Source organism: Arachis ipaensis, chromosome B1 (assembly GCF_059453495.1).
Source record: "Arachis ipaensis isolate K30076 ecotype BB chromosome B1, ASM5945349v1, whole genome shotgun sequence".
Taxonomy (NCBI): domain Eukaryota; kingdom Viridiplantae; phylum Streptophyta; class Magnoliopsida; order Fabales; family Fabaceae; genus Arachis; species Arachis ipaensis.
The window spans coordinates 91,171,656-91,243,744 of record NC_142436.1 but is presented as its reverse complement, the minus strand read 5'-3'; the positions used below and the strand labels follow the sequence as shown (position 1 = coordinate 91,243,744).

General features: G+C 38.9%; 3 non-coding genes across 3 annotated transcripts; 2 read left to right on the top strand and 1 right to left on the bottom strand.

Moving 5' to 3' along the window:
* Window positions 1–10,704: 10,704 nt before the first annotated feature.
* LOC148577451 (small nucleolar RNA R71) lies at window positions 10,705–10,812 on the bottom strand. Its single transcript, XR_015904308.1, has one exon. It is a non-coding gene; the product is annotated as a small nucleolar RNA R71 (small nucleolar RNA).
* Window positions 10,813–50,293: 39,481 nt separating this feature from the next.
* Window positions 50,294–50,401, top strand: LOC148577450 (small nucleolar RNA R71). The gene has a single exon (XR_015904644.1). It is a non-coding gene; the product is annotated as a small nucleolar RNA R71 (small nucleolar RNA).
* A 19,235-nt stretch (window positions 50,402–69,636) lies between these two features.
* On the top strand, window positions 69,637–69,744 carry LOC148577449 (small nucleolar RNA R71). Its single transcript, XR_015902771.1, has one exon. It is a non-coding gene; the product is annotated as a small nucleolar RNA R71 (small nucleolar RNA).
* The last annotated feature ends 2,345 nt before the right edge of the window (window positions 69,745–72,089 follow it).

The following is a 72,089-nucleotide window of genomic DNA, read 5'->3' as shown; positions in this document are numbered from 1 at the left end:
TTATTCCATCTGTACATCTCTTAAAGAGATATGGTTCATCCCACAAGTAGTACTTTGCATCAGAAACCAATTTTTTTGTTTGCTGCTTCCTGTACTCTTTGGGTATGAATCTCGTAGCTTTATAGTTTGCAATGTCTGCAAACCACGGTACTTCCTGAATGGCAAAGTGTTGCTCATCCAGAAAGGTTTCAGAGATCTCAGTAGGAGGGAGGGACGCTCCTGCTACTGGTTCTATCCAGGACAAGTGATCAGCTACTTGGTTCTCTGTCCCTTTTCTGTCTCTTATTTCTATATCAAACTCTTGCAGAAGCAACACCCATCTTATGAGTCTGGGTTTTGAATCCAGCTTTGTGAGGAGATATTTTAGAGTAGCATGGTTAGTGTACACAATGACTTTTGATCCTACTAAATAAGATCTGAACTTGTCAATGGCATAAACCACTGCAAGCAACTCCTTTTTCTGTGGTTTTGTAATTATTTTTTGTGTCACTTAAAACATGGCTAGCATAATAAATGACATGCAGAAGCTTGTCATGCTTCTGTCCCAATACTGCACCAATGGCATGGTCACTGGCATCACACATTAGTTCGAATGGTAATGTCCAGTCTAGTGTAGAAATGACTGGTGCTGTGACCAGCTTAGCTTTCAGAGTCTCAAAGGCCTGCAAACACTCTGTGTCAAAGACAAATGGTGTATTAGCGGCTAGTATATTGCTCAGAGGTTTTGCAATTTTTGAAAAATCCTTTATAAATCTCCTATAGAATCCTGCATGCCCCAGAAAGCTTCTGATTGCCTTAACATTGGCAGGTAGGGGTAATTTTTCAATTACCTCTACCTTAGCTTGATCCACCTCTATTCCTTTGTTCGAAATTCTGTGCCCAAGGACAATTCATTCAGTCACCATAAAGTGACATTTCTCCCAGTTTAAACCAAGGTTAGTCTCTTGGCACCTTTTCAGAACAAGTGCTAGATGGTCAAGACAGGAGCTGAATGAGTCTCCAAATACTGAGAAGTCATCCATGAAGACTTTCAGAAATTTCTCTACCATATCAGAGAAGATAGAGAGCATGCACCTCTGAAAGGTTGCAGGCGCATTGCACAGACCAAATGGCATCCTTCTGTAGGCAAATACTCCAGATGGATATGTGAATGCTGTTTTTTCTTGGTCCTGAGGATCTACTGCAATTTGGTTGTAACTTGAATAGCCATCCAAAAAGCACTAGTATTCATGACCTGCTAGTCTCTCTAGCATCTGGTCTATGAATGGTAAAGGAAAATGATCCTTTCTAGTGGCTGTATTGAGCCTTCTGTAGTCAATACACATACGCCACCCTGTAACTGTTCTTGTAGAAACCAGTTCATTCTTTTCATTATGAACCACTGTCATGCCTCCCTTCTTGGGGACAACTTGGACAGGGCTCACCCAGGGGCTATCAGAAATAGGATAAATAATCACAGCCTCGAGTAACTTAGTGACCTCTTTCTGCACCACCTCCTTCATGGCTGGATTCAGCCGCCTCTGTGATTGAACCACTGGCTTAGCATCATCCTCCAATAGGATCTTGTGCATGCATCTGGCTGGGCTAATGCCCTTAAGATCACTTGTGGACCACCCAAGAGCTGTCTTGTGTGTCCTTAGCACCCGAATTAGTGCTTTCTCTTCCTGTGGCTCTAAAGCAGAGCTTATGATTACCAGAAAAGTGTCATCTTCTCCCAGAAATGCATATTTCAGGGGTGGTGGTAGTGGTTTGAGCTCGGGTTTAGGAGGCTTCTCCTCTTCCTGAGGAGTTTTCAGAGGTTCTTTTGTTTTCTCTGGTTCCTCCAGATCAGGCTGAACATCTTTAAAAATTTTCTCTAGCTCTGATTCGAGACTCTCAGTCATATTGACCTCTTCCACCAAGGAGTCAATAATATCCACGCTCATGCAGTCTTTTGTTGTGTCTGGATGCTGCATAGCTTTGACAGCATTCAACTTAAACTCATCCTCATTGACTCTCAGGGTTACCTCCCCTTTTTGGACGTCAATGAGGGTTCGTCCAGTTGCTAGGAAAAGTCTTCCTAGAATGAGAGTTGCACTCTTGTGCTCCTCCATTTCCAGCACTACAAAGTCAGTGGGAAAGGCAAATGGCCCAACCTTGACAATCATGTCCTCAATTACGCCTGATAGAATTTTAATGGAGCCATCAGCAAATTGGAGACATATTCGGGTTGGTTTGACTTCTTCATTCAAACCAAGCTTTCTGATAGTGGATGTGGGTATCAGGTTGATACTTGCCCCCAAGATCACATAAAGCTATCTTGGTACAAGCATCCTCTAATGTGCATGGTATCATAAGGCTTCCGGGATCTTTAAACTTCTCTGGTAAGCTTTTTAAAATGACTGCATTGCATTCTTCAGTGAGAAAAACTTTTTTAGTCACTCTCTAATTCTTCTTATGACTTAAGATCTCTTTCATGAACTTAGCATAAGAGGGTATTTGCTCAACTGCCTCTGCAAACGGAATCTTTATTTCAAGTGTCCTGAGATAGTCTGCAAAGCGGGCAAATTGTTTATCCTGTTCCGCTTGGCGGAGTTTCTGAGGATAAGGCATCTTGGCTTTATATTCTTTAACCTTAGTCGCTGCAGGTTTATTTCCTACAGAAGTGGTTGGAGAAGCCTGCTTAAGGGGGTTGTTATCAGCACTTGCAGGTGTCTAATCCCTCATTGGCATTTGAACGCCAGAATTGGGTGCTTTTTGGGCGTTCAATGCCAGATTGCCACCCTTTTTTGGCGTTTAAACGCCAGAATTGGCCATCCACTGGGCGTTCAACGCCAACTTCTGACCTTTTTCTAGCGTTTGAATGCCATAATCATTCCTCTCTGGGCTCTTACTGTCCTCAGAGGGATTTTGGGCAGTGGTTTGGTCATCCTCTGTCAGATGTTCTTTTCTTGGCTTCCTGCTGCTTTGAGTTGAGACATTCAATGTCTTTCCACTCCTTAAATGAACAGCTTGGCATTCTTCTGTTATCTGTTTAGATAACTGCTGTCTTGTCTGATTCAATTGTTTTTCCATATTCTGGTTAACATCTTTGGTTTCTTGTAGCATCTCTTTAAATTCTGCTAACTATTTCGTTATAGAAAATAGTTGCTGATTGAGTTCAGCAATTTGTTCTGGAGGACTAAGTTCAGTGGATGCTGCCTCAGCCTCTTCTTTCATGGAGTTCTCACCACTTGAGTACAGGTGCTGATTTCTGGCAAGTGTATCAATGAGCTCTTGAGCCTCTTCAATTGTCTTTCTTATATGTATAGATCCACCAGCTGAGTGGTCTAGAGACATCTAGGCCTTTTTTGTAAGCCCAGAGTAAATGATGTCTAACTGCACCTGTTCCGGAGGTTACCTGAAACTGTAGGTTTATCTCAGACGAGATCTTCTGTGTTGGTCGGAGATGACGTATCCGACGTGTAGGGGATGGTCGGATCTGCCGCGTCCAACTTGTTGGGCTGACAGTGCTGCTGATCCTTTGTCACCGGAGGTGGTGGTACCTGCAAGGGACTCCGATGCTTAAGTTAGCAGGGGCATTAAGCAGGTTTTTAGTAGAATCAGAGTATGAGTTATACCTGAGTGCTCCAGTGTATTTATAATGGTGTGGAGTGACCATTTTAGATAAGATAAGTTAGTTATCTTTATCTTATCTTATCTTTAAGTAAGGTCATTTTATCATCAAGGGAACCGCCCTTATCTCTATAGGCTTGGGATGCCTTTGGACTTGGGTCGTGTTCTTCTATCTGGGCCCTTTATTGGGCTTTCCTAGCAATTTGACCGAGCTCTTTGAGAAGAGGTCAGATAGTCTGACCTAAAGAGGTCGGTCGCTTTGTCGCTAAACATCCTGGGTCGGATAGCTCGACCCAGGGTATGAACACTGCCCCTGCTAAAGCTCGGACCTTTTTGAGGTCGAGTCTTAATTTTAGGACTTCAATCCTTCTCTGGTGAGGCCGAACTCGAGCATTTTGTTGATTTTGTTGAAGCTTTCGAATGCGAAGCATTTTCTTCGTTTTCTTCTAAGCGCGCGCTTTTGTATTTTAGCGTCCTTGCCTTGGGAATGCGCGAGGGTTTAATACCCTCATTAATTGATTTTAATGCCCCGTTTCTCTTCTTCCTTTATTTTGAATTTTACAGTCAAAAAGCGGTTTTCTCTTCTCTGTAACTTCCCCTCTTTTCTCTCTGTCTTTCTGTTTTGCATTTTTGCATTTTTCTCTACGATGCTTGTTTGGTACTTTGTTGGTGCTTTGCTTGAGAGGCGTTTTCCGGATTTGTCGCTCCGGCTTTCAACCTTCTTCAGAGCTTTCTCCTTTTTTCAGGTTATTTCTTGCTTCTTTACTTCCATCGTCTCTTGCATTGTTCTATTTCTGGCTTGACTTTGTAAAGTTTGAACCTTTTTTGTATCACCGTGCATCTGCTGGTTACTGCTGTGGGTGTATTTCTTGATTGAGAAATGATTCTTCTATATTTCTAGGGTTCGTGCTGTTTATTACTTTCTGGTTTGTGTTCTTTTTTTATGAACTGCATGTTGTTATTGGGGCTTATGAACCTGTTTGCTTTCTCAAAGATTGCTTCTTTGATGACTTTCACCATGTTAGTAGTTTTCTTTGCTGATGAACTTTGTAGAAGATAGCGATTTTCTGGTGGCTTGTTTTGTTTTTCTTCGCGTCACTGCTTTAGTTGAAAAAGGGTTATTATCTTCTTGTTAGGACGTATAGAGATGTAGGCATGTAGATTTTTCCTCAGCCCTTGTTCCCTGATTGCCTCCAAAGGATGCCCCTGGGTCTTTCGTGTGGGTCCTGGGGTGTTCTTTTTGCTATTTGTATTGCTCTTTAGTCATTTTTGTCCAAGTTGATTTCTTTGTTATGGTCAAGTTGTTTATTTAGTAATTCCTCTATTTTTCTTTGTTGTAGGATTAGTTGACCATGTCTTCCTCTCGCAAAAATATTGTTGAGGTCTCCTCCAAAGTCCCTGATGGCATGGCCGACTGGGTGGATTCTATCGTTCTTTTGTGTATTTTGCTGGTTGATTCTGAATTTTGTGAGAAGCTTAGAAAGTTTCATAGGGTTTGTAGTAATAGTAGTGATGAAAATAATTATGAGCTTGTATCTCCTACTTCTGAAGAGAGAGTTTGCTTTTCTACACGGGTTGTTGGAGACCGTCCCTTTTTCTATGCGTATGACTTCTTTTTTAGTCAGATGAATATTACTCTTCCTTTCACTCCTTTTGTGACCAACCTGTTATGGTCTTGTAATGTAGCTCCATCCCAACTCCACCCCAACTCCTGGGGCTTTATAAAAATCTTTCAATTGCTGTGTCGTGAACTAGGTGTCCATCCTTCCCAATCCCTCTTCTTTTACCTTTTTGTTTTAACAAAACCTGGGTTGGTTAAGAAGAAGGCCGCCTGGGTTTCTTTCTGAGCTTCTCAGGGAAAGAAAGTTTTTTCCATGTACGACGAATCTTTCCGTGATTTTAAGAACTACTTTTTCAAGGTCCGAGCTGTTGAAGGAGCTCGCCCCTTTTTTCTGGATGAGAATGATGAACCTACCTTTCCCTTAGAGTGGCAAAAGAATGTTGTTGTGTCGAGGTATTCATGGGAGATGTTAGACGAGGTCGAGCAGGCCTTTTTTCCATGAAGGCCTTTAAGAAGGCCAAGAAGGCTACCGTGGCTCAGCTTGCTTCGTCCAAGGCTGCTGGCAAGGGATCTTATCAGGTTCCTCCTAAGAAACCGGTCTCAGTTGCTTCAGGGCCAGGAAGGATAATCCCTACCCTTTCAACTCCTTTAGTTGATCCTCTTCAGTCTTTTCTTGCTAACTCTTTTCCTACTGGTGCTCCTCCTCCAAAAAAGCAAAAAACAGCTGAGCCTTTTAACCTTGATGCCTCTGATTTTGATGCTGTTGGGTTTGTGGACTAGCAAATCAGTCCTTATGGTACCATTCCTACTGACGATGTTTCTCTTCTTCGCCATTTGGACTTTATTTCTCGAAGCAGCATCAAGATGGCACACATGGGGGTGGCCTTATATCAGACTGACCAAGATCTTCCCCTTCATGCTACAAAGGCCATTATGGAGGAGGCCAAGTTAGAGTTCGATCGGATGAAGGGTTTGAAGGAGGAGCTCGAGGTGCGAGTGACCAAGTTAGAGAAAGAGTTGGAGGGTGAGAAGGCTAGTTCTGTTGCCTTGGCGGCTTCTGTAAAGTTGGCTGAAGACACAATGTTGAGGCACAAGGAGAGTTATGTCACAACCTATAGGGAAATGATGCATCTCAGGGATGATTTGGAGTCTGCCCGAGCTGATTATACCGAGCTCCAGGGTCACCTTGTAAGAAGCGTAAATGCTGCTTATGAGAACCTGAAGGAGCAGGTTCGAGTTCTCGCACCCAAGCTCGACCATACTCTCTTCAGCTTGAACAAGGTTCTGAAGGACAGTAAGATTGTCCCTGATGACCCTGATGATGATGATGATGATGATGATGATGATGCCGAACCTCCTACCGTGCCTGCCGCAAAAACTTCTGTTGTGCCGACTTCTTCAGCTCCTTCAGCTGAGGTTGGTCATCCCGAATCAGAACCTGATTGTCAAATCTAGAACCGGAATGATGGGACAGTGGACGCGGTGCCTTTTCAGACTCGCCCTCTGATGAGCGGATAATTTATACGCTTTTTGGCATTATTTTTACATAGTTTTCAGTATGATTTAGTTAGTTTTTAATATATTTTTATTAGTTTTTAAATAAAATCACATTTCTGGACTTTACTATGAGTTTGTGTGTTTTTCTGTGATTTTAGGTATTTTCTGGCTGAAATTGAGGGACTTGAGCAAAAATCAGATTCAGAGGCTAAAGAAGGACTACATATGCTGTTGGATTCTGACCTCTCTACACTCACGGTGGATTTTCTGGAGCTACAGAACTCCAAATGGCACGCTCTCAATTGTGTTGGAAAGTAGACATCCAGGGCTTTCCAGAAATATATAATAATCTGTACATTTTTCGAGTTTAGATGACGCAAACTGGCGTTCAACACCAGCTTCCTACCCTATTCTGGAGTTAAACGCTAGAAACAGGGTGCAAAGTGGAGTTAAACGCCAGAAATAGGTTACAAACTGGCGTTCAACTCCAAGAGAAGCCTCTACACGTGTAAAGCTCAATGCTCAGCCCAAGCACACACCAAGTGGGCCGTAGAAGTGGATTTCGGTATCATTTACTCATTTATGTAAACCCTAGTAACTAGTTTAGTATAAATAGGACTTTTTACTATTGTATTTATATCTTTGGATTATCTTTTGATCCTTTGATCTCATTCTGGGGGCTGACCATTTGGCCATGCCTAGACCTTGTTCTTATGTATTTTCAACGGTAGAGTTTCTACACACCATAGATTAAGGTGTGGAGCTCTGCTGTTCCTTGAGTATTAATGCAAAGTACTATTGTTTTTCTATTCAATTCAAGCTTATTCCTATTCTAAGATATTCATTCGCACCCAAGAACATGATGAATGTGATGATTATGTGACGCTCATCACCATTCTCACCTATGAACGCGTGCCTGACAACCACTTCCGTTCTACATGAAGACGAGACAGAATGAGTATCTGTTAGATATCTAATACAGGGGATCGAGTCCGAGATATTAGAGTCTTCGTGGTATAAGTTAGAACCCATGGATGGCCATTCCTAAGATCCAGAAAGTCAAAACCTTGTCTGTGGTATTCCAAGTAGGATCTGGGAAGGGATGGCTGTGACGAGCTTCAAACTCGTGAGTGCTGGGCGTAGTGACAGATGCAAAAGGATAGTAAATCCTATTCCAGTATGATCGAGAACCGACAGATGATTAGCCATGCAGTGATAGCGCATTGGACCATTTTCACAGAGAGGACGGGATGTAGCCATTGACAACGGTGATGCCCAACATACAGCTTGCCATGGAAAGGAGTAATTAAGCAACTATATACGCTTATCTGAAATTCTCACTAATGAATTACATAAGTATCTCTATCCCTATTTTACGTTTTATTTATCTTTTAATTATTAAATCCCCATAACCAGTTGAATCTGCCTGACTGAGATTTACAAGGTGACCATAGCTTGCTTCAAGCCGACAATCTCCGTGGGATCGACCTTTACTCACGTAAGGTTTATTACTTGGATGACTCAGTGCACTTGCTGGTTAGTTGTGCAGAGTTGTGACAAAGTGTTTGAATTACGTTCCGAGCACCAAGTTTTTGGCGCCGTTATTAAGGATCACAATTTCGTGCACCAAGTTTTTGGCGCCGTTGCCGGGGATGGTTCGAGTTTGGACAACTGACGGTTCATCTTGTTGCTCAGATTAGGTAATTTTATTTTAATTTTAAGTTTTTGTTTTTATTCTTTTATTTTCGAAAAATTTTCAAAAAAAAAATTTAAATAAATATTTTCAAAAAATTTAATTTATGTTCTTCAGAATTTTTAAGAAAGAATTCTAGAGTTTCATGAAGCATGTTGAAGCCTGGCTGGCTGTAAAGCCATGTCTAATTCATTTGGACTGGGGTTTCCACTTATCAGCATAGAATGAAGATGGATGAAATATCAGCTGTTTTATGTCTGATTTGTATTTGCTGAAGCTTAGCTGGCCCTTGGCCATGTCTAGTGTTTTGGACCAGAGCTTTCAATGAAAGCTTGGCTGGCTAACATTGCAAGATTCCTGGAATTCCTATTAAAAATTTTGAAATCTTTATTTTGCTTTTTCCAAATAATTTTCGAAAAATACCAAAAATTTTAATAAAATCATAAAACCAAAAAAAATAATTTTGTTTTTCTTGTTTGAGTCTTGTGTCAAAATTGTAAGTTTGGTGTCAATTGCATGTTTATCTATTTCTTGCATTTTTCGAAAATCCATGCATTGCATTCTTCATGATCTTCAAGTTGTTCTTGATGAATCCTCTTGTTTGATCTTCATATTTTCTTGTTGTGTGTTGCATCTTGTTTTTCATATGAATTCTTGCATTCACAGTGTCTACAAATTAAAAATTTCTAAGTTTGGTGTCTTGCATGTTTTTCTTTTCTTAAAAATTTTCAAAAATATGTTCTTGATATTCATCTTGACATTCAAAGTGTTCTTGGTATTCATCTTGACATTCATAGTGTTCTTGCATGCATTGTGTGTTTTGATTCATAATTTTCATGTTTTGAGTCTTTTTGATGTTTTTCTCTCTCATCATTAAAAATTCAAAAATAAAAAATAATATCTTTCCCTTTTTCTCTCATAAATTTTCGAAAATTTGAGTTGACTTTTTCAAAAATTTTTAAAATCTAATTGTTTCTTATGAGTCAAATCAAATTTTGAATTTAAAAATTCTATCTTTTTCAAATCTTTTTCAAAAATCAAATCTTTTTCATTTTTCTTTTATGATTTTCGAAAATTTCAAATTTATTTTCAAAAATCTTTTTCTTATTTTATTTCATAATTTCAAAACCTTTACTAACAATTAATGTGATTGATTCAAAAATTTCAAGTTGTTACTTGCCTATTAAGAAAGATTCAATCTTTAAATTTTAAAATCACATCTTTTTTGTTTCTTGTTAGTCAAGTAATTAACTTTAATTTTCAAAATCAAATCTTTCTAAATTTCTTTTTCAAATTTTTTTCAAAATACGTTTCAATCACATCTTTTTCAAATTCAATTTCAAAATCTTTTCTAACCTCTTATCTTTTTAAAATTGATTTTCAAATTTTTTTCAAACTAATCCTATCTTTTTGTTTCAATTATATTTTTTTCAAAACTACCTAACTAATTCTCTCATTAATTTTCGAAAATCACCTTCCTCTTTTTCAAAATTCCTTTTTAAATTAACTAATTGTTTTAAATTTAATTTAAATTGATTTAATTTTCCTTTCTTAATTTTTGAATTTTAATTTTAATTTTAAATTAAAAACAAAAATATTTTTATTTTAATTTATTTAATTTTCGAATTCTCTCATCTCTCATCTCCTTCTATTTAATTATTCATCTACTAACACTTTTCTTCCACCCAAAATTCGAACACCATCTTCCTCTCTGTGTTCGAGGTTTTCTCTTCCCCTTCTTTTATTTTTCTCTTCTACTCACATAAAGGAACCTCTCTACTGTGACATAGAGGATTCCTCTTCTTTTCTGTTTTCTTCTTTTTCATATGAGCAGGAACAAGGATAAGAACATTCTTGTTGAAGTTGATCCTGAACCTGAAAGGATTCTGAAGAGGAAGCTAAGGGAAGCTAAAGCACAACTCTCTGGAGAAAATCTGACAGAAATTTTCGAAAAAAAAAAGGAGACATGGCCGAAAATAATAACAATGCAAGAAAGATGCTTGGTGACTTCACTGCAACAAATTCCAACTTACATAGAAGAAGCATCTCAATCCCTGCCATTGGAGCAAACAATTTTGAGCTAAAGCCTCAATTAGTTTCTCTGATGCAACAGAACTGCAAGTTTCATGGACTTCCATCAGAAGATCCTTTTCAGTTCTTAACTGAATTCTTGCAGATCTGTGATACTGTTAAGACCAATGGGGTTGACTCCGAGGTCTATAGGCTTATGCTTTTCCCGTTTGCTGTAAGAGATAGAGCTAGAATATGGTTGGATTCTCAACCTAAAGATAGCCTGAACTCTTGGGATAAGCTGGTCACGACTTTCTTAGCCAAGTTCTTTCCTCCTCAAAATCTTAGTAAGCTTAGAGTGGATGTTCAAACCTTCAGACCGAAAGAAGGTGAATCCCTCTATGAAGCTTGGGAGAGATACAAGCAACTGATCAAAAAGTGTCCTTCTGACATGCTTTCAGAATGGACCATCCTGGATATATTCTATGATGGTCTGTCTGAATTATCTAAGATGTCATTGGACCATTCTGCAGGTGGATCCATTCACCTAAAGAAAACGCCTGCAGAAGCTCAGGAACTCATTGACATGGTTACAAATAACCAGTTCATGTATACTTCTAAAAGGAATCCTTTGAATAATGGGATGCCACTGAGAAAGGGAGTTCTTGAAATTGATACTCTGAATGCCATATTGGCTCAGAATAAAATATTGACTCAGCAAGTCAATATGATCTCTCATAGTCTGAATGGATTGAAGGAATCATCCAACAGTACTATAGAGGCATCTTCTGAAGAAGAAGCTTATGATCCTGAGAACCCTGCAATAGCAGAGGTGAATTATATGGGTGAACCCTACGAAAACACCTATAATCCCTCATAGAGAAATCATCCAAATTTCTCATGGAAGGATCAACAAAAGCCTCAACAAGGATTTAATAATGGTGGAAGAAACAGGTTTAGCAATAGCAAACCTTTTCCATCATCCACTCAGCAACAGACAGAGAATTCTGAGCAGAATCCATCTAGCTTAGCAAATATAGTCTCTGATCTATCTAAGGCCACTATGAGTTTCATGAATGAAACAAGGTCCTCCATTAGAAATTTGGAGGCACAAGTGGGCCAGCTGAGTAAAAGGGTCACTGAAACTCCCCTTAGTACTCTCCCAAGCAATACAGAAGAAAATCCAAAGAGAGAGTGCAAGGCCATTGATTTGACCATCATGGCCGAACCTACAAGGGGGAGAAGGACGTGAATCCTAGTGAGGAAGACCTCCTGGGACGTTCAATGACCAATATGGAGTTTCCCTTTGAGGAACCAAAGGAATCTGAGGCTCATCTAGAGACCATAGAGATTCCATTGAACCTCCTTCTGCCCTTCATGAGCTCTGATGAGTATTCTTCTTCTGAAGAGAATGAAGACATTACTGAATAGCAAGTTGCTAAGTACCTTAGTGCAATCATGAAGCTGAATGCCAAATTATTTGGTAATGAGACTTGGGAAGATGAACCTCCCTTGCTCACCAATGAACTAAATGCATTGGATAGGCAGAAATTATCTCAAAAGAAGCAGGATCCTGGTAAATTCCTAATTCCCTATAACAGAGGCACCATGACCTTTGAGAAGGCTCTGTGTGACCTGGGGTCAGGAATAAACTTAATGCCACTCTCTGTAATGGAGAAACTTGGGATCTTTGAGGTGCAAGCTGCTAGAATCTCATTAGAGATGGCAGACAACTCAAGAAAACAGGCTTATGGACAAGTAAAGGACGTGTTAGTAAAGGTGGAAGGCCTTTACATCCCTGCTGATTTCATAATCCTAGACACTGGGAAGGATGAGGATGAATCCATCATCTTTGGAAGACCCTTTCTAGCCACAGCAAGAGCTGTGATTGATGTGGACAGAGGGGAGTTGGTCCTTCAACTAAATGAGGACAACCTTGTGTTTAAGACTCAAGGACCTCCTTCTGTAACCATGGAAAGGAAGCATGAAAAGCTTCTCTCACTGCAGAGTTAACCAAAGCCCTCCATAGTCAAACTCTATGTTTGGTGTTGGGAGGTTCCAACCTTGCTCTGATTATCTGTGAGGCTCCATGAGAGCTCACTGTCAAGCTATTGACATTAAAGAAGCGCTTGTTGGGAGGCAACCCAATGTTATTTAATCATATCTATTTTATTTTCTTTTTTTTATTTCATGTTTTATTAGGTTGATGATCATGTGGAGTCACAAAAACTACTTAAAATTCAAAAACAAAATGAAAAACAGCATTAAAAACAGCCCACCCTGGAAGAGGAGTATTCTGGCATTTAAACGCCAGAAATAAGCATCTGTCTGGCGTTTAACGCCAGAAACAAGCACCAAGCTGGCGTTAAACGCAAGAAACAGGCTACATTTGGGCATTTAACGCCAGAAACAAGCAGCAGTCTGGCGTTAAAACGCCAGGATTGCACAGCAAGGGCATTTTACACGCCTAATTGGAGCAGGGATGTTAAGTCCTTGGCCCCACTGGATCTGTGGACCCCACAGGATCTATAGACCCCACAAGATCCCCACCACTTCTTCTCTCCTCTTCACAGCTTTTCATAACATTCTTCCACAATTAACCTCCACCAATCACCTCCATTACTCCCCCAAAACTATTATAACCACCTAAAACCCTCTTGACCGAACCATTCACACACCTCCATCTCCTCCATTTTCTTCTTCTTCTACTCACTTCTTTCTTCTTTTGCTCGAGGACGAGCAAACCTTCTAAGTTTGGTGTGGTAAAAGCATTACTTTTTGTGTTTCCATAACCATTTATGGCACCTAAGGCCAGAGACATTCTCATTGATGAGGACAAGCCCATCACTAAGAAAAGGATGGAACAAACAAGAGATCATGGACCTCAACAAGAGCATGAGGAAATTCCTCACCATGAAATACCTGAGATGCCTCAAGGGATGCACTTCCCTCCACAAAACTATTGGGAGCAAATCAACACCTCCCTAGGAGAATTAAGTTCCAACATGGGACAACTAAGGGTGGAGCACCAAGGGCACTCCATCATCCTCCATGAAATTAGAGATGATCAAAGAGCTATGAGGAAGGAGCAACAAAGACAAGGAAGAGACATAGAGGAGCTCAAGAGCACCATTGGTTCTTCAAGAAGAGGAAGACACCACCCTCACTAAGGTGGACCCGTTCCTTAATCTCCTTGTTCTTATTTTTCTATTTTTCGTTTATTATGCTTCATGTTTATTTATGTTTGTGTCTTTACTATATGTTCATTAGTGTCTAAGTGTCTATGTCTTAAAGCTATGAATGTCCTATGAGTCCATCACCTCTCTTAAATGAAAAATGTTTTAATTACAAAAGAACAAGATGTACATGATTTCGAATTCATCCTTGAAACTAGTTTAATTATTTTGATGTGGTGACAATACTTTTTGTTTTCTGAATGAATGCTTGAACAGTGCATATGTCTTTTGAAATTGGTATTTATGAATGTTAAATATGTTGGCTATTGAAGAATGATGAAAAAGGAGACATGTTATCTGATAATCTGAAAAATCATAAAAATGATTCTTAAAGCAAGAAAAAGCAGTGAAGAACAAAGCTTGCAGAAAAAAATGCGAAAAAAAAAGAAAAAGAAAAAGCAAGCAGAAAAAGCAAAAAGCTCTTTAAACCAAAAGGCAAGAGAAAAAAGCCAATAGCCCTTAAAACCAAAAGGCAAGGGTAATAAAAAGGATCCAAGGCTTTGAGCATCAGTGGATAGGAGGGCCTAAAGGAATAAAATCCTGGCCTAAGCGGCTAAACCAAGTTGTCCCTAACCATGTGCTTGTGGCGTGAAGGTGTCAAGTGAAAATTTGAGACTGAGCGGTTAAAGTCAAGGTCCAAAGCAAAAAAAAAAGAGTGTGCTTAAGAACCCTGGACACCTCTAATTGGGGACTTTAGCAAAGCTGAGTCACAATCTGAAAAGGTTCACCCAGTTATGTGTCTGTGGCATTTATGTTTCTTGTGGTAATACTGGAAAACAATGTGCTTAGGGCCACGGCCAAGACTCATAAAGTAGCTGTGTTCAAGAATCAATATACTGAACTAGGAGAATCAATAACACTATCTGAATTCTAAGTTTCTATAGATGCCAATCATTCTGAACATCAATGGATAAAGTGAGATGCCAAAACTATTCAAGAGGCAAAAAGCTACTAGTCCCGCTCATCTGATTGGAGCTAAGTTTCATTGATATTTTGGAATTTATAGTATATTCTCTTCTTTTTATCCTATTTGATTTTCAGTTGCTTGGGGACAAGCAACAATTTAAGTTTGGTGTTGTGATGAGCGGATAATTTATACGCTTTTTGGCATTGTTTTTACATAGTTTTCAGTATGATTTAGTTAGTTTTTAATATATTTTTATTAGTTTTTAAATAAAAATAACATTTCTAGACTTTACTATGAGTTTGTGTGTTTTTCTGTGATTTCAGGTATTTTCTGGCTGAAATTGAGGGACTTGAGCAAAAATCAGATTCAGAGGCTGAAGAAGGACTGCAGATGTTATTGGATTCTGACTTCCCTGCACTCAAAGTGGACTTTCTGGAGCTACAAAACTCCAAATGGTGCGCTCTCAATTGCAATGGAAAGTAGACATCCAGGGCTTTCCAGCAATATATAATACTCCATACTTTTCCCGAGTTTAGACGATGCAAACTGGCGTTCAACGCCAGCTTCCTGCCCTATTCTGGAGTTAAACACCAGAAACAGGTTACAAACTGGCGTTCAACTCCAAGAGAAGACTCTACACGTGTAAAGCTCAATGCTCAGCCCAAGCACACACCAAGTGGGCCCCAGAAGTGGATTTCTGTATCATTTACTCATTTATGTAAATCCTAGTAACTAGTTTAGTATAAATAGGACTTTTTACTATTGTATTTATATCTTTGGATTATCTTTTGATCCTTTGATCACATTCTGAGGGCTGGCCATTCGGCCATGTCTAGACCTTGTTCTTATATATTTTCAACGGTAGAGTTTCTACACACCATAGATTAAGGTGTGGAGCTCTGCTGTTCCTTGAGTATTAATGCAAAGTACTATTGTTTTTCTATTCAATTCAAGCTTATTCCTATTCTAAGATATTCTTTTGCACCCAAGAACATGATGAATGTGATGATTATGTGACGCTCATCACCATTCTCACCTATGAACGCGTGCCTGACAACCACTTCCGTTTTACATGAAGACGAGACAGAATGAGTATCTCTTAGATATCTAATACAGGGGACCGAGTCCAAGATATTAGAGTCTTCATGGTATAAGTTAGAACCCATGGATGGCCATTTCTGAGATCCAGAAAGTCTAAACCTTGTCTGTGGTATTACGAGTAGGATCTGGGAAGGGATGGCTGTGACGAGCTTCAAACTCACGAGTGCTGGGCGTAGTGATAGACGCAAAAGAATAGTAAATCCTATTCCAGTATGATCGAGAACCGACAGATGATTAGCCATGCAGTGACAGCGCATTGGACCATTTTCACAGAGAGGACGGGATGTAGCCATTGACAACGGTGATGCCCAACATACAGCTTGCCATGGAAAGGAGTATGAAGGATTGGATGAAAGCAGTGGGAAAGCAGAGATTCAGGAGGAATTAAGCAACTCTATACGCTTATCTGAAATTCTCACTAATGAATTACATAAGTATCTTTATCCCTATTTTACGTTTTATTTATATTTTAATTATTAGATCCCCATAACCAATAGAATCTGCCTGACTGAGATTTACAAGGTGACCATAGCTTGCTTTAAGCCGACAATCGCCGTGGGATCGACCCTTACTCACGTAAGGTTTATTACTTGGGTGACCCAGTGCACTTGCTGGTTAGTTGTGCGGAGTTGTGACAAAGTGTGTGAATTACGTTCCGAGCACCAAGTTTTTGGCGCCGTTGTTAAGGATCACAATTTCGTGCACCACTCTCCTTCACCCCGTGTTGATGCTGCTGAGAAGTCTTCGGATCCTCAATAATTTATTCTGGATTTTTGTGTAGATAGCCCGGCTTGTGGGCTTTTGAACTTTATGTTTTGTAAATGGTGGTTTTGACTTTTTGCTACTTCCTGAGTTGCTTGTTTAGCAACTTTATTTTGAAAAACAAAGTAGTTTGCAAGCTCTTGGGGCTGATTTTGGTAGCCTCTTGAGTTTGTTATTATTATAACTTGTGTTTTTCGTAACATATCTGTCTGCATCTGTTCTTGGTACCTTTTTAGGTTTTTTGGGAGTGTTGGAACTTTGTTTTCCGACCTCTTTGGATTGCCTTTGTATTTCATACTTGTGGCTTGATTCCTTTGAGGTTGTGGATGTTTGGATCCACCTTGTATGTTGGCTTCCTCACTTTTGTCTGAAGTTATTTCTAGTAATCCGATTTGTTTGGACCTTGTTCAGGTCTCTGTTAGGAATTTCCTTTTACAACGTTAATGTTTTTGGGAGGCCGACTTCGTCATGTCGGTTTCTTCTAAGTTATTTTAGTAATCCTCTTTCTTTGACCTTTATTAGGTCTCTTTCAGGGATTATTTTTATAACTTTATGTTTTGGGCCGACTTCATCATGTAGGGCCCTTCTAAGTTATTTTAGTAATCCTTTTTCTTGGACCTTGTTCAGGTCTCTTTCAAGGATTACTTTTATAACTTTATGTTTCGGGCCGACTTCATCATGTCGGGCCCTTCTAAGTTATTTTAGTAATCCTCTTTCTTGGACCTTATTCAGGCCTCTTTCAGGGATTACTTTTATAACTTTATGTTTTGGGCCAACTTTATCATGTCGGGCCCTTCAAAGTTATTTTAGTAATCCTCTTTCTTGGACCTTATTCAGGTCTCTTTCAGGGATTACCTTTATAACTTTATGTTTTGGGCCGACTTCATCATGTAGGGCTCTTCTAAGTTATTTTAGTAATCCTCTTTCTTGGACCTTGTTCAGGTCTCTTTCAGGGATTAATTTTATAACTTTATGTTTCGGGCCGACTTCATCATGTCGGGCCCTTCTAAGTTATTTTAGTAATCCTCTTTCTTGGACCTTGTTCAGGTCTCTTTCAAGGATTACTTTTATAACTTTATGTTTCGGGCCAACTTCATCATGTCGGGCCCTTCTAAGTTATTTTAGTAATCCTCTTTCTTGGACCTTATTCAGGCTTCTTTCAGGCATTACTTTTATAACTTTATGTTTCGGGCCAACTTTATCATGTCGGGCCCTTCAAAGTTATTTTAGTAATCCTCTTTCTTGGACCTTATTCAGGTCTCTTTCAGGGATTACCTTTATAACATAAAGAGGGATTACCTTTATAACTTTATGTTTTGGGCCGACTTCATCATGTAGGGCTCTTCTAAGTTATTTTAGTAATCCTCTTTCTTGGACCTTGTTCAGGTCTCTTTCAGGGATTAATTTTATAACTTTATGTTTCGGGCCGACTTCATCATGTCGGGCCCTTCTAAGTTATTTTAGTAATCCTCTTTCTTGGACCTTGTTCAGGTCTCTTTCAGGGATTACTTTTATAACTTTTTGTTTTGGGCCGACTTCATCATGTCGGGCCCTTCTAAGTTATTTTAGTAATCCTCTTTTATAGGGCTGGCCAGACCTCTTTCCAGGGATTTACTTTTTATAACTTTGGTTTTGTGACTGATCCAACTTCTTTACGTCGGCCAGTCTTTAAGTTATTTTTTAGCAATCCATTTTATTAAGACCTCGTCAGGTCCTTTCTATGGATCACTTTCGATAACTTCTTGCATTATTCTGTTTTCATCTTTACCGATTTTGTAGTAATTGTGTTTAATCCCCGTCCGGTCGACCTTTTGATGAATTTGATTTTCATCTTCGTTGGTCCTTATCGTGATCGTGCAGTGAATTTGATTTTCACTTTCTGTCGATCTGTAGCTTTATAATTGGGCGATGAGCATTTTAGATTAATGTATCTTGAGAATTTGTAGAAGATCTAAACAATTTTTATGAAAAAGAAAATACAGATATATACATGTGGGAGTTTTATCCCTTTAAGTCGGGTAATTTGTAGGTCTTGGCTTGGCACCTCATAAAAAAAACCTTTTCAGAAAAAAGAGTGCGCCTTATCCTAAGATCCTTTATTACCCCTAGCTATAGTACCTTCTTAGGTTGCAGGTGTGCCATGACCTAGGAAGCTCTCGCCCTTCGAGTTCAGACAGTCTGTTGTAGCCTTTTCCAAGTACTTCTATGACTCGGTAGGGTCCTTTCCAGTTTGCTGCCAGCTTTCCTTCTCCAGGTCGAGTTGTTCCGATATCATTTCGGATGAGGATGAGGTCGTTCTCGGAAAAACTTCGTCGCACTACCTTTTGATTGTATCTCGAAGCCATTCGACGTTTCAATGCCTCTTCCCTGATCCGAGCTCTTTCTTGGATTTTCGGAAGTAGGTCGAGTTCTTCCCTTTGAAGTTGGGAGTTGGCTTCTTCATTATAGTGGATCACTCTGGGCAACCTTTCTTCAATCTCTACTGGGATCATTGCCTCCATTCCATAAGCTAATCGGAAGGTTGATTCCTTTGTGGTGGAATGTGGCGTTGTTCGGTATGCCCATAGGACTTGTGGGAGCTCTTTAGCCCAGGTTCTCTTTGCGTCCTGTAGTCTCCGTTTTAGCCCGGCCAATATGACTTTGTTAGCAGCTTCCACTTGTCTGTTGGCCTGGGGGTGTTCTACGGATGTAAATTGGTATTTTATGTTTAGGTCGGCCACCAATTTTCTGAAGCCTGTATCTGTAAATTGAGTGCCATTGTCCGTGGTGATGGAGTATGGAACCCCAAACCTTGTGACAATATTTCTATATAGGAATTTTTGACTTCTTTGAGCAGTGGCGTTAGCTAGGGGTTCTGCCTCGATCCACTTTGTGAAATAGTCTACCCTTATTATGAGGAATTTGACTTGTCCCGATCCCTGAGGAAAAGGTCCGAGAAGGTCGAGTCCCTACTTTGCGAATGGCCAAGGTGGGGTTACGCTGATGAGCTCCTCTGGGGGGGTGATGTGAAAGTTGGCGTGTTTTTGACATGGTGGACATGTCTTTACGAATTCTATGGCTTCCTTTTGTAGAGTTGGCTAATAAAATCCTGCCCGGAGTACCTTTTTGGTAAGTGCCTGTGCTCCGAGATGATTGCCACAGATACCGCTGTGTACTTCTAAAACTTCCTTTGGGTTGGAAGTCGGTACGCATTTTAATAATGGTATCGAAATCCCTCTTTTGTATAGAGTGTTGTTTATGATGGTGTAGTATTGTGCCTCCCGTTTTAACCTCTTTGCCTCCTTTTCATCTGTGGGGAGTGTTTCTGTTTTGAGGTTGTTAATTATGGGAGTCATCCCACTACAAGAAAAACACCCATTCAGGTATACTTGAAAAGTGTAGCCAAAAATGAAAAAAAAAATGATGCCTTAGGCTACGGCTACGCTTTTTGGGCTACGGCTACGCCTTTTGGGGTGATTCCTATTCAGCCGTTGCCTATTCTCAAATGCTACGCTTTTCTGCACCAAGGGCTACGCTTTTGGCGTTTGGGAATAGGCTACGCTTTTCAAGTGATGCTGTCCAGGACCAAAGGCTACGCTTTTCAGCTTTCATTTTTCCAGAATAGGCTACGCTTTTCAACGCTACTGCATCACTTGTAAAGCGTAGCCACATTGTATACCATAGCTACTTTTTATAAACGTAGCCTTAGATCACTCTTTTTTTTTTTTGTATACTATAGCTACTGTATATAAGTGTAGCCTTAGGTCCCTCATTGTTTATATATATATATATATATATATATATATATATATATATATATATATATATATATATATATATATATTCTAATAATTTTTTTTCTAAAACCTAATATTTAGTAATATGATTATATATAATCCTATTTTTTTTAATTAAATTAGTCAAAAATTATAAAATAAAAATAAATACATAATAATACCATACAATATTCTTTAAATAATAAAAATTATCCTTTAACTAAATATATTTATAATGAACTAAAAATATTGGGATGATCATAAATGAGTATTCATACATGTCACACTAAATTAAACATACCCATATCAAAATATACATTAGACCACTTAGAATTTACTACTAATAAACTATAAAAAACCAAAATATTGTATCCTATATAAGTATCTTCTAATAAAAGTTATTAACCTTCTGATAGAAGAGAAAAATATCTTGTTCGACGGAAGATCGTATTTGGGAGATTTCTGGTTCTTCATCTGCCTCAAATCTTGTTCTGTAGGTTCTGCCAACTACAAAAGAAAAAAATCAAAATTATATTACTTACTAAACCCCTTAAGGCTTAAATTTGAAAGCATACATAGCACAAAAATGGAAAAAAATGAAATTCACAAACAAAATCAGAAACAAAGTAAAGAAGTGTATATCATACCAATTCCCTGAGGGAAATAGAAAACTCTGTCTTGAACGTAAGGAACATCCATTAATGGCCCTGCACACAGCCTCCATAGCTCTTTAAACAAATCATCTTCGTTGGTCCTTATCGTGATCGTGCAGTGAATTTGATTTTCACTTTCTGTCGATTTGTAGCTTTATAATTGGGCGATGAGCATTTTAGATTAATGTGTCTTGAGAATTTGTAGAAGATCTAAACAATTTTTATGAAAAAGAAAATACAGATATATACATGTGGGAGTTTTATCCCTTTAAGTCGGGTAATTTGTAGGTCTTGGCTTGGCACCTCATAAAAAAAACCTTTTCAGAAAAAAGAGTGCGCCTTATCCTAAGATCCTTTATTACCCCTAGCTATAGTACCTTCTTAGGTTGCAGGTGTGCCATGACCTAGGAAGCTCTCGCCCTTCGAGTTCAGACAGTCTGTTGTAGCCTTTTCCAAGTACTTCTATGACTCGGTAGGGTCCTTTCCAGTTTGCTGCCAGCTTTCCTTCTCCAGGTCGAGTTGTTCCGATATCATTTCGGATGAGAATGAGGTCGTTCTCGGAAAAACTTCGTCGCACTACCTTTTGATTGTATCTCGAAGCCATTCGACGTTTCAATGCCTCTTCCCTGATCCGAGCTCTTTCTTGGATTTTTGGAAGTAGGTCGAGTTCTTCCCTTTGAAGTTGGGAGTTGGCTTCTTCATTATAGTGGATCACTCTGGGCAACCTTTCTTCAATCTCTACTGGGATCATTGCCTCCATTCCATAAGCTAATCGGAAGGTTGATTCCTTTGTGGTGGAATGTGGCATTGTTCGGTATGCCCATAGGACTTGTGGGAGCTCTTTAGCCCAGGTTCTCTTTGCGTCCTGTAGTCTCCGTTTTAGCCCGGCCAATATGACTTTGTTAGCAGCTTCCACTTGTCTGTTGGCCTGGGGGTGTTCTACGGATGTAAATTGGTATTTTATGTTTAGGTCGGCCACCAATTTTCTGAAGCCTGTATCTGTAAATTGAGTGCCATTGTCCGTGGTGATGGAGTATGGAACCCCAAACCTTGTGACAATATTTCTATATAGGAATTTTTGACTTCTTTGAGCAGTGGCGTTAGCTAGGGGTTCTGCCTCGATCCACTTTGTGAAATAGTCTACCCTTACTATGAGGAATTTGACTTGTCCCGATCCCTGAGGAAAAGGTCCGAGAAGGTCGAGTCCCTACTTTGCGAATGGCCAAGGTGGGGTTACGCTGATGAGCTCCTCTGGGGGGGTGATGTGAAAGTTGGCGTGTTTTTGACATGGTGGACATGTCTTTACGAATTCTATGGCTTCCTTTTGTAGAGTTGGCTAATAAAATCCTGCCCGGAGTACCTTTTTGGTAAGTGCCTGTGCTCCGAGATGATTGCCACAGATACCGCTGTGTACTTCTAAAACTTCCTTTGGGTTGGAAGTCGGTACGCATTTTAATAATGGTATTGAAATCCCTCTTTTGTATAGAGTGTTGTTTATGATGGTGTAGTATTGTGCCTCCCGTTTGAACCTCTTTGCCTCCTTTTCATCTGTGGGGAGTGTTTCTGTTTTGAGGTTGTTAATTATGGGAGTCATCCCACTGCAAGAAAAACATCCATTCAGGTATCCTTGAAAAGTGTAGCCAAAAATGAAAAAAAAATGATGCCTTAGGCTACGGCTACGCTTTTTGGGCTACGGCTACGCCTTTTGGGGTGATTCCTATTCAGCCGTTGCCTATTCTCAAAGGCTACGCTTTTCTGCACCAAGGGCTACGCTTTTGGTGTTTGGGAATAGGCTACGCTTTTCAAGTGATGCTGTCCAGGACCAAAGGCTACGCTTTTCAGCTTTCATTTTTCCAGAATAGGCTACGCTTTTCAGCGCTACTGCATCACTTGTAAAGCGTAGCCACATTGTATACCATAGCTACTTTTTATAAATGTAGCCTTAGATCCCTCTTTTTTTTTTTGTATACTATAGCTACTGTATATAAGTGTAGCCTTAGGTCCCTCATTGTTTATATCTATATATATATATATATATATATATATATATATATATATATATATATATATATATATATATATATATATATTCTAATAATTTTTTTTCTAAAACCTAATATTTAGTAATATGATTATATATATTCCTATTTTTTTTAATTAAATTAGTCAAAAATTATAAAATAAAAATAAATACATAATAATACCATACAATATTCTTTAAATAATAAAAATTATCCTTTAACTAAATATATTTATAATGAACTAAAAATATTGGGATGATCATAAATGAGTATTCATACATGTCACACTAAATTAAACATACCCATATCAAAATATACATTAGACCACTTAGAATTTACTACTAATAAACTATAAAAAACCAAAATATTGTATCCTATATAAGTATCTTCTAATAAAAGTTATTAACCTTCTGATAGAAGAGAAAAAATCTTGTTCTTTAAATATCTTGTTCGACGGAAGATCGTATTTGGGAGATTTCTGGTTCTTCATCTGCCTCAAATCTTGTTCTGTAGGTTCTGCCAACTACAAAAGAAAAAAATCAAAATTATATTACTTACTAAACCCCTTAAGGCTTAAATTTGAAAGCATACATAGCACAAAAATGGAAAAAAATGAAATTCACAAACAAAATCAGAAACAAAGTAAAGAAGTGTATATCATACCAATTCCCTGAGGGAAATAGAAAACTCTGTCTTGAACGTAAGGAACATCCATTAATGGCCCTGCACACAGCCTCCATAGCTCTTTAAACAAATCATCACCAGCTCCATCTGCCACAAAACAAAACACAAACATGTTAGAAACTTTGCATGGTTTTTTTCAGACCAAAGTTGGAAACTTTTTTCTCTCATTTTTGCATTAAGATCTTCCTTAGTAACCTCCATGTTCACAAGGCAAAAGGGTCATTCACTTCATATTGAAAAATTAAAGGAAAACATTAAAAATGAAGGGTCCCAACAACATTAGTCAATTGCTAAAAGAACACAGACATTACTCTTTTTCAGCTCAACACTCACATTAACCAAACATGGTAACAACAAAACCACATGAAAATAAATAAATAAGTGAGAGATATTGAGCAGAGGAAGAGATATTATTAGATCCATTAAGACTTAAAAGAGTCAACTATCTAAGGTAAAGAGTCAACCATAGTCTCTTGAAACTCAGCTCCAAAATAGCCACTAGAAACATGGAACCAGTTATCCAATAACAAGTAATTTGCCACAGTACCAGAAATATATAGATAATAATAAGAGACAATTAGGAAGACATGAAAGGAAAGAATGAAGGGCACAGACCTCATTTTGGATCCTGTTGCATAAAGATTCAACCAATTGATTTCTGTCAAATCCTATATTAACCACTTCCTGAAGAAGCTCTTCGTCAATCTGCAAAACCATGATATTGGTGGATTTTGTAAGTGAATAAGTGTGAGTATCAAAATTGTTTAAGGTGGAGTTAATGTCAAAAATAAAAACCAAGCAAATTGATAAACATAAGGACACTATTCTATTCTTTATCAGAAGGTAAGATAAAGAACAAATATGTTCCTTTTGCTTCACTCTTAATAGGTGCTCATTCACGTCAACTTTCGAGTAAGTTCTAGCTGTCTGAAAGAAGCTGAACAGCACTAAGATAAACACTTCAAGAAGCAATAGACACCAATATTTTTTAATAACAATTAGTGAGGGTTATTAGGTTAATTTTGTAAAATTTATTGTTGTTATTAGTACAGAAACTGTTAAATGCTAACAGCATAACACATATGCCTATAACAGCTTCAAAAGTTAATTGAATAATCAAACAAGACTACATGTTTCTTTTATGTGCTCATTAAGTCATTAGAGTTAGAAAGTCCCAAATGATCTAGCAAGCACTTAGAAAGCATTTCATCATTTTCTGGATAAAGCTTATGATTTATGAATTAATAAGAGCTTTGACAACTGGACTCAGTGCAAGAGCCACAACATTTCTAGCCTTATCATAAGTCTATTCATAAATAAAAAACAAATAGTTAAATGCAGTGAGTCCTACTGAGGAATATGAAGAATGTTTTTTCTTTTTACTTTGGGTACAAATACCATATTGAGAGGAGGTTTCTGAATAATACTATAGTCATGCAATCTGAAGAGAATAGAAAACACAATTGAAAATAAGCATGAGACCAATATATATTTATAATGATCCAAAATTACTGGGCAAAAATTAATTTAACAAGGCAAAAAATTTTGATTGGTGTATAATTACTAGCAAAGTAGCAAGGAGGGGAGATAGATAAAACTTTTTATTTTGTTATTTATTTGTTTATGATTCTGATCCATTGAGACATGCATCCAATATTTAGAAATACCAGAAGAAACTTTGGGCATATTTGGATAACATTTGAAGGTTCAGAAGAAATAAAGCCCTAATTCACAACTACAGAGAAGAAAAAATTTCCAGCAATACACCATTATCCCAAGAGAAATGTAATAGAAACTCATGTAACATAGCTCACCAAGCATAGTTAAGTTGAGTCCAGATAGTTACCTTTATAAGTACCAAACTTCCTATTGAGTAATACAGGTCAACCAAAGTCTTTGCATACTTGATAGTAGCTTTAAATCTCGAAGCAATATCCTTTATAAAATAAACAAATTGTACCATCAAATTTTCAGGCATGCTAAAAAACATGTGAAATGAAATTTCATTGCAAAAGCAATGATAACCGGAACCAAATCAAGACAATAATAATACCTTGAAAATGTCCCCATTAAATTTTTTACAATAGCAAAGCAATAAATTTTTTAAGATTAAGAAGAAACAGTTTTTATTATGTTTAGACTTTTGTCAAATAAAATGAAAATAGTAAAATTAGTTGCAATGTTGCAGAGCAGTCACAGTTAGCCTGTATTGGTATAAGCTGATAATATTCTCGTCTCCATTAGAATCAGTTTCGAAACACCCTTAGATTTATGATCTTACAACAAAGCATATTAACAAAAATGTAATCAAAACAGGTTGCAATTTGGCTTAGGTGCAGGAATTACATTTAAAGCACGGACACGCACAGAGCAACATTCATTTTTCCTTTTTGGTTCAGTCACTATGCATTCAGTAATAGGAATGAAAAAGATGAAGATGAATGAATGAATGGATGCATTTAGCAGAAGCTACACTTACTAATAGTTTCTCCTCTTTTCCGATTAAATGACACCGAGAGAAAATGAAAGCCTATTGCTTGCCATTGATCCTGCAGGAAAATGCGATTCAGGTGGATCGTTCTGAAGCTAAAATTCCCAATTCCTAGTGGCATATCCAGTAGCTAAAACCCCCAAATAAAAACCCTAAATCAGAACCCCAAACCTCTCAAATTTCATAGAACTAACTGAAAATTGATACATACCACCGGAAGCAAAATTATACCCGGAAGATGCTTCTCCATTTACAGCAACTTGACTTAGAAAATGAGCAGCAGTTACTCCCTTTACAGCAACACTGGTGCTACAACACATGCATTTTCACAAACACAGAGAGCAACAATAAAACTGTGAAGAAGTACAATTCCAATTTCCAAATCCCTAGTATTCAGCTTCAACAATTAATAAAAAAAGCCACATACAACAACAACCACCACCACCATAAAATTCTAATTTCACTATGAAACCCTAAGATACATCGAAATTAACATTGAAAGAACAAGGCCGAAGGAAACTCACTTGGGATCGACGGTGAAGAAAACTGACCAATTGAATTAATGGCCGAAACAAGAAGACGAAGACCACCACCACCCGAGGGACAAGATGCTGGTTCCGTCTTCTTCTACCACCGGCGAAGTGAGCGCATGGAAGGCGGCGACTGAGTGCGACATGGTGACGATACAAACCGCAACGATGAGCTTGAGTCTGAGATAGTGAGTGCGCGCGCGAGACCGAGAGAGAAGTGAGCTTGAGACCGGAGACGAGAGGTGAGAGCGACGAGAGAACAGAGAAGAGAGTGACGAGAGAGAACAGAGAAGAGAGACGAATGGGGTTTATTAGATTAGGGATTGGGGGATATGACACCGTTTCTGATTTGGTGAAAAGGTGAAAAAAAAATTTCCCTTTACAGTCAACGGCGACGGTGAGAAGGGGAAGGTGATGAGTGTTGAAAGGTGAGAATGGCGAAGGTGAGGGTTGTTGTGCGCGAAAGGTTAGCAAAGGTGAGGGTCTCACTTTTCGAATTGAAGGTGTGAGGTTTAGTTGTTGTGGGAGAAAGGGTTCGTGTGTGTTTTTGGAGGGAATTGAAAGTGGAATAAAAAATTTACTAAGTGTTGTTAAGATTTGGCCATGCATACATTAGGCATCACTTTTGAAGTGCACCCAAAACTTAATAAATAGGCTACCCTTTAAAAGCGCTCTCTTAGATATGAAAAAATGAACCCATAGATATCAACATACAGCTACGCTTTAAAAGTGATTTCTATAATACCTACGGCTACACTTTTTAAATGATGCCACAATTGTGTATCTTTTTCTCTTATGAAAAAGCAACACGGAGAAAAGCGTAGCCTATTCTATGAATAGGCTACGCTTTTCAAATGTAGCTTAAAAAAAGTGTGGCTGAATGGGTATTTTTCTTGTAGTGTCCTCCTTGATCCTGACCTGTTATGGCCAGGACTTTTTCTTTTTCTGAGATTGACAAGTTCTGCAGCATTTCTTGGATGACATTTCTATTGTTGTCCCCTGGTTTGGTGCTGGCTAGTTTTGAAAGTACATCAGCTCGGGCATTTTGTTCTCGGGGTATGTGACGGACCTTATATTCTCCGAGTTGTCCGAGCTATTCCCTGGTTTTGTCCATGTACTTTTTCATGGTGGGATCTTTGGCTTGGTAGCTCCCTACTATTTGTGAAGGGACTACTTGTGAGTCGCTGAAGATGATAAGCTTTTGAGCTCCAACTCCGTAGCCAGCTTCAAACCAGCTAGTAGTGCCTCATATTCAGCTTGGTTGTTTGAGGCAGGGAACCCGAATTTGAGGGAGAGTTCGATTTGGGTTCCTTGGTCACTTTTAATTATCACACCTGCACTGCTTCCAGTTTTATTTGACGAACCGTCCACGTAGAGATTCCATTATGTAGGGATTTCCGGAGTGTCTGTAAATTCTGCAATGAATTCGGCCAGATATTGCGATTTGATAGCTGTCCGAGCTTCGTACTGAAGTTCGAATTCGGACAACTCGACTGCCCATTGCAAGATTGTGCCTGCTAGGTCTGTTTTCTGCAAAATTTCTTTTATGAGCTGGTTGGTCCGAACCCTAATGGTGTGAGCTTGGAAGTATGGACGAAGTCGTCAAGATGTTAGTATGAGAGCATAGGAAAATTTTTCTATTTTTGGTAGTTCAGCTCGGATCCTTGTAATGCTTTATTGATGAAGTACACGGGTTGTTGCCCACTATCGTCTTCTCGAAATAGTGCTGAGGCTACTGCCCGACTTCCTACCCCGAGGTACAATATGAGTGGTTCTCCCTCCCGTGGCCGAGTTAGGATAGGTGGCTGTCCCAAGAATCTTTTGAATTCTTGGAAGGCCTGCTCACACTCTGTTGTCCATTCAAACCTCTTTCCCTTCCTTAGAGTGGTGTAGAAGGGGAGAGATCTTATTACCGATAAGGCTAGAAATCTGGACAAGGCTGCCAACCTTCCGTTGAGTTGTTGTACCTCTTGAACGCAAGTCGGGCTCTTCATGTCGAGTATAGCCCATCATTTATCCGTATTTACCTCGATTCCTCTTTGTGTGAGCATAAAACCCAAGAATTTGCCAGCTTCTACTGTGAAGGTGCATTTGGCGGGGTTGAGTCGCATGCCATGCCTTCTTATAGTGTCAAATACTTAGGTCAGGTCGGACAATAACGTCTCTTCACTTTGTGTCTTTATTAACATGTCGTCCACATAGACTTTCATGATTTTTCCGATGTGATCCGTAAAGACCTTATTCATCAATCTCTGGTAAGTAACTCCTACGTTTTTAAGTCCGAAAGGCATGACGATGTAGCAGTAGTTTATTTTTGGGGTTAAGAATGAAGTTTTTTCTTGGCTGGATGGGTACATCGGGATTTGATTGTATCCCGAATATGCATCTATAAATGAGAGGTATTTGTATCCAGAGGAGGCATCCACCAAATCGTCGATACTTGGGAGTGGATAAGGATCTTTTGGGCAGGCTTTGTTGAGATCAGTGTAGTCGGTGCACATTCGCCACGTCCCATTTGATTTTTTCACCAAGACGATGTTAGCTAGCCATAGTGGGTACTTGACTTCTCTAATGAATCCTGCCTCCAGTAGAGCTTGTACCTGCTCTTCCACAGCTTGGGATCGTTCTGGTCCAAGCTTTCTACGTCTCTGTTATACTGGCCGAGATCCTGGGTAGACTGCTAGTTTGTGGCATATTAACTTGGGGTCTATGCCTGGCATGTCTGCAGCCTTCCATGCAAAGAGGTCGACGTTATCTCGTAATAACTGTACAAGTGATTCTTTTGTGTCTCCTTTTAGGATTGTACCGATATTGGTTGTTTTGTCCGGGATATCTCCGATCTGGACTTTTTCTACTTCGCCTTCGGGTTGTGGGCGGAGTTCTTCCCGCCTCTGAACTCCATCGAGTTCGATGGTGTCGAATTCTTCTCCTCTACCTCTGAGGTTTAGACTTTCGTTGTAACAGCGGCGCGCCGTCTTCTGTTCTGCTTTTATTGTAGCTATCCCTTCTGCAGTTGGGAACTTCATGCATAAATGTGGAGTCGAGACTACTGCGCCGAGCTGATTTAAGGTTGTCCGACCTATTAAGGCATTGTAGGCTAAACTCACGTCGACCACGATGTAGTCTATCTTAAGTGTTCTTGACTAGTTTCCTTTTCCAAAGGTCGTGTGTAGTGAGATGTATCCAAGTGGTTGAACTGGGGTGTCTCCCAGTCCGAACAGGCTATTCGGATATGTGCTGAGTTCTTTTTTTTTCAGGCCGAGTTTGTCGAAGGCAGTTTTGAATAAGATGTCGGCGGAGCTTCCTTGGTCTATCAATGTGCGGTGGAGATTTGCGTTTGTTAATATGATAACGATGACCATAGGATCGTCGTGTCCCGAGATAATGCCTGATACTTCTTCTTTGGTAAAAGTAATTGTGGGGATGTCGGGTGTTTCTTTTCTTCCCTCGACATGATATACTCACTACAAGAAAACCAGGATTTTGCTACGCTTTTAAAGCATGGTGAAAAGTTGAAAAAAGCGTAGCAATAGCTTTTCGCCACGCTTTTTGAGCTACCGGCACGCTTTTGAAAGGGTCACAACTGCTAGCGTGCCGGTTGCTCTATCGCCACGCTTTTGGTGACCTATGGCCACGCTTTTTCTGTCGCCACACTTTTATCTATTTCCACGCTTTTAAGCGTGGCCGTATGTGAAAGATATCGATACGCTTTTAAAGTGTGCCAATAGCTGGAGATACGGCTACGCTTTTAAAGCGTGCCAACAGCGAGAGATATGGCTACGCTTTTAAAGCGTGCCAATAGCAAGAGATATGGCTAGACTGTTGTACAATATGGCTACGCTTTTAAAGCGTAGCTATAACTTTGTTCAGGTTCTATTGTTCTTTTTCTAATCTTTGTAATAAAATCTTTTAAAATTCATAGATAATTGTAAAATTTATACAATGACCATTAATTTTAAATCAACTAATCCAATCTTTATAAACTTGTCACCAAAAATAGTGTGATTGATCACATGACATGCTCTAACAAAATACCAAAAATCAAAATCATTACAACAACTATTACATTATCTACTTCCTTTACATATTATTACATAAGAGAAAAAATTTTAGAATCAGTAGGAAGTTACAAAAGAGACCACTAGTTTTTACTGAAACAAAAAAACACTACTAGTACCCAAGCTAACGAAGATTCTAAGCAAGCTACAATCCTTGAATTACATATTCCTAATCCAGGAGCCATCATTTCAATCCACCTAGATCATATACCAAACGCAATGCCATGCAGCTCTTGAGAAAACAGGAGCCATCATTTCAATCAACCTGAAGAAAATAGATAATCTTCCTTCAAGTCTAGGAAAGTAAAGAGAAAGCCAATTGAATTACTTATTACCGAAACTTTACCTGGTACAAGGAGGAGCAGTGCTGCTTAAATCACAACCTCCAATTTTATATGTCCTTCTGCAAGCACAACAACCAAAAGTATGTAAGAACATGATTGTGAGTATATGCATCTTCAAAAGCTTTTCGTTAAGCTATGCTTTTCTTCTATTTAATTTTCTCTATTTACACTAGAATAGTTATGTATAACTTGTTTCAATGAACTCTAGAATTCGTACATATCTTCTCACTTACTGCACTCAAGAGTAGTTCTCTCTCCATAAATCATATCTTAGGGAGAATAATACATAAATGTATGAAAGACATGTACTTACAGTGAGAACTGGACCAATTGTCAAGTCCTCTAGCTTTTTTCTCTCAGCAAGACCTTTCAATTTGGATACCAAGGAAGTCGAAACCCAATTCTAAGCCAGAGCTGGTTGTGAAATCTCCACAGCAAGACCTTTCAGAAAGTTGAGGATCAAGTGCTGGTTGTGAAATCTTCAGCCCTTCACTTTTAATGATAGATATATAACTGAAAAATTATTTGAGAATTATTAAGATTTTGTAACATTATAGGAGTGCCCATTTAAAAAAAATAAAACAGAAGTAATCTCCACCAATTTTGTTTTTAATTAAACAATCTAAGAGAATCAAACTATATTTTTTCTAATTTTCAGAAATCAGAGACGGTTTTCAACATTCTTATCTGGGTGGAACTCTTAAACTCCAAGGTCCTCATCCCAAAGGAAAATGTCCTCATCCTAAAACAAAAATCTGGGTATAAGGAAACATAATACACATCTAAGACAATAAATAACAATTCCTAAAATAGAATCCACAAATTAGGTGGCTAAATTTTCTAAACTGCATTCAAAAGGCCTTGTGAACCTTTTCCACATATGCCTGCAACCAAAAGCACAGGAATTGTAAGACAATCTAGAAAGGCTAATTGTAAGCAATTACTCATTTTTCAGCAGATGTAGATTAAGAAACTAACACAAATATCCATAGCAGAACACAATATTAACCAAAAGGCTGCACTTTCATCAAAGATTATAGTCAAACTTAAGGGCAGAATTAATTAGGTTGCAACAAGCTGATGGAACTCTTAAACTCCAAGTTTCTACTCATGTTTACCTCCTTCTGATAAAGTATAAGCAAGTCAGGCATAGTATAAAGAAATGAAAAGTAACTAAGACTATTATATCATGATACATGTTTCATGCCATTGAAGTGTCAATTAAAAAGATTATGTAAGCTATATCAATAACTTCAAACACAAACAATAAAGAATAAAAATGCATCTATAAGGAGAGGACAAACTTTTAAAAGATATCTATCCAAATGCTCCTATATCAGTATATGGTGGTGATCTTGCCCAACTCAAACAGAGCAGGGTATCTCCAAAATGATTTCAATTTTAATTCTGGACACTTGCTTAAGTATCTTGGCCTCGTATATGAGCACATTTATTAAAGAGCTTAATTTTAATGTCCTGTAAGAATTTTGTATTATAATATTCACTCAGTTATTCATGACTGACTGAAACTTACAACTTGTCTCCGCTGATGATGCTTCTTCCTTATGGCAGGAATATTCCATAGAGGTCACCTTTCAAAGCTGGAAGTACTGGACACTATACCAGCAGGTAATGCCTCGCTTCCCCTGGGCCTGCACTGGTTCTACTAAATAGGATAAACAAATATAAGCACCAAAGTTTTGAACATCTAGAATAATAGAACAATGAATATGACTCGTCCAGGAAAAAAAAACAATTAATCAGTAAAATATTATGTATAACTTAGTGGATTAAGAAAATGAAGGCACGGTAAGAGAATAAACCTTGCTGTGTTCTGTTTAGACTAACTAGACAAAACTTCCTCACTTTCAACTTAATATAAGGCTACATAAACAGCTCAACTAGTCATATTATAAAGCCAAATCAAAGATTAATGCTAAAGCGAACAAAATAGTACAAATTGAAGTAATCATGAACTAATTTGAAATACTAAAAGTGCTAGAACTCCAATACAATCTTAGGGAACAAGCTTGGCGATAAGCTCTGGAAGAGGGGTCACTTGATGATGCATATCATTCTTTGGCTTGTACTTCTTTCCTTTCTTGGATTTGCTGGAAAGAAATCGAGGCGAGAAGCATGCCGGTTGGATGCAGTCTGGCTGCATTGAACAAGTTGGTTCGGCGCAAGAAGGTTGAATGCAGTATCCTGAGGTCTTTGTCTCCAGGATAGAGATTGATGACTTTATAAGAGTTGGACTAACCGTGCACCTTAGAGAGAGGTCGAAATCCGATAGCATTATATGACCATCTTCCCTCACCAACACATTCTCGGGTTTAAGGTCTCTGTAGGTGATCCCAAGCAAAAGTAAATACTCTAAAGCAAGGAGAACTTCTGCCACATAAAACCTGCATTCAAAGATTCATCAACTTATAAATAGAGTGATCATTAAAGATATAACTAGAAACCAATACACCAGCAAAATTAATCTACTTGTCATAAGTTGGATACATGTTTCAATAATGAGAAATTAACATATCAAGCAAGCTGTCAGAGAGGCCAATTAATTGGTATATGAGTTCTTCATTTTTTATCAATTGTCAACAAAAAGAATTTGTTTGTACTATTATCCATTCATGTATTGCCACAATAACATGATCTGGAAACTGTAAAACTTTCACAAAAAGCAACAATCGATTAAAACTTAACTCTAATGGAATTAGAATGTAACAATTCTGGGAAAACAGAAAGCATAGAGATAGAGTAATCAACTAACCATAAATGCAATAAGTAAAATAAAGATGAACATATCCATGAGTTTTTCCAACAATAAGGCCATAAGAAAACAAATCAACTTGGTTAGTTATAAAACTAGCAAACCATGTTTCGCTACAAATAGGGACTGGAGTGATTAGAGGTACATCAAAACCCCCAACTGTGGAACAATTGAGTTCATAAATCTAATACAGAATTAGCTAATATTGAGTTTGCTAGTGACTTATCAACACTAGTACCACACTCAGTAATTTCAGTATAGGTGAAACTTTGTTTAGCTTCCCAGTATAGGCCCATGAACATGATTCCGAGATGGTCTTAAGGGAGGCCACGTAGGATGGGGAGTCTCGGATGTAGAAGGAGGATCATGCTGCTGTGCAACAGAAACTGAATTCTGAACCTCTGATAAAGACTCTACTACTCCATTTGCAGGTGACTCCATGAAGAAATTATGAACACAAAAGCTTGAAATTGAAATTTCAACTCAGCTCAGTGAATTAATCAATATCTGATCATCCAAAAAGCCCTTTAATTACAGAATCTCCTGCACACCATTAAAACGTAAATCAATGATTATGCTGATTGAAATAACAGACATTATTAATATGCAAACACGGAATGAAATTTGAACAAGCAAAAAACAAAAAGAAAGCATGGCATAATCTTCAAGAATAACACATTCAGTGGAAAAATCACTCCAAATGGAACTTTACATCACAAAGCACAATCAACTCAACAACTTCATCAAGCAGAAAGAAAAACTCAAAGGGGTTCCAGAGACAGTAAAAGGTTCAAGCTTTTTTTACATGTTTTCCAAGAACCCACTCATCATTCAGAACCAACAACACTTATATGAACAAAAACACAATTTTATCAGAAAAATGTGACAAATATGATATCGCATTGAAATTTTCGAGGCCCAGAAAATTCCAAAAAAGTGGAAGAGAAACGAGTAGAGAGACGGTGATGAAGAGGCAAACCAGCGCGGTGTCACCGTCGTCATCCCGGTGAGAAAACGCGCCGGAAAAAATTCACGCCAAGACCATCGGCTGCATGTCTGGCATTCTCCACCTCATCTCCCGCTCTAACAGCCGCCGCCACTTCCTCACCTTTGGTCCGTTTCACATTCTCCTGTAAAACACCAAAATCCTTTTCATTCTTCGCTAAATTTTCGATCGTTCACATAACTAATCGTTTCTTTTTCTTTTTTAATTCACCTCATTATCAGGTAACAAGAAGAATCCTAAGAATAATTCTTCTTCCGCCGTTTCCTCTATCGCCGCCGGAGAAATATCAAAAGAGGAGAAGACTTCCGAAGTTGCCGCCAGCCGAAAATGGATATCGCCGTGCGAGGTGCCGAGAAGCCCGACGTTACCCGTGGAGATTCGCCAGTCTCGTGCGACAAAGCCTCAATTGCCGACCGCGGAGAGTCGCTCGCCGGCTTTGGTGGCGAGGTTGATGGGACTGGACGAAGCACCGGAAGCTGCGCCGGCGGAATCGGTGGTGGAGAAGAGACGGTAGCTTCTCAGAGCGCTACAATGGTGTGATGAGGACTTGAAGGCGCTGAAGAAGATTGTCAAGGCGGTTCAGTTGACGGATCCACTGCCATGGTGGGAGTTCCGGAAGTGAAAGTGACGGCGGAGGCATTGCGAGGGCTGGGGTTCTTCGTGGAGGGCTGCGGTTCTTCGAAGCTTTTAGGGTTCTGGGTTCTTTGAAGGAGAAAGGGGGTTCTTTAATTTCATATGTTGTTATTTGAAGAGAATTATTTATGTAACAATGGGTCAATTGCTAACTTAGGGTTCTGGGTTCTTTGAAGAGAAAAAGGGGGTTCTTTCATTTCGAATAATGTAGGAGAGAACGCAGCGTTTTGATTTATAAAGGAACGCAGCGTTTTATTTTTGGAAGGACCTTTTGGCCACGCTTTTGAAGCGTGCCAAAAGAGTTGTAGGAAACAGCCACGCTTTTAAAATGTCACTAAAATAAAACTTTGTCACCGCACTTTAAAAGCGTGCCTGTTTCTCTCTATGGCTACGTTTTTTAAGCATGGCAAAAAAAAGCGTGGCCAAATCTCGAATCAATTGCCACCCTCATAAAAGCGTGGCCATAGACTCTTTTCGCCATGTTTTTTAAGCGTAGCAAAAAAGAATGTAGCCAAATCTCTAATCAATCGCCACCCTCATAAAAGCGTGGCGATTGACCACTTTTGGCCATGCTTTTAAAGCGTGGCAAGAAAAAAGCGTGGCCATAGGCCTTTTTTCTTTTAGTGACTTCTTTAAGATATCTTTTTCGAGATGACTTGGAGATTCCTCCTCCTGCAAATCCTCCGTGTATCATGTGGACGTGTCTCTCTGGCGTACGAGGTGATCGCTCAGTTCGTCCAACATCTTCGTCCCTTCTTCTTTTTCTTTGCTCATTGACTCTGATAGCGAGGTACCGGTCTAACTTTCCTTCTCTTACCAATTTTTCTATGACATTTTTTAAGTCAAAGCATTCGTTGGTGGAATGTCCATAGATTCGATGGTATTCACAATATTCAGTCCGATTTCCTTCTCTTTTTTTTCCTTTGAGTGGTCGAGCTGGGGGTATTTTTTCAGTATGGCAAACTTCTCTGTAGACATCCACAAGGGACACCTGAAGAGGGGTGTAATTGTGGTATTTTTTGATTTTTCCCCATGTTGATCTTCTTTCTTTTTGGACCCTTTATCCTTATCTCGGGAGGAGTAGGTGAGTCCGGATTTTGAGTTCTCTCCTAGTCGAGAGTTTTCCTCCATGTTGATGTACTTCTCTGCTCGTTCTTGCACTTTGTTCAGCGATGTGGGGTGTTTTTTTGATATAGATTGGCTAAAAGGTCCCTCTCGCAAGCCATTTATGAGGCCCATAATGGCAGCCTCTGTTGGTAGGCTTTGTATGTCCAGACATGTTTTGTTGAATCTTTCCATGTAGCTGCGGAGACTTTTCCGATCTCCTTGCTTGATTCCTAATAGACTTGGGGCGTGCTTTGCCTTATCTTTTTGGATGGAAAATCTGGCCGAAAACTTCTTGGCTATGTCGTCGAAGCTTGAGATGGACTTAGGAGGTAGATTGTCGAACCATCTAATTGCTGTCTTTGTTAAAGTAGTCGGGAAGGCTTTGCAACGAACTGCATCTGAGGCATCGGTGAGGTACATTCTACTTCTGAAATTACTGAGATGATGGCCGGGATCTGCAGTGCCATCGTACAAAGTCATATAAGGAAGTTTGAAGTCTTTTGGGATTTTGGCCCTCATGATCTCTTTGGTGAATGGATCTTGGTCTTTACAGGAGTCATCTTCGTGACCTGATCGATTAGTCTTGGTCGTGAGATATGCTTCGAGTTTTAGGAGCTTGTCCTCTAACTCGCGGTGTCGCCTAACTTCCCTTCGTAGGTCTCCCTCTGCTTCTCGCTGATGCTCCACCTCTTTTTCGAGTTACTTTAAGCGATCTTGAAGTGCCTCCACAGCTCCCGCATTTGGTGAATCATTGTTTTTGTTAGGTTGAGGAGTATCTTTTGGCGTAATGTCCACATTTTTGTGCGGCGTTCTATCTTCTAGATCCAAATTGTGGTCGTTGTCATGGTCATCTGCCATGGTGATGGGATGACTTCCAGGTCCCCAACAACGGCGCCAATGTTTCGGGGGTTACCTGAAACTGTAGGTTGATCTCAGACGAGATCTTCTGTGCTAGCCGGAGATGACGTATCCGACGTGTAGGGGATGGCCAGAGCTGCCGCGTCCAACTTGTTGGGTTGACAGTGCTGCTGATCCTTTGTCACTGGAGGGTGGTGGTACCTGCAAGGGACTCCGATGCTTATGTTAGCAAGGGTATTAAGCAGGTTTTTAGTAGAATCAGTGTATGAGTTATACCTGGGTGCTCCAGTGTATTTATAATGGTGTGGAGTGACCTTTTTAGATAAGATAAGTTAGTTATCTTTATCTTATCTTATCTTTAAGTGAGGTCATTTTATCTCCAAGGGAACCGCCCTTATCTCTATAGGCTTGGGCTGCCTTTCGACTTGGGTCGTGTTCCTCTATCTGGGCCCTTTATTGGGCTTTCCTGGCAATTTGGCCGAGCTCTTTGAGAAGAGGCCGGATAGTCTAACCTGAAGAGGTCGGTCGCTTTGTCGCTAAACATCCTGGGTCGGACAGCTCGACCCAGGGTATGAACAGCACCCATTCTGAAAATATTTCAAAGGGACATTTCCTTAGCATCTCTCTGTACCTCCCCCAGGCATTATAAAGAGATTCATTATCCTCTTGTTTAAAGCCTTGGATGTCCAGCCTTAGCTGTGTCATCCTTTTTGGAGGAAAATATTGATTCAGGAATTTGTCTGACAACTGTTTCCATGTTCTTATGCTTGCTGTGGGTTGGTTATTTAACCACTCTTAGTTTGATCTTTTACAGCAACTGGAAATAGTAATAATCTGTAGACATCTTGATCTACTTCCTTATCACGTACTGTGTCAGAAATTTGTAAGAACTGTGCCAGAAACTCAGTAGGTTCTTCCTGTGGAAGACCAGAATGCTGGCAATTTTGCTGCACCATGATAATGAGCTAAGGGTTTAGCTCAAAATTGCTGGCTCTGATGGGGGTATATAGATACTACTCCCATATGAAGCAGTAATGGGGTTACCATATGACCCCAGAGTCCTTCTGGACTGTTCATTTCCACTTAGGTCCATGATGGACAAAGGGAGATGATGTGGATTGTAAATAAAAATTTATTCTTTCTTTTTTTTTTTGAAATTAAAGAAATTAAAATAAAGTAAATAAAAAAATGATGCAAGTTTCGAAAATTAAGAAAAGGAAAAGAAATAAAAGAAATTAGAAAACTAAATTAATTAATTAATTAAAAAGATTTGAAAATTTTTGGTGTGGATTTTCGAAAAAAATGAGGAGAGAGAAAGTGGTTAGGAAGTTTTGAAAATAATTTAAAGAGATATTTTTTGAATTTAATGAGGAAAGAGAAAAACAATAAAATGACACCAAATTTAGAATTTTTTAGATCAAAACAAAGAAACAAACAAGAAAACTTTAAATGTCAAGATGAACATCAAGAACACTTTGAGGATCAAGATGAACACCAAGAACAAATTTTTGAAAATTTTTGAGGAAATAAGGACACAAAAAAAATACCAAACTTAAAAATTTCTATACTTTGGACACTAATAATTCGAAAATGTATAAGATAAACAACAAAAGACACCAAACAAGAAAATTTAAAGATCAAATAAGGAAAATTTATCAAGAGCAATTTGAAGATCAAGAAAGAACTAAGAACATGTAATTAAAAATATGAAGAAAAATAAAAACTTGCAATTCGAAAAATTGAAGGAAAATAAAAACATGCAATTGACACCAAACTTAAAACATGAAACTAAACTCAAACAGAAGACTCAATTATTAGTTTATTGGTTTTTTTTATCTATTTATTAAAATTTTTCAAAAAAAATTCTAGAAAAAGAAAACAAGAATTTTAAAATTTTAACAAAAAACAATAATAAAAGACTCAAAGGAAAATTAAAGATTAATAAAAAAAAAAGATTTTTGAAAAGAAAATAAAAGACACAAATTTAGTGACTCTAAACCAAAAAAGATAAATTTTTCCTAATCTAAGCAACAAGATGAACCGTCAGTTGTCCAAACTCGAACAATCCCCGGCAACGGCACTAAAAACTTGGTGCATAGAATTGTGATCACACTTTTCACAACTCCGGTGCAACTAACCAGCAAGTGCACTGGGTCATCCAAGTAATACCTTACGTGAGTAAGGGTCGATCCCACGGAGATTGCCGGCTTGAAGCAAGCTATGGTTATCTTGTAAATCTTAGTCAGGAGATTAGTGATAAAAATGATTTTGTTTATGAAAAGTAAATAACATAAAATGAATGATACTTGTGATTCAGTAATGAAGAACAGGTTGAGGTTTCGGAGATGCTCTGTCGTCTGAATCTCTGCTTTCCTACTGTCTTTTTCTCCAAACACGCATGGCTTCCTTCCATGGCAAGTTGTATGTTGGTGGATCACCGTTGTCAATGGCTCCCATCCGTCCTCTCAGTGAAAATAGTCCAGGTACGGTTTCTGTACGGCTAATCAACTGTCAGATCTCTCGTCTCGGATGAAAAATACCAGGCACAGCTACCGTACGGCTAATCATCTGTCGGTGATTACTTGTTCGGAATAGGATCTCTCTATCTTTTTGCACACTCTCACTGCGCCCAACATTCATGAGTTTAAAGCTCGTCACAGTCATCCCATCCCAGATCCTACTCAGAATACCACAGATAAGGTTTAGACTTTCCAGATCTCAAGAATGCTGCCAATTGGTTCTAACCTCTACCACGAAGGTTTTAATCTCACGGATTCGAATGCTCTGTTGTCAGGAGAGGCAAGTCAAATCTGTGGATTAGAGACCCAAGAGATACGCACTCAAGCTATCGCCCAATGACTACGTTGAGCTCAGATAGAACGGAAGTGGTTGTCAAGCACGCGTTCATAAATTTGAGAATGATGATGAGTTTCACGGATCATCATATTCTTTATATTGAAGTACGAGTGAGTATCTTAGAACAGAATCAAGCGTGATCGAAAATAAAATAATAGTAATTGCATTAATCCATTGAGACACAGCAGAGTTCCTCACCCCCACCTATGGGGTTTAGAGACTCATGCCGTAGAAGATACAATATGAGATATAAAATATCAAAAGTTATGTTCACACCCTAGTTCGAGATGCCCGACTTGGGATGATCAACGAGAAAGCGACCGACCTATCCAAGTCTGGAATCCCCGATCTCTTCTTAAAGAGGTCAGCCAAATCAACAATAGAGGCCCAAAGCAGGCCCAAATAAAGGAGCTCGACCCAAATCCAAAGGCAACCCAGGCCTAGAAAGGATAAGGGCGGTTCCCTTAAAGATAAGATGACTTCACTCAAAGATATGATAAGATAACTATCTTATCTCCAGAAATGTCACTCCACACTATTATAAATACACTTGAGCACCCAGGTATAACTCATACTCTGATTCTACTAAAAACCTGCTTAATATCCTTGCTAACTTAAGCATCGGAGTCCCTTGCAGGTACCACCACCCTCCGGTGTCAAAGGATCAGCAGCCTCGCCAGTTCAACAAGTAGGACACGTCATCTCTGACCAGCATAGAAGATCACGTCCAATATAGACCTACAGTTGCCGGGGAACCTAGAAGTCATCCCATCATCATGGTGGACAACCTTGACAACGACTACAACTCTGATTTGGAGAATAGAACACCACACAAGAACGCCGAGGTAACGATAGATGATAATTCTCAACCTAAGAAAGACAAAAATTCACAGAGCACAGAAGCCATGGAGGCACTTCAGGATCGCCTAAAACAACTCGAAAAAGAGGTCGAGTATCAACGGGAAGCCGAGAGAGACCTACGAAGGGAAGCCAGGCGACGCCGCGAATTAGAGGACAAGCTCCTAAAGCTCGAAGCCGATCTCAAGGCCAAAACTACTCGATCCAACCACGAAGATAGCTCCCAAGGATCAAGACCCATTCACCAAAGAGATCATGAAGACCAAAATCCCAAAGGACTTCAAAACTCCCGACATGACTCTATATGATGGCACAGTAGATCCCAACCATCATCTTAGTAATTTCAGTAGCAGAATGCACCTCACTGACGCCTCAGATGCAGTCCGCTGCAAAGCCTTCCCGACTACCTAGGTCCATCTCAAGCTTCGACAACTTAGCCAAAAAGTTTCTAGCTAGATTCCCCATCCAGAAAGACAAAACTAAGCATGCCCCAAGTTTATTAGGGATTAAGCAAGAAGATCGGGAAAGTCTCTGCAGCTACATGGAAAGATACAACAAAGCATGTCTGGACATACAAAGTCTGCCAACAGAAGCAGCCATTATGGGTTTCATCAATGGCCTACGAGAGGGACCTTTTAGTCACTCAATATCGAAAAAACATCCCACATCCCTAAATGAAGTGCAAGAATGAGCAGAGAAATACATCAACATGGAGGAAAACTCTCGACTAGGAGAGATCGCAAAGTCCGGATTCTCCTACTCATCCTGAGATAAGGACAAAGAGTCCAAGAAAAAAGAAGATCAGCAAGGAGAAAAGATCAAGAAATACCACAATTACACCCTTCTTCGGGTATCTCTTGTAGATGTCTATCGAGAAGTATGCCATACTAAAAGGATACCCCTACCTCACCCACTCAAAAGCAAGAAAGGAGGAGGAAATTGGACTGAATACTGTGAATACCATCGAATCTATGGACATTCCACCAACGAATGCTTCGACTTGAAAAATGTCATAGAAAAACTGGTGACAGAGGGAAAACTAGATCGGTACTTAGCCAGCAGAGCAGATGAACCAAGAAAAAGAAGAAGGGACAAAGATGTCAGACGAACTGAACGACCACCACGTAGCCCGGAGAGACATGTCCACATGATACACGGAGGATTTGTAGGAGGAGGAATCTCCAAATCATCTCACAAAAGACATCTTAAAGAAATATATCACGTCAATGGTGGAGAAGAAGCACCCGACATCCCACTATTACTTTTACTAAAGAGGACGTAGCTGGCATCATCTCTGGACATGACGATCCCAGGGTCATCACTATCGTATTGGCCAATGCTAATCTCCACCGCACACTGGTAGACCAGGGAAGCTCGGCTGACATCTTGTTCAAAACCGCCTTCAATAAACTCGGCCTGGAGGAAAGAGAACTCAGAGCATATCCGAACAGCCTATTCGGGCTGGGGACACTCCAATCCAACCACTTGGATACATCTCACTGCACACAACCTTTGGAAAAGGAAACCGGTCAAGGACACTCAACATAGACTACATCGTGGTCAATGTGAGTTCAGCCTACAATGCCCTAATAGGTCAGACAACATTAAATCAGCTCGGCGCAGTAGTCTCGACTCCACATCTATGCATGAAGTTCCCAACCACAGAAGGGATAGCTACAATAAAAGCAGACCAGAAGACGGCGCGCCGCTATTACAACAAAAGTCTAAACCTTAGAGGCAGAGGAGAAGAATTCCACACCATCGAACTCGGGGGAGTTCGAGGGCGGGATGAACTTCGTCCACAACCCGAAGGCGAAATAGAAAAGTCCAGATCGAAGATGTCCCAGATAAAACAACCAATATCGGCACAATCCTAAAAGGAGACATAAAGGAGTCACTCATACAGTTCTTAAGAGATAATGTCGACCTCTTCGCATGGAAGGCCGTAGACATGCCAGGCATAGACCCCAAGCTGATGTGCCACAAGCTGGTAGTATACCCAGGATCTCGGCCAGTACGACAGAGACATAGAAAGCTCGGGCCAGAACGATCCCAAGCTGAGGAAGAGCAGGTACAAGCTCTAATGGAGGCAGGATTCATTAGGGAAGTCGAGTACCCACTATGGCTGGCTAACGTCATCTTGGTGAAAAAATTAAATGGGAAGTGGCGGATGTGCACCGACTACATCGACCTCAACAAAGCTTGCCCAAAAGATCCTTATCCACTCCCAAGTATTGACACGCTGGTAGATGCCTCCTCCGGATACAAATACCTCTCGTTTATAGACGCATATTTGGGATATAATCAAATACCAATGTACCCACCTGATCAAGAAAAAACCTCATTCTTAACCCCAAAAGCAAACTACTGCTACATCGTCATGCCATTCGGACTCAAAAATACAGGAGCCACTTATCAAAGATTAATGAATAAAGTCTTCGCAGACCACATCAGGAAAATCATGGAAGTCTACGTGGACGACATGTTAGTAAAGACACAAAATGAAGAGTCATTACTATCCGACCTCACCCAAGTATTCGACATTATAAGAAAGCATGGTATGCGACTTAACCCTGCACAATGCACCTTTGCAGTAGAAGCTGGAAAATTCTTGGGTTTTATGCTCACACAAAGAGGAATCAAGGTAAACCTGGATAAATGCCGGGCTATAATTGACATGAAGAGTCCGACCTGTGTCAAAAAGGTACAACACGAAGTTGTGATCCTTAACAACGGCGCCAAAAACTTGGTGCTCGAAACGTAATTCACACACTTTGTCACAACTTTGCACAACTAACAAGCAAGTTCACTGGGTCGTCCAAGTAATAAACTTTACGTGAGTAAGGGTCGATCCCACGGAGATTGTCGGCTTGAAGCAAGCTATGGTCACCTTGTAAATCTCAGTCAGGCAGATTCAAATGGTTATAGAGTTTTAATAATTAAAAGATAAATAAAACGTAAAATGGGATAGAGATACTTATGTAAGTTATTGGTGAGAATTTCAGATAAGCGTATAGAGATGCTTTTGTTCCTCCTGAACCTCTGCTTCCTGCTGTCTTCATCCAATCATTCCCACTCCTTTCTATGGCAAGCTTTTTGTAGGGTATCACCGTTATCAATGGCTACTTCCCATCCTCTCAGTGAAAATGGTCCAAGATGCGCTGTCACCGCACGGCTATTCATCTGTCGGTTCTTGATCATACTGGAATAGGATTCAGTAATCCTTTTGCGTCTGTCACTACGCCCAGCACTCGCAAGTTTGAAGCTCGTCACAGCCATCCCTTCCCGGATCCTACTTGGAATACCACAGACAAGGTTTAGAGTTTCCAGACCTCAAGAATGGCTGCCAATAGTTCTAGCCTATACCACGAAGACTCTGATCTCACGATCAGAAGGCTAAGAGATATACATTCAAGCTTGTTTGCATGTAGAACAGAAGTGTTTGTCAGGCACGCGTTCATAAGTGAGAATGATGATGAGCGTCACATAATCATCACATTCATCATGTTCTTGTGTGTGAATGGATATCTTACAGAAGAAATAGGCTTGAATTGAATAGAAAAATAACAGTACTTTGCATTACTTCATGAGGAACAGCAGAGCTCCACACCTTAATCTATGATGTGTAGAAACTCTACCGTTGAAAATACATAAGAACAAGGTCCAGGCATGGCTGAATGGCCAGCCTCCCCAAATGGCATATGAATCTGAAAATTCGGAAAAAGACCCCCAGTACAATAGTAAAGAGATCTATTTATCCTAAACTAGTTACTAGGGTAACAGAATTGAGTAAATGATGCAGAAAATCACTTCCGGGCCCACTTGGTGTGTGCTTGGGCTAAGAATTGAAGCTTTCACGTGTAGAGGTCTTCCTTGGAGTTAAACGCCAGTTTGTAACTTGTTTCTAGCATTTAACTCTGCTTTGCAACCTGTTTCTGGCGTTTAACTCCAGAATAGGGCAGAGAGCTGGCGTTGAACGTCAGTTTGTGTCGTCTAAACTCGGGCAAAGTATGGACTATTATATATATGCCTGGAAAGCCCTGGATGTCTACTTTCCAACGCAATTGAGAGCGCGCCATTTGGAATTTTGTAGCTCCAGAAATTCCACTTTGAGTGTAGGGAGGTCAGAATCCAACAGCATCTGCAGTACTTCTTCAACCTCTGAATCTGATTTTTGCTCAAGTCTCTCAATTTCAGCCAAAAATTACCTGAAATTACAGAAAAACCCACAAACTCATAGTAAAGTGCAGAAATGTAATTTTTATTTAAAAACTAATAAAAATATACTAAAAACTAACTAAATCACACTAAAAACTATGTAAAAACAATGCCAAAAAGCGTATAAATTATCCGCTCATCACAACACCAAACTTAAATTATTGCTTGTCCCCAAGCAACTGAAAATCAAATAGGATAAAAAGTAGAGAATATACTATAAATTCCAAAATATCAATGAAACTTAGCTCCAATCAGATGAGCGGGACTAGTAGCTTTTTGCCTCTTGAATAGTTTTGGCATCTCACTTTATCCTTTGAAGTTCAGAATGATTGGCATCTATAGGAACTTAAAATTCAGATAGTGTTATTGATTCTCCTAGCTCAGTATGTTGATTCTTGAACACAGCTACTTTATGAGTCTTGGCCGTGGCCCTAAGCACTTTATTTTCTAGTATTACCACCAGATACATAAATGCCACAGACACATAACTGGGTGAACCTTTTCAGATTGTGACTCAGCTTTGCTAAAGTCCCGAATTAGAGGTGTCCAGGGTTCTTAAGCACACTCTTCTTTTTGCTTTGGACCTCGACTTTAACCGCTCAGTCTCAAGTTTTCACTTGACACCTTCACGCCACAAGCACATGGTTAGGGACAGTTTGGTTTAGCCGCTTATGCCAGGATTTTCTTCCTTTAGGCCCTCCTATCCACTGATGCTCAAAGCTTTGGATCCTTTTTATTACCCTTGCCTTTTGGTTTAAAGGGTTATTGGCTTTTTGCTCTTGCCTTTTGGTTTTAAGAGCTTTTGGCTTTTTCTATTTATTTTTTATTTTTCTTTCTCTCTTTTTTTTTCGCCATTTTTCTTTTCTTTTTTTTTTCTGCAAGCTTTTGTATTCACTGCTTTTTCTTGCTTCAAGAATCATTTTTATGATTTTTCAGATTATCAAATAACATTTCTCTTTTTTCATCCTTCTTTCAAGAGCCAACATATTTAACATTCATAAACAACAAATTCAAAAGACATATGCACTGTTCAAGCATTCATTCAGAAAACAAAAAGTATTGTCACCACATCAAAATAATTAAACTAATTTTAAGGATGAATTCGAAACCCTGTACTTCTTGTTCTTTTGTTTTTAGAACAGTTTTCAATTAAGAGAGGTAATGGATTCATAGGACATTCATAGCTTTAAGACATAGACACTTAGACACTAATGATCATATATTGAAGACACAAACATAAATAAAACATAAATCATAGTAAACGAAAAACAGAAAAATAAGAACAAGGAGATTAAGGAACGGGTCCACCTTAGTGAGGGTGGCGTCTTCCTCTTCTTGAAGAACCAATGGTGCTCTTGAGCTCCTCTATGTCTCTTCCTTGTCTTTGTTGCTCCTCCCTCATAGCTCTTTGATCTTCTCTAATCTCATAGAGAATGATGGAGTGCTCTTGGTGTTCCACCCTTAGTTGTCCCACGTTGGAACTTAATTCTCCTAGGGAGGTGTTGATTTGCTCCCAATAGTTTTGTGGAGGAAAGTGCATCCCTTGAGGCATCTCAGGGATTTCATGGTGAGGAATTTCCTCATGCTCTTGTTGAGGTCCATGATCTCTTGTTTGCTCCATCCTTTTCTTAGTGATGGGCTTGTCCTCTTCAATGAGGATGTCTCCCTCTATGTCAATTCCAGCAGAATTGCAGAGGTGGCGGATGAGGTGAGGAAAGGCTAACCTTGCAAAAGTAGAGGACTTGTCAGCCACCTTGTAGAGTTCTTGAGGTATAATCTCATGAACTTCCATTTCCTCCCCAATCATGATACTATGGATCATGATGGCCCGGTCTATAGTAACTTCAGACCGGTTGCTAGTAGGAATGATTGAGCGTTGAATAAAATCCAACCATCCTCTAGCTACAGGCTTAAGGTCCAGTCTTCTCAATTGAACCGGCTTGCCTCTTGAGTCAACTTTCCATTGAGCTCCTTCCACACATATGTCCATGAGGACTTGGTCCAACCTTTGATCAAAGTTGACCCTTCTAGTGTAGGAGCGTGCATTTTCTTCCATCATTGGCAAGTTGAACGCCAGCCTTACATTTTCCGGACTGAAATCTAAGTATTTCCCCCGAACCATGGTAAGCCAATGTTTTGGATTCGGGTTCACACTTTGATCATGGTTTCTAGTGATCCATGCATTTGCATAGAAATCTTGAACCATTAAGATCCCGACTTGTTGAATGGGGTTGGTGAGAACTTCCCAACCTCTTCTTCGGATCTCATGTCGGATCTCTGGATACTCATTCTTTTTGAGGTTGAAAGGAACCTCACGGATCACTTTTTTCTTGGCCACAACTTCATAGAAGTGGTCTTGATGGACCTTTGAGATGAATCTCTCCATCTCCCATGACTCAGAGGTGGAAGCAATTGCCTTCCCTTTCCTCTTTCTTGAGGTTTCTCTGGCCTTAGCTGCCATTAATTGTTATGAAAAAAAAAAAAGCTATGCTTTTACCACACCAAACTTAAAATGTTTGCTCGTCCCCGAGCAAAAGAAGAAAGAAAGAAGGAGAAGAAGAAGAAAAATGGAGGAGAGAGAGAGAGGTGTGTATTCGGCCAAGGGGAAGAAGAAAGGGTTGTGTTGTGTGAAAATGAAGAAGGAAAGAGGGATTTATATATGAGTGGGGGAAGGTTTAGGGTTCAGCCATTAGGGTTGGGTTTGGGAGGGAAAAGAGTTTGAATTTTGGAGGTAGGTGGGGTTTTTGGGAAAGAGAGGATGGATGTGAGTGGTGAAGAGGTGATGGGGAAGAGTGATTGAGGTGATTGGTGAAGGGTATTTGTGGAAGAGAGTTATGAAAAGGTGTGAAAAGGAGAGAAGAAAATGTGGGGATCCTGTGGGGTCCACAGATCCTGAGGGGATCCTGTAAGGTCCACAGATTCAGTGGGGTCAAGGACTTAACATCCCTCCTCCAATTAGGCATGTAAAACGCCTTTAGCACGCATGTCTGGCGTTAGACGCCAGCTTGCTGCTTGTTTTTGGTGTTTAATGCCCAAATGTAGCCTGTTTTTGGTGTTTAACGCCACTTCTATGCTCTGTTCTAGCGTTAAACGCCAGTCTGGTGCTTGTTTCTAGCGTTTAACGCTAGCTTGATACTTTTTTCTGGCGTTAAATGCCAGTTTGATGCTTCTTACAGGCGTTTAAACGCCAGTAAGTTCTTCCTCCAAGGTGAGCTATTTTTCAAGCTATTTTTCATTCTGTTTTTGATTTTTCAGTAGTTTTTGTGACTCCACATGATCATCAACCTAAAAAAAATAAAATAAAATAAAATAAATATAATTAAATAACATTGGGTTGCCTCCTAACAAGCACTTCTTTAATATCAATAGCTTGACAATGAGCTCTCATGGAGGCTCACAGATATTCAGAACATTGTTAGAACCTCCCAACACCAAACTTAGAGTTTGAATGTGGGGGTTCAACACCAAACATAGAGTTTGGTTGTGGCCTCCCAACACCAAACTTAGAGTTTGACTGTGGGGGCTTTGGTTGACTCTACAGTGAGAGAAGCTTTTCATGCTTCCTATCCATGGTTATAGAAGGAGATCCTTGAGTTTTAAACACAAGGTTGTCCTCATTCAGTTGAAGGATCAATTCTCCTCTGTCCACATCAATCACAGCTCTTGCTGTGGCTAGGAAGGGTCTTCCAAGGATGATGGATTCATCCTCATCCTTCCCAGTGTCTAGGATTATAAAATCAGCAGGGATGTAAAGGCCTTCAACCTTTACTAACACACCCTCTACTTGTCCATAAGCCTATTTTCTTGAGTTGTCTGCCATCTCTAAAGAGATTCTGGCAGCTTGCACCTCAAAGATCCGAAGTTTCTCCATTACAGAGAGTGGCATTAAGTTTATTCCTGACCCCAGGTCACACAGAGCCTTCTCAAAGGTCATGGTGCCTATGTTACAGGGAATTAGGATTTTACCAGGATCCTGTATCTTTTGAGGTAATTTCTGCCTATCCAATGCATTTAGTTTATTGGTGAGCAAGGAAGGTTCATCTTCCCAAGTCTCATTACCAAATAGCTTGGCATTCAGCTTTATGATTGCACCAAGGTATTTAGCAACTTGCTGTTTAGTAATGTCTTCATCCTCTTCAAAGGAAGAATACTCATCAGAGCTCATGAAGGGCAGAAGGAGGTTCAATAGAATCTCTATGGTCTCTAGATGAGCCTCAGATTCCTTTGGTTCCTCCAAAGGGAAACTCCTTATTGGTCACTGAGCGTCCTAGGAGGTCTTCCTCACTAGGATTCATGTCCTCCTCCTCCATTTTGGGTTCGGCCACACCAAGTAAAGTGATGACCTTGCACTCTCTTTTTGGATTCTCTTCTGTATTGCTTGGGAGAGTACTAGGAGGGGTTTCAGTGACTCTTTTACTCAGCTGGCCCACTTGTGCCTTCAAATTTCTAATGGAGGACCTTGTTTCATTCATGAAACTTAAAGTGGCCTTAGATAGGTCAGAGACTATATTTGCTCAGCTAGATAGATTTTGCTCAGAATTCTCTGTCTGTTGCTGAGTGGATGATGGAAAAGGTTTGCTATTGCTGAACCTGTTTCTTCCACCATTATTAAAGCCTTGTTGAGGCTTTTGTTGATCCTTCCACGAGAAATTTGGATGATTTCTCCATGAGAGATTATAGGTTTTTCCATAGGGTTCACCCATGTAATTCACCTCTACTATTTCAGTGTTCTCAGGATCATAGGCTTCTTCTTCAGATGATGCCTCTTGAGTACTGTTTGATGCAGCTTGCAATCCATTCAGACTTTGAGAAATCATATTGACTTACTGAGTTAATATTTTGTTCTGAGCCAATATGGCATTCAGAGTATCAATTTCAAGAACTCTCTTCCTCTGAGGCGTCCCATTACTCACAGGATTCCTTTCAGAAGTGTACATGAACTGGTTATTTGCAACTATGTCAATGAGTTCCTGAGCTTCTGCAGGCATTTTCTTTAGGTGAATAGATCCACTTGCAGAATGGTCCAATGACATCTTTGATAATTCAGATAGACCACAATAGAATATATCCAGGATGGTCCATTCTGAAAGCATGTCAGAAGGACACTTTTTGGTCAATTGCTTATATCTCTCCCAAGCTTCATAGAGGGATTCACCTTCTTTCTGTTTGAAGGTTTGAACATCCACTCTAAGCTTACTAAGCTTTTGAGAAGGAAAGAATTTGGCTAAGAAAGCCGTGACCAGCTTATCCCAAGAGTTCAGGCTATCTTTAGGTTGAGAGTCCAACCATATTCTAGCTCTATCTCTTACAGCAAACAGGAAAAGCATAAGCCTGTAGACCTCGGAGTCAACCCCATTGGTCTTAACAGTATCACAGATCTGCAAGAATTCAGTTAAGAACTGAAAAAAATCTTCTAATGGAAGTCCATGAAACTTGCAGTTCTGTTGCATCAGAGAAACTAATTGAGGCTTTAGCCCAAAATTGTTTGCTCCAATGGCAGGGATTGAGATGCTTCTTCCATGTAAATTGGAATTTGGTGCAGTAAAGTCACCAAGCATCTTCCTTACATTGTTATTATTTTCGGCCATGTCTCCTTCTTTTTCAAAAATTTTAGAAAAGTTTTCTTCAGAGTGTTGTATTTTAGCTTCTCTTAGCTTCCTCTTCAGAGTCCTTTCAGGTTCCGGATCTGCTTCAACAAGAATGTTCTTGTCCTTGCTCCTGCTCATGTGAAAAAGAAGAGAACACAAAAGAAAATACAGAATCCTCTATGTCACAGTATAGAGATTCCTTAGGTATGTATAAGAAAAGAAGAATATAAGGAGAAAAAGATAAGAATCCAAACACAGGGGAGATGAGTGGGTTCGAATTCTTGAGTGAAAGAGGGGTGTTAGTAGATAAATAAATAAATAGAAGGGGATGAGAGATGAGAGAATTCGAAAATTAAATAAAGTAAAATAAAAATATTTTTGTTTAAAATCACAGTTAAAATTCGAAAATAAAAAAAGAAAAATGAAATTAAATTAAATTAAAATTCAAAACAATTAGTTAATTAAAAAGGAATTTTGAAAAAGAGGAAGGTGATTTTCGAAAATTAGAGAGAGAAAATTAGTTAGGTAGTTTTGAAAAAGATAAGAATCAAACAAGATAAGATTAATTGAAAAAAAAGATTTGAAAATCAATTTTGAAAAGATAGAAACTTAGATAAGAAGTTAGAAAAGATTTTGAAATTGATTTTGAAAAAGATGTGATTGAAACTTATTTTGAGAAAGATTTGAAAAAGAAATAAAAAAAAGATTTGATTTTGAAAATTAAAGTTGATTACTTGACTAACAAGAAATAAAAAGATATGATTTTAAAATTTAAAGATTGAACCTTTCTTAATAGGCAAGTAACAAACTTTTTTGAATCAATCACATTAATTGTTAGTAAAAATTTTGAATTTATGAAACAAAATAATAAAAAGATTTTGAAAATTGAAATTTAAAATTTTCGAAAATATGAAAGAAAAAATGAAAAAGATTTAATTTTTGAAAAAGATTTGAAAAAGGTAGAATTTTTAAATTGAAAATTTGATTTGACTCATAAGAAACACTTAAATTTAGAAACTTTTTTACTAAATCAAACCAAATTTTTTAAAATTTATGAGAGAATAAGGGAAAGATATTTTTTTATTTTTGAATTTTTAATGAAGAAAGAGAAAAACACAAAAAAGACACAAGACATAAAAATTATGAATCAAAACACACAATGCATGCAAGAACACTTTGAATGTCAAGATGAACACCAAAAACTTTATTTTTGAAAATTTTTAAGAAAAGAAAAACATGCAAGACACTAAACTTAGAAATTTTCAATGTTGAGACATTAATAATTAAAAAATGCATATGAGAAACAAGAAAAGACACCAAACAAGAAATTTTAAAAATCAAACAAGAAGACTTACCAAGAACAAGTTGAAGATCATGAAGAATGCAATGCATGGATTTTCGAAAAATGCAAGAAAGAGATAAACATGCAATTGACACCAAACTTAAAAATTGACACAAGACTCAAACAAGAAACATCAAAATATTTTTGGTTTTTTATGATTTTGTAAAATTTTTTCGGTATTTTTCGAAAATTATTTTGAAAAAGAAAAATAAGGATTTCAAAATTTTTAATGAGAATTCCAGTAATCATGCAACGTTAGTCTAAAGCTCCGGTCCAGGAATTAGACGTGGCTTACTAGCTAGCCAAGCTTTCAGTGAAAGCTCTGGTCCAAAACACTAGACATGGCCAATGGCCAACCAAGCTTTAGCAGATCATTACATACAAAAGCTAAATTGCTGAGAAAGACAAAGAAGCTCTTCTCTAATGATAGTTAAAACCTCGGTCCAAAGGATTAGCCATGGCTTTACAGCCAGCCAGACTTCAACAGATCATCATGAAACTCTAGAATTCATTCTTAAAAATTCTGAAGAACATAGAATAATTAAATTTTTTTATTTTTTTGATTTTTGAACATTTTTTGAAAATAAAAATAATAAAAACAAAAAGCTTAAAATTAAAATAAAATTACCTAATCTGAGCAACAAGATGAACCGTCAGTTGTCCAAACTCGAACAATCCCCGGCAACGGCGCCAAAAACTTGGTGCACGAAGTTGTGATCCTTAACAATGGCGCCAAAAACTTGGTGCTCGGAACGTAATTCACACACTTTGTCATAACTTCGCACAACTAACCAGCAAGTGCACTGGGTCGTCCAAGTAATAAACCTTACGTGAGTAACGATCGATCCCACGAAGATTGTCGGCTTGAAGCAAGCTATGGTCACCTTGTAAATCTCAGTCAGGCGAATTCAAATAGTTATAGTGTTTTAATAATTAAAAGATAAATAAAACATAAAATGGGATAGAGATACTTATGTAAGTCATTGGTGAGAATTTCAGATAAGCGTATAGAGATGCTTTTGTTCCTCCTGAAGCTCTGCTTTCCTGCTGTCTTCATCCAATCATTCCCATTCCTTTCTATGGCAAGCTTTGTGTAGGGCATCACCGTTGTCAATGGCTACTTCCCATCCTCTCAGTGAAAATGGTCCAAGATGCGCTGTCACCGCACGACTGTTCATCTGTCGGTTCTTGATCATACTGGAATAGGATTCAGTAATCCTTTTGCGTCTGTCACTACGCCCAGCACTCGCGAGTTTGAAGCTCGTCACAGCCATCCCTTCCTGGATCCTACTCAGAATACCACAGACAAGGTTTAGACTTTTCAGACCTCAAGAATGGCCACCAATAGTTCTAGCCTATACCACGAAGACTCTGATCTCATTATCAGAAGGCTAAGAGATATACATTCAAGCTTGTTTGCATGTAGAACGGAAGTGTTTGTCAGGCACGAGTTCATAAGTGAGAATGATGATGAGTATCACATAATCATCACATTCATCATGTTCTTGTGTGGGAATGGATATCTTAGAGAAGAAATAGACTTGAATTGAATAGAAAAATAATAGTACTTTACATTACTTCATGTGGAACAGCAGAGCTCCACACCTTAATCTATGATGTGTAGAAACTCTACCCTTGAAAATACATAAGAACAAGGTCCAGGCATGGCCGAATGGCCAGCCTCCCCAAATGGCATATGAATTCGAAAATTTGGAAAAAGACCCCCAGTACAATTGTAAAGAGTTCTATTTACCCTAAACTAGTTACTAGGGTTACAGAATTGAGTAAATGATGCTGAAAATCACTTCCGGGCCCACTTGGCGTGTGCTTGGGCTGAGCATTGAAGCTTTCACGTGCAGAGGTCTTCCTTGGAGTTGAACGCCAGTTTGTAACCTGTTTCTGGCGTTTAACTCTAGAATAGGGCAGAGAGCTGGCGTTGAACGCCAGTTTGTGTCGTCTAAACTCGAGAAAAGTATAAACTATTATATATTGATGGAAATCCCTAGATGTCTACTTTGCAACGCATTTGAGAGCGCACCATTTGGACCTTTGTAGCTCCAAAAATTCCACTTTGAGTGCAGGGAGGTCAGAATCCAACAGCATCTGCAGTCCTTCTTCAACCTCTGAATCTGATTTTTGCTCAAGTCCCTCAATTTCAGCCAGAAATTACTTGAAATCACAGAAAAACACACAAACTCATAGTAAAGTCCAGAAATGTAATTTTTATTTAAAAACTAATAAAAATATACTAAAAACTAACTAAATCACACTAAAAACTATGTAAAAACAATGCCAAAAAGCGTATAAATTATCTGCTCATCAGACAGCAGAGTGCGAGCAGGCCTTCTAGGATTTCACAAGGTTCTTGGGACAACCACCTATTCTAACTCGACCACGGGAAGGAGAGCCACTTATATTTTACCTCGCAGTAGGCAATCGGGCAGTAGCCTCAGCACTAGTCCGAGAGGACAACAGTGGACAACAACCTATATACTTAATCAGTAAAGCACTATAAGGGTCCGAACTAAACTACCAAAAAATAGAAAAATTCGCATATGCTCTCATACTAACATCCCGACGACTTCGCCCATATTTCCAAGCTCATATCATCAGGGTTCGGACCAACCAGCCTATAAAAGGCATTCTACAGAAGACAGACTTAGCAGGAAGAATCCTACAATGGGCAGTTGAGTTCTCCGAATTCAACCTTCAATATGTAGCTCGGACAGCCATCAAATCACAGTATCTGGCCGACTTCATTGCAGAGTTTACGGACACCTCAGAAATCCCTACAGAATGGAGTCTCTACATAGACGGTTCCTCAAACAAAACCGAAAGTGGTGCAGGCGTGATAATAGAAAGCAATCAGGGAACCCAAATCAAACTTTCCCTTAAATTCGGGTTCCCTGCTTCAAATAACCAGGCCGAATATGAGGCACTACTAGCTAGTTTGAAGCTGGCTAAGGAGGTTGGAGCTCAAAAGCTTATCATCTTCAGCGACTCACAAGTAGTCACCTCACAAATAGTAGGGAGCTACCAAGCTAAGGATCCCACCAAGAAAAAGTACTTGGATAAAACCAGGGAACAGCTCAGACAACTCAGGGAATATGAGGTCCGCCATATACCTCGGGAACAAAATGCTCGAGCTGATGCACTCTCAAAACTAGCCAGCACCAAACCAGGGGGCAACAATAGAAGCCTCATCCAGGAGATGCTGCAGAACCCGTCAATCTCAGAAGAAGAAAATGTCTTAGCCATAATAGGTCTGGATCAAGGATGGATGACTCCCATAATTAACTACCTCAAAATAGAAACACTCCCTACAGATAAGAAGGAGGCAAAGAGGTTAAAGTGGGAAGCACAATACTACACCATCATAAACAATACTCTATACAAGAGAGGAATTTCAACACCACTGTTAAAATGTGTACCGACTTCCAACACAAAGGAAGTTTTAGAAGAAGTACACAGTGGCATATGTGGCAACTATCTCGGAGCATAAGCCCTCGCCAAAAAAGTAATCCGGGCCGGATTCTATTGGCCAACTTTACAAAAAGAAGCAATGGAATTCGTAAAGACATGTCCACCATGTCAGAAACATGCTAATTTTCACATCGCCCAACCAGAGGAGCTCATCAGCGTAACCTCACCCTGGCCATTTGCAAAATGGGGACTCGACCTCCTTGGGCCCTTCCCTCAAGGATCAAGACAGGTCAAGTTCCTCATCATTGGGATAGACTATTTTACAAAATGGATTGAGCAGAACCCCTAGCCAACGCCACTACTCAAAGAAGTCGAAAATTCCTATATAGAAACATTGTCACAAGGTTTGGGGTTCCATACTCCATCACCACAGATAATGGCACTCGATTCACAGAAGCAAGTGGTGCACGAAATTGTGATCTCAACGGCGCCAAAAACTTGGTACGCACGCTCATAATCTCAATTCTTTTTCACAACTCCGCACAACTAACCAGCAAGTGCACTGGGTCGTCCAAGTAATAAACCTTACGTGAGTAAGGGTCGATCCTACGGAGATTGTCGGCTTGAAGCAAGCTATGGTCATCTTGTAAATCTCAGTCAGGCAGATTCAAATGGTTATAAGGTTTTGATAATTAAAATATAAATAAAATATAAAATAAGATATAGATACTTACATAATTCATTGGTTAGAATTTCAGATAAGCGTATGGATATGCTTTGCTCCTTCTGAATCTCTGCTTTCCTACTGTCTTTATTCAATCATTCATACTCCTTTCCATGGCAAGCTGTATATTGGGGGATCACCGTTGTCAATGGCTACCGTCCGTTCTCTCAGTGAAAATGGTCCAAATGCGCTGTCACCGCACGGCTAATCATCTGTCGGTTCTCACTCATGTTGGAATATGATCTATTGATCCTTTTACGTCTATCACTATGCCCAACACTCGCGAGTTTGAAGCTCGTCACAGTCATCCCATCCCAAATCCTACTCGGAATACCACAGACAAGGTTTAGACTTTCCAGATCTCAGAATGCTGCCAATTGATTCTAGCTTATACCACGAAGACTCCGATCTTTCGGAATGGAGGCTAAGAGATATGCATTCAAGCTTATTTTCATGTAGAACGGAAGTGGTTGTTAGGCACACGTTCATAGGTGAGAATGGTGATGAGTGTCACATAGTCATCACATTCATCATGTTCTTGGGTGCGAATGAATATCTTAGAATAAGAATAAGCTTGAATTGAATAGAAAAACAATAGTACTTTGCATTAATTCATGAGGAACAGCAGAGCTCCACACCTTAATCTATAGGGTGTAGAAACTCCACTGTTGAAAATACATAAGTGAAAATAGGGTAGACATGGCTGAGTGGCTAGCCTCCCATGGAGGTCTCAGAACATAAAAGTTACATAATATGTTCCAGAGATGTAAAATAAATCACTAAAAGTAGTTTTTATACTAAACTAGTAGCTAGGGTTACAGAAAATAAGTAACTAAGTGCAGATAGTGCAGATATCCACTTCCGGGGCCCACTTGGTGTGTGCTTGGGCTGGGTATTGAAGCTTTCATGTGTAGAGACTCCTCTTGGAGTTAAATTCCAGCTTTCAACCTGTTTGTGGCGTTTAACTATGGTTTGTAACCTATTTCTGGTGTTTAACTTCATAATAGAGTAGGAAGTTGGCGTTTGAACGCCAGTTTGCGTCGTCAAAACTCGGGCAAAGTATGGACTATTATATATTTCTGGAAAGCCTTGGATGTCTACTTTCCAACGCAATTAAGAGAGCGCCAATTGGGTTTCTGTAGCTCTAGAAAATCTATTTCGAGTGCAGGGAGCTCAGAATCCAACAGCATCTACAGTCCTTTTTCAGCCTCTGAATCAGATTTTTGCTCAGGTCCCTCAATATCAGCCAGAAAATACCTGAAATCATAGAAAAACACACAAGCTTAGAGTAAAGTCCAGAAATGTAAATTTTGCTTAAAAACTAATAAAAATATAATAAAAACTAACTAAAACATACTAAAAATTACCTAAAAACAATGCCAAAAAGCGTATAAATTATCCGCTCATCACAACACCAAACTCAAATTGTTGCTTGTCCCCAAGCAACTGAAAATCAAATAGGATAAAAAGAAGAGAATATACTATAAATTCCAAAATATCAATGAAACTTAGCTCCAATTAGACGAGCAGGACTAGTAGCTTTTTGCCTCTAAACAGTTTTGGCATCTCACTTTATCCTTTGAAATTCAGAATGATTGGCATTTATAGGAACTCGGAATTTAGATAGTGTTGTTGATTCTCCTAGTTCAGTATGTTGATTCTTGAACATAGCTACTTTATGAGTCTTGGCCGTGGCCCTGAGCACTTTGTTTTCCAGTATTACCACCGGATACATAAATGCCACAGACACATAGTTTGGTGAACCTTTTCAGATTGTGACTCAACTTTGCTAGAGTCCCCAATTAGAGGTGTCCAGGGTTCTTAAGCACACTCTTTTTGCTTTGGATCACGACTTTAACCGCTCAGTCTCAAGCTCTTCACTTGACACCATCACGCCACATGTACATGGTTAGGGACAGCTTGGTTTAGCCGCTTAGGCCAGGATTTTATTCCTTTGGGCCCTCCTATCCATTAATGCTCAAAGCCTTGGATCCTTTTTACCCTTGCCTTTTGGTTTAAAGGGTTACTGGCTTTTTGCTCTTGCCTTTTGGTTTAAAGAGCTCTTGGCTTTTTCTGCTTGCTTTTTCTTTTTCTTTCTTTTTTTCTTTCTTTTATTTTCGCCATTTTTTTTCGCAAGCTTTTGCTTTTTCACTGCTTTTTCTTACTTCAAGAATCAATTTTATGATTTTTCAGATTATCAATAACATTTCTCCTTTTTCATTATTCTTTCAAGAGCCAATAATTTTAACATTCATAAACAACAAATTCAAAAATATGCACTGTTCAAGCATTTCATTCAAAAAACAAAAAGTATTGCCACCACATCAAAATAATTAAACTAATTTCAAGGATGAATTTGAAATCATGTACTTCTTGTTCTTTTGTAATTAAAAACATTTTTCATTTAAGAAAGGTGATGGATTCATAGGACATTCATAGCTTTAAGACATAGACACTAGATACTAATGATCATGTAATAAAACACAAACATAAATAAAACATAAAGCATAATTTTTGAAAAACAGAAAAATAAGGACAAGGAGATTAAAGAACGGGTCCACCTTAGTGATGGAGGCTAGTTCTTCCTCTTGAAGATCCAATGGAACGCTTGAGCTCCTCTATGTCTCTTCCTTGCCTTTGTTGCTCCTCCCTCATAGCTCTTTGATCTTCTCTAATTTCATGGAGGAGGATGGAATGCTCTTCGTGCTCCACCCTTAGTTGTCCCATGTTGGAACTTAATTCTCCTAAGGAGGTGTTGATTTGCTCCCAATAGTTTTGTGGAGGGAAATGCATCCCTTGAGGCATCTCAGGGATTTCTTGATGAGGAATTTCCTCATGCTCTTGTTGAGATCCATGAGTGGGCTCTCTTGTTTGCTCCATCCTCTTTTTAGTGATGGGCTTGTCCTCTTCAATAAGGATGTCTCCCTCTATGATAATCCCAGCCGAATTTAAGAGGTGACAAATGAGGTGAGGAAAGGCTAACCTTGCCTAAGTGGAGGACTTGTCAGCCCCCTTGTAGAGTTCTTGAGGTATAATCTCATGAACTTCCACTTCCTCCCCAATCATGATACTATGGGTCATGATAGCCTAGTCTATAGTAACTTTAGACCGGTTGCTAGTGGGAATGATTGAGCGTTGGATGAACTCTAACCATCCTCTAGCCACAAGCTTAAGGTCATACCTTCTCAATTGAACCGGCTTACCTCTTGAGTCAATTTTCCATTGAGCTCCTTCCACACATATGTCCATGAGAACTTGGTCCAACCTTTGATCAAAGTTGACCCTTATAGTGTAGGGGCGTGCATTTTCTTGCATCATTGGCAAGTTGAGCGCTAACCTTACATTTTCCGGACTGAAATCTAAGTATTTCCCCCGAACCATTGTAAGCCAATTCTCTGGATTCGGGTTCATACTTTGATCATGGTTCTTAGTGATCCATGCATTTGCATAGAACTCTTGAACCATTAAGATTCCGACTTGTTTTATAGGATTGGAGAGAACTTCCCATTCTCTTCTTCTAATCTCATGTCGGATCTCCGGATACTCACTCCTTTTGAGCTTGAAAAGGACCTCAGGGATCACCTTTTTCTTGGCCACAACTTCATAGAAGTGGTCTTGATGGACCTTTGAGATGAATCTTTCCATCTCCCATGACTCAGAGGTGGAAGCAACTGCCTTCCCTTTCCTCTTTCTTGAGGTTTTTCTGGCCTTAGGTGCCATTAATGGTTATGGAAAAATAAAAAGCAATACTTTTACCACACCAAACTTAAAAGGTTTGCGCGTTCTCGAGCAAGAGAAGAAAGAAAGTAGTAGAAGAAGAAGAAAATAGAATAGATGGAGGGAGATATATAGTTCGGCCAAGGGGTAGAAGTAGTGGTTGTAATGTGTGAAAATAAAGGAGTGGTGAGGGGTTTATATAGGGGTGGGGGGAGGGTTAGGTTTCGTGTATTAGGGTTAGGTTTTGGAGGGAATGGATTTTGAATTTGGAGGTAGGTGGGGTTTTTGGGAAAGAGTGGATGGATGTGATTGGTGAAGAGGTGATGCGTAATGGTGATGGAGGTGATTGGTGAAAGGTATTTGGGGAAGAGGGTAAGATTTGATAGGTGAAGGGTATTTGGGGAAGAGTGTTATGGAAAGGTGTGAAGAGGAGAGAAGAAGAGGTGGGGTAGGTGGGGATCCTATGGGGTCCACAGATCCTGAGGGGTCAATGACTTAGCATCCCTGTTCCATTTAGGCATGTAAACGCCCTTAGAGTGTAATCCTGGCATTTAACGCCAGACTACTGCTTATTTCTGGCGTTAAACGCCAAGCTGTAACCTGTTTCTGGCGTTTAACGCCAGCTTGATGCTTCTTTCTAGCGTTAAACGCCAGTCTGATGCTTCTTACTGGCGTTTAAACGCCAGCAAGCTTATCCTCAAGGGTGTGCTATTTTTAATGCTATTTTTTATTTTATTTTTGATTTTTTAGTTATTTTTGTGACTTCACATGATCATCAACCTACAGAAAACATAAAATAACAATGGAAAATAAATAGATATAATTAAATAACATTGGGTTGCCTCCTAATAAGCGCTTCTTTAATGTCAATAGCTTGACAGTGAGCTCTTATGGAGCCTCACAGATAATCAGAGCATGGTTGGGGCCTCTCAACACCAAACTTAGAGTTTGGTTGTGGCCTTCCAACACCAAACTTAGAGTTTGAATGTGGAGATTTTGTTTGACTCTGTATTGAGAGAAGCTTTTCATGCTTTCTCTCCATGGTTAAAGAAGGAGAACATTGAGTCTTAAATACAAGGTAGTCCTCATTCAACTGAAGGACCAAGTCTCCTCTGTCAACATCAATCATAGCTTTTGCTGTGGCTAGGAAAGGTCTGCCAAGGATGATGGATTCATCCTCATCCTTCCCAGTGTCTAGGATTATGAAATCAGCAGGGATGTAAAGGCCTTCAACCTTCACTAGCACGTCCTCTACTAGTCCATAAGCCTGTTTCATTGATTTGTCTGCCATCTCTAGTGAGATTCTTGCAGCTTGTACCTCAAAGATTCTCAGTTTCTCCATTACAGAGAGTGGCATGAGGTTTATCCCAAACCCCATATCACACAGAGCCTTCTCAAAAGTCATGGTGCCTATGGTACAAGGTATGAAGAATTTTCTGGGATCCAGTTTCTTCTGAGGTAATGTCTACCTCATTAATGCATTCAGTTCATTGGTGAACAAGGGGGTTCATCCTCCCAAGTCTCAGTACCAAATAACTTGGCATTCAGCTTCATGATTGCTCCTAGATATTTAGCAACTTGCTCTTTAATGATGTCTTCATCCTCTTCAGAGGAAGAATATTCATCAGAGCTCATGAATGGCAGAAGGAAATTCAATAAAATCTCTATGGTCTCTATATGAGCCTCAGATTCCTTTGGTTCCTCAAAGGGAAACTCTTTTCTGTCCAGAGGATGTCCTATGAGGCCTTTCTCACTGGGACTCACGTCCTCCTCACTCTTTCCAGGTTTAGCCATGTTGGTCATGTTATGGCCTTGCACTCTCTCCTGGGATTTTCTTCTGTATTGCTTGGGAGAGTACTGGGAGGAGTTTCAGTAATCTTCTTACTCAGCTGACCCACCTGTGCCTCCAAATTTCTAATGGAGGACCTTGTTTCATTCATGAAACTTAGTGTGATCTTGGATAGATCAGAGACTATGATTGCCAGGCCAGAATGGCTCTGTTCAAAATTTTCTGTCTGTTGCTGAGAAGATGATGGAAAAGGTTTGCTATTGCTAAACCTATTTCTTCCACCATTATTGTTGAAGCCTTGTTGAGGCTTCTGTTGGTCCTTCCATGAGAACTTTGGATGATTTCTCCATGAAGGATTATAGGTGTTTCTAATGACAAGTCATCTTAGCCTAGTTTCACTAGTCTTTTTCCTTTGTTTTCATTTAGTTTTATGCACTTTCTTGGGCCATAAGTAAGCCAATTGGGTGGAATATCATGTTTCCCTAGATTCAATCAACTATGGATGAATTGATGCATTTTCATGAGTTTTATGCCATAATTGCTTATATGACAAGAAAAAGAATAACTCTCATGATTAGAGCATAGCTTTGATGCAATTGTTGGTTGATGATAGTTGGAATAAAGCTTGGAAGAAGGTTGCAAGAATGGGCTTGAAAAGAGGGATTCACGTTTGTGCTAACGTTTGCCTCAAACGTTAACTCAAACGTGAGAAGCAGATGAAGAACACCCTGGAGAAGAGCCAACATTTGCGCCAACGTTTGCCTCAAACGTTGAGGCAAACGTTGGCTGAAGAAGGAGCAAGGGAAGGCAACGTTTGTGCCAACGTTTGCCTCAAACGTGAGGTCAAACATTGACGCCAAAGAGAAGAGAAAGAGCACTCCTGGGCATGGCAACGTTTGAGCCAACGTTTGCCTCAAACGTGAGGTCAAATGTTGGCCACATATTAGCAAGGAGAAGCACCCCTGGAGCAAACCAACGTTTGCGCCAACGTTTGCCTCAAACGTGAGGTCAACCGTTGGCGCCATAAAAGCAAAGAAGAGCACCTCTGTTTGATGCATTGAGTGAGCCACGTTTGCGCCAATGTTTGCCTCAAACGTTGGGCCAAACGTTGGCCAAAGGAGTAGCATGGGGGAACCACGTTTGAGCTCATGTTTGACCTCAAACGTTGGCTCAAACGTGGAAGACAGCAACTTGGCCGAGCTGCATAATGTCACACAAGGGACGTTTGAGTCAACATTTGCCTCAAACGTTGACTCAAACATGAATGGTTCATGGCCCGGTTCACAAATGAATTTCTTCCCAATACCAAGAGCAATCAACGGAGGCTACTATCAACCCAATTCCATCAAGACTAAAGGCCCAATTCAAGGCTTAATGATCATTTGAAGAAAGTGTATAAATAGCTTAGGATTTGAAGTTTTAGAGAGCTTCCTTTTTAGAATTTTTAATACTTGCAGTAGAGAGCTCACCTTAGTAGTTGCTTTTAGAATTTGAGAGTTCCTGGGAAGGAGAATTGAATTCTCTTCCTCTGGGTTGTTTTTGTTTTCTTTTCTACACACTTTGTCTGAGTCTTGAGTGTTGAGAATTGAAGGAATTCTGTTTCATCTCCCCTTGAGATCTCTCTATTTTGATTTACTGCATCATTGAGAATTTGCAATTTCACTTCTTTTCTTCTACTGCTTAATCTTTACTTTTCTTGCAATTGAATTCTAAATTTGGATCTAGGAAGGCATTAAGATCTAGACTTGGTTATCTAGTCTCTTGGGTCCTGAGATCTATTGGTTTCCATTTCAATTTCCTTGTTTCGTTGCTACACAAAGCTTATTGCTATTGTCATTTGGGATCCGGTCTAATTGAATCCATCTTTTATATTTCTGTTTGTTGAATTTTACTTTTCCTTGTTTAATTTCTGCAATCCCAATTCCCAACTCCCTTTATAATTCAAGCATTTTACATTTGTTGCACTTTAAGATTCTGCAATTTACATTTCTTGCGTTCTAAGTTTCTGCCATTTAATTTCTTGTTCTTTAAGATTCAGCTCTTTTTCTTTTTGTTCCCTTTAATTTCATGCATATCACCCACTCCCCTTTACATTCTATATAATTTAATTCCTGTCAACATAATTTCACACAATCAACACTTGTTTGCTTGAATAATTCAACCACTAAACTAAAGTTGCTCAATCCTTCAATCCCTGTGGGATCAACCTCACTCCCGTGAGTTATTATTACTTGATGCGACCCGGTGCACTTGCCGGTAAGTTATGTGTCGGATCGTTTTCCGCAAATTGGGAACTACCTTTTGAACTCATGTGTAATGCAAGTGACATTGCAATTGGTGCTGTGCTTGGACAAAAGAAGGGAAACTTGCATCACGTCATATATTATGCAAGTAAAGTATTGAATGAAGCTCAAAAAAATTACACCACAACGGAGAAGGAATTGTTAGCTGTGGTTTATGCATTTGATAAGTTCAGATCATACTTGATAGGATCCAAAATTGTGGTTTATACTGATCATGCTGCCATTAAGTATTTAATGTCAAAACAGGATGCTAAGCCAAGACTTATCAGGTGGATATTACTCTTACAAGAATTTGATATTGAAATAAAGGACAAGAAGGGCACTGAAAACCAAGTTGCTGATCATTTATCAAGACTACCACAAGAAACAATCCAAGAAGCCTCACAACCTGTGAATGAAAGCTTCCCAGATGAACATTTCCTGCAGATTCAACAAGCACCTTGGTTTGCTGACATAGCAAACTACAAAGTAGGGAGGAAGATACCTCAAGAATTATCTAAGCAACAAGTGAAGAAGTTAATCAATGAAGCAAGAAAGTTCTTGTGGGATGAACCTTTCCTGTTCAAGACATGCTCTGATGGAGTAATTAGGAGATGTGTTCCTGAGAGTGAAATAAGAAATATACTGTGGCATTGTCATGGCTCAGCCTATGGTGGACATTTTGGGCCAGAAAGAACAGTTGCAAAGATACTACAGAGCGGGTTCTATTGGCCAACTATCTTCAAAGATGCTAGAGAATTTGTTCACCAATGCAACGAATGCCAGAGAACAGGAGGCCTGACAAGAAGGAATGAGATGCCTCAAAACTTCATTCTGGAAGTGGAATTATTTGACTTATGGGGTATTGACTTCATGGGACCTTTCCCCCCTTCCTATTCTTTTAGATATATTTTGGTGGCAGTAGAATACGTCTTAAAGTGGGTGGAAGCCATAGCCACAACCACCTGTGATGCACAAATTGTCCTTCAATTCCTTAAGAAGCATATTTTCACTAGATATGGGGTTCCCAAGGGTCTTGTGAGTGACGGTGGTAGCCATTTTTGCAACAAACAGATAGAGAAGCTCCTCCATAAATATGGAGTGATTTATAAAGTAGCCACGCCATATCACCCCCAGACCAATGGACAGGCTGAATTGGCAAATCGGGAACTGAAGAAGATTCTGGAAAAGATAGTAGGAAGTTCAAGAAAAGATTGGGCTCGGAAGCTGGAGGATGCACTCTGGGCATACAGGACAGCTTTTAAAACTCCCATTGGGAAGTCACCCTTTCAGCTATTATATGGCAAATCATGTCACCTCCCTGTGGAGCTTGAACACAAAGCTTTTTGGGCTACTAAACTCCTAAACCTTGACTCTGAAGCAGCAGGAGAGAAAAGGTTATTGCAGCTAAATGAACTGGATGAATTTAGGCTAGAAGCCTATGAAAGTGCCAAGATATACAAGGAAAAAGCCAAGAGGTGGCATGACAAGAAGGTCATGAAGAAAGAATTCAAACTAGGGCAGCAAGTACTTTTGTACAACTCACGGCTCAAGATATTCCCTGGCAAGCTTAAATCTAAGTGGACTGGTCCATATTTGGTAACCAAGGTTTTTCCTTATGGAAGTATTGAATTGCTAGATGAAGCAACAAAGAGTCAATTCACAGCAAATGGTCACAGAGCAAAGCTGTACTTAGGAGGACATTGGGTCAAGGAAAAAGAGGTCCAGAGCTTACAACATCCTTGAAGCAAAAATTGAAGAATGTCAAGCTAGTGACATTAAAAGAGCGCTTGTTGGGAGGCAACCCAACCTGAGGTAATCATTTTCTTTCAATGGTAGTTCAATAAAAAGATTAAGTGGATTCACCTGCAGTGCAACGAGCTAAGTTTGGTGTCACACATCAAAATAATTTAAAGGAGAATGAAAGATTTTAAGTTTGGTGTTCCACCAAAAATCTAGTTTAAAAACACATTCTCACCTTCTGCATAAAGGGTTGCTAGTTCCAAGCAATCAGATGAATCATTTAATCATTGTTTGTTTCTACTTTGTAGTTTTATTATTTTTAGCTAAGACACTGGGAATTCACATATGATCAACTCGATGCATCAAAGGTAGTGGCAAGGGACTAAGTTTGGTGTTCACACACACCAAAGTAAGTTCAAAAGCCCATAAGAAGGTCCTGCACACTAACTAGTTATCTAAGGGCTTGAGAAACAAGCAACTTCCCTTTAATTCTGCAGGGATTCAAACACTTTCTCGGGAGGACTTCACACCATCAGTTGAGAGTAAGAAGAAGAAGCCACCAAAAGGTTGTATTGACACTTAACTCCATCAACATGCAAATTTTATAAATTTGAAGTTTGAATATGCCTATCTTAGCAGTAACAGTTAGTTCAGTAGTTATGCATCTTGAATATTATTATCAATAAGAATGGTAGTCTAAGTGTACTTATGTGTTTACTTTCACTTAACTAATGCATGCTTTGTCCCCTGCATCTTTTCAATTCAATAAAAGAAATGTTTGAAGCATGAAGTAAGATGGTTCATTGTTAGCTAGAAGTCAAATAATAGTAAGTGGTGGCATGTATCTGTGATTGTGTGGCAACTCACTATTAGTGAATAAAAGGAATAGATTGTTCTCTTTTTAAGAAGAAAGTAGTTCACTGTTTATGAATCTCAACAAAATAAAAGTCCTTGGGTGAAAAGAAAAACAAAAAGAGAAGAGAAAAAGCCAAAAGTGGCAACAGAACAAAAGAAAAATAAAAAGAAACAAAGCTAGACACCAATAGTTTGAACTTTAGAATATATGCCTGTGGTGTCTTTGTACTAGGATCTGCTTGGATTATTAAGTTCTTTGGAGTGCATTAACACTTGGTAACTTGGGTTAACTAACCCGGGATTATCAACTGAAGGTCCACTTTCAAGAGCAACCTAGCTACAAGACATTTAGTAACCCAAAGAGGTGCTGGGCATCAATGTTCTAAGAAGGGATGTGAGCCAAGTGTCTAAAGTGAATAATGTGTCAAGCATAAATAAAGAAAAGAGCTTGTTACACATGACACTGAACTAAAACTTATAAAGAAAAGAATTCAGTAAACAAGGACAAAGGAATAATGAGAGGTCATAGCAGTGTTTTGCTTGATGCTTAGAGAGAACTTTCTAGGCTTACTTGTCAATAAGAAGTGAGTAGTTATATATCTGCATAAAACCCCATGAGCTACCAATAATACTCTGCTAACATGAGCATTCTCTTTTGTTTTCATTCTTTCTTCTTAATAATTCTGTTCTTGCTTAGGGACAAGCAAGTTTTAAGTTTGGTGTTGTGATGACAAGTCATCTTAGCCTAGTTTCACTAGTCTTTTTCCTTTGTTTTCATTTAGTTTTATGAACTTTCTTGGGCCATAAGTAAGCCAATTGGGTGGAATATCATGTTTCCCTAGATTCAATCAACTATGGATGAATTGATGCATTTTCATGAGTTTTATGCCATAATTGCTTATATGACAAGAAAAAGAATAACTCTCATGATTAGAGCATAGCTTTGATGCAATTGTTGGTTGATGATAGGTGGAATAAAGCTTGGAAGAAGGTTGCAAGAATGGGCTTGAAAAGAGGGATTCACATTTGAGCTAACGTTTGCCTCAAACGTTAACTCAAACGTGAGAAGCAGATGAAGAACACCCTGGAGAAGAGCCAACGTTTGCACCAACGTTTGCCTCAAACGTTGAGGCAAACGTTGGCTGAAGAAGGAGCAAAGGAAGGCAACGTTTGCGCCAACGTTTGCCTCAAACGTGAGGTCAAACGTTGGGCACATATTAGCAAGGAGAAGCACCCCTGGAGCAAACCAACATTTGCGCCAACGTTTGCCTCAAACGTGAGGTCAAACGTTGGCGCCATAAAAGCAAAGAAGAGCACCTCTGTTTGATGCATTGAGTGAGCCACGTTTGCGCCAACGTTTGCCTCAAACGTTGGGCCAAACGTTGGCCAAAGGAGTAGCATGGGGGAACCACGTTTGAGCTCATGTTTGACCTCAAACGTTGGCTCAAACGTGGAAGACAGCAACTTGGCCGAGCTGCATAATGTCACACAAGGGACGTTTGAGTCAACGTTTGCCTCAAACGTTGACTCAAATGTGAATGGTTCATGGCCCGGTTCACAAATGGATTTCTTCCCAACACCAAGAGCAATCAACGGAGGCTACTATCAACCCAATTCCATCAAGACTAAAGGCCCAATTCAAGGCTTAATGATTATTTGAAGAAAGTGTATAAATAGCTTAGGATTTGAAGTTTTAGAGAGCTTCCTTTTTAGAATTTTTAATACTTGCAGTAGAGAGCTCACCTTAGTAGTTTCTTTTAGAATTTGAGAGTTCCTGGGAAGGAGAATTGAATTCTCTTCCTCTGGGTTGTTTTTGTTTTCTTTTCTACACACTTTGTCTGAGTCTTGAGTGTTGAAAATTGAAGGAATTCTGTTTCAATCTCACCTTAAGATCTCTCTGTTTTGATTTACTGCATCATTGAGAATTTACGATTTCACTTCTTTTCTTCTACTGCTTAATCTTTACTTTTCTTGCAATTGAATTCTAAATTTGGATCTAGGAAGGCATTGAGATCTAGACTTGGTTATCTAGTCTCTTGGGTCGTGAGATCTATTGGTTTCCATTTCAATTTCCTTGTTTCGTTGCTACACCAAGCTTATTGCTATTGTCATTTGGGATCCGGTCTAATTGAATCCATCTTTTATATTTCTGTTTGTTGAATTTTACTTTTCCTTGTTTAATTTCTGCAATCCCAATTCCCAACTCCCTTTATAATTCAAGCAATTTACATTTCTTGCACTTTAAGATTCTTCAATTTACATTTCTTGCGTTCTAAGTTTCTGCCATTTAATTTCTTGTTCTTTAAGATTCAGCTCTTTTTCTTTTTGTTCCCTTTAATTTCATGCAAATCACCCACTCCCCTTTACATTCTATGCAATTTAATTCCTTTCAACACAATTTCACACAATCAACACTTGTTTGCTTGACTAATTCAACCACTAAACTAAAGTTGCTCAATCCTTCAATCCCTGTGGGATCGACCTCACTCCCGTGAGTTATTATTACTTGATGCGACCCGGTGCACTTTCCGGTAAGTTTTGTGTCGGATCGTTTTCCGCACATCAGTTTCCATAGGGTTCTCCCATGTAATTCACCTCGGCCATTACAGATTTCTCAGGATTATAAGCTTCTTCTTCAGAAGATGCTTCTTTAGTACTGTTGGATGCAACTTGCAATCCATTCAAACTCTAAGAAATCATATTGACTTGCTGAGTCAATATTTTGTTCTGAGCCAATATGGCGTTCAGAGTATCAATTTCAAGAACTCCCTTTTTCTGAGGCGTCCTATTGTTCACCAGATTCCTCTCAGAGGTGTACATGAACTGGTTATTTGCAACCATTTTAATGAGTTCCTGAGCTTCTGCAGGGGTTTTCAGATGAAGAGGTCCTCCTGCAGAATGGTCCAATGACATCGTTGACAACTCAGACAGACCATCATAGAATATACATATGATGCTCCATTCTGGAAGCATGTCAGTAGGACACTTTTTGATCAATTGCTTATATCTTTCCCAAGCTTCATAGAGGGACTCACCTTCCTTCTGTATGAAGGTTTGGATTTCCACTCTAAGCTTGCTCATCTTTTGAGGTGGAAAGAATTTGGCCAGGAAAGCACTGACCAACTTTTCCCAAGAGTTCAGGCTTTCCTTAGGTTGTGAATCCAACCATGTTCTAGCTCTGTCTCTTACAGTAAAAAGGAAAAGTGTAAGCCTGTAGACCTCGGGATCAACTCCATTGGTCTTGACAGTGTCACAGATTTGTAAGAATTCAGCTAAGAACTGATGGAAATCTTCCAATGGAAGTCCATGACACTTGCAATTCTGTTGTATTAGAGAAAGTAATTGAGGCTTAAGCTCAAAGTTGTTTGCTCCAATGGCAGGAATTGAGATGCTTCTTCCATAGAAGTTAGAAGAGGGTGCGATAAAGTCACCAAGCATCTTCCTTGCATCTCCACCATTGTTATTGGGTTCGGCCATGTGTCCTTCTTTTTCGAAAATTTCTGTCAGGTCCTCTCCAGTAGGTTGTGCTTTAGCTTCTCTTAGTTTCCTCTTAAGAGTTCTTTCAGGTTCAGGATCAGCTTCAATAAGAATATTTTTATCCCTATTCCTGCTCATATGAAAAAGAAGAGAACAGAAAAGAAGAGGAATCCTCTATGTCATAGTATAGAGATTCCTTTATGTGAGTAGAAGAAGAGAAGAATAGAAGAAGGAAAAGGAAAAATTCGAACACAGAGAAGAAGAAGGGGTTCAAAATTTTTTTTTTGAGTGGAAGAGGAGTGTTAGTAGATAAATAAATAAATAGAAAGAGATGAGAGGGGAAGAGAATTCGAAAATTAAACAAAATAAAATAAGAATATTTTTGTTTTTATTTTTAATATTAGTTATCATTCGAAATTTAAAAGAGAAATAAAATTAAATTAAATTAAAATTTAAACCAATTAGTTAATTTGAAAGGAATTTTGAAAAAGTGGGGAGGAGTTTTCGAAAATTAGAGAGAGAAAATTAGTTAGGTAGTTTTGAAAAAGATATGATTGAAATAGAAAACTTTTTAAAATCAAACAAAAAGTTAAGTGGTTAATTGAAAAAGATTTGAAAACCAAATTTGAAAAGATAGGAAGTTAGAAAAGATTTTGAAATTAATTTTGAAAGGATATGATTTGAAATTTATTTTGAAAAAGATTTGAAAAGGAAATAAAAAAGATTTGATTTTTGAAATTAAAGTTGATTACTTGACTAACAAGAAACAAAAAGATATGACTTTAAAATTCAAAGATTGAACCTTTCTTAATAGGCAAGTAACAACTTGAAATTTTTTAAATCAAAATATTAAATGCTAGCAAAGAATTCGAAAATATGAAACAAAATAAGAAAAAGATTTTTGAAAATCAATTCGAAATTTTTGAAAATACGAAAGAAAAAATTAAAAAGTTTTGATTTTTGAAAAAGATTTGGAAAAGATAGAATTTTTAAATTGAAAATTTGACTTGATTAATAAGAAACAATTAGATTTTAAAACTTTATGACTAAATCAATTCAAATTTTCGAAAATTATGAGTAAAATAAGGGAAAGATATTTTTTGATTTTTGAATTTTTAATGAGGAGAGAGAAAAACATAAAAATGATGCAAAACATGAAAATGCAAGATCAAAACACATGATGCATGTAAGAACACTTTGAATGTCAAGATGAACACCAAGATCACTTTGAATGTCAAGATGAACACCAAGAACTTATTTTTGAAAATTTTTAAGAAAAAAAAAAGTGCAAGACACCAAAAATGCAAGAACACTAATAATTCAAAAATGCATATGGAAAACAAGAAAAGACACAAAACATAAAAATGCAAAGATCAAACAAAGAAGATCATCAAGAACAACTTGAAGATCATCAAGAACACCATGCATGAGTTTTCAAAAGTTTTAAGAAAAGTTAAAAAGATGCAATTGACACCAAACTTACAATTTGACACTAGACTCAAACAAGAAACATAAAATTTTTGGTTTTTATGATTTTATTAATTTTTTTGTATTTTTCAAAAATTATTTGGAAAAAGAAAAATAAGGATTTCAAAATTTTTAATAAGAATTCCAGGAATCATGCAACGTTAGTCTAAAGCTTCAGTCTAAAAAGATTAGACACGGCTTGCCAAGCTTCAGCAGGACATTACATACAACAGCCAAATTGATGGGAATCAATTAGCTTCTGTGATGATAAAAGCATCATCTGAAACTCTAGAATTCATTCTTAAAAATTCTGAAGAACAAATATAAATTATATATTAATATTTTTTTTTGAAATTTTTTTTCGAAAATAAAAAGAATAAAAACAAAAAGTTTAAAATTAAAATAAAATTACCTAATCTGAGCAACAAGATGAACCGTCAGTTGTCCAAACTCGAACAATCCCCGGCAAAGGCGCC